At 43.6% G+C, this 72,089-nt stretch overlaps 1 protein-coding gene across 1 annotated transcript; it reads left to right on the top strand.

The window, feature by feature from the left end:
* Window positions 1-19,098: 19,098 nt before the first annotated feature.
* ANXA2 (annexin A2) lies at window positions 19,099-69,438 on the top strand. Its single transcript, XM_038746695.1, has 13 exons — window positions 19,099-19,175; window positions 27,679-27,737; window positions 33,557-33,656; window positions 49,472-49,566; window positions 53,832-53,945; window positions 58,291-58,381; window positions 61,634-61,713; window positions 62,402-62,461; window positions 63,083-63,176; window positions 63,862-63,957; window positions 64,639-64,697; window positions 65,664-65,786; window positions 69,067-69,438. Exons 2-13 carry the CDS (start codon window positions 27,690-27,692, stop codon window positions 69,124-69,126), a joined length of 1,020 nt encoding a protein of 339 aa, XP_038602623.1. The 5' UTR covers window positions 19,099-19,175; window positions 27,679-27,689; the 3' UTR covers window positions 69,127-69,438.
* Window positions 69,439-72,089: the final 2,651 nt, after the last annotated feature.

Raw genomic sequence — 72,089 nt, 5'->3', positions numbered from 1 at the left:
ACATGCTTAACAAGTACCATAAAAAAATGAAATTCATTCAATCTTATTTATTGAGTGCTTACTGCGTGCAGAGCATTGTACTGAGCACTTGGAAAGTACAATTCAGCAGTAAATAGAGACAATCCCTGTCCAACAGCGGGCTCACAGTCTAGAATGACCAAGGCAATAAAGAAGGTCTAATTAGCCTTTTGGTTAGCTAGAGGGTTTGCCTGAAATCTATATTAAAAATACTTTGTGGCAAGCTTTTTGGGGGAATCAGGAAAGAGATTGCTTCTATAACTGGGCTCAACATAAAGAATGGAAAATACTAATTGTAAGGAAAATTATGAATTTCAGAGAAAAAAGAGAACACTGGGGCAGTACTTTGTGTTAGAAAAGGCTTTGTGGAATCAATCTACCCTCCTAAAATTCTAAATCTTTCCAGTTTCTCTCCTCTAGGATTTGGTTCTACAGGGAACTGACTAAACTTTAGTGGTTGAAGGTGCCCCACCCAATCTCTCTGCAGCTCTCGCCGATGAATCACAGGCTTAAAGATGGGAGAGACCAATGATGTCATCTCAAACATCCCCGAGTGGGAAGAACTGGGCTCCCTGCCTCTTTTTCAGAACGCAGTCAGGCATTTGAATCAGGCTATCCGGATTCCTCGATTGCTAGGGTTTCAGGATTTAACTAAAATTTAGCTGCCTTTGGAGAGTTAGTCTTTTATAGCTTTAAATGTTTACTGTACCCATAATTATCTTGCCTAAAACTAGACAGTTGTGTGTTTGTGTGAAAATAAATAAATGGAAAACCTAGATTCAGTAACATTAGGCTAGTGGTAAACTGCTCTATGATTCAGCAGTCTTCCTCACCCAACTTTGCCAGAGGTCAGTACCTATTGGGGTTGTAATGTCAAGTCTGAGCAGTGTTCCCCCTTTTCTAATAGTGGATAAATCTACCCTTGGTACTCATGTTTATCCACTTATCCATTAGCACTAATGTATAATCTTTGACTTTCTTCTTGCAGTCTTCTATTCTTAACATTAATTTACTCTTATTTATCATTTTTATCTGCTGAACATCAGATGTCAATGAATCATATTTATTGAAGGCTTACTATGTGCAGAACACTATACGAAGCATTTGGGAGAGTAGAGTAATACAATATAATAGAGTTGGTGGACACATTCCCTGCCCACACAGAGCAGGGAGTGGGGGAGGGGGAGACTGACATTAATATAAATAAATAAATTACAGATTCATCCATTCAATCATATTTATTAAGCGCTTACCGTGTGCAGAGCACTGTACTAAGCATTTGGGAAAGAACAATGCAACAGTAAACAGTGACAATCCCTGCCCACAACACGTTCACAGTCTAGAGGCGGGGAGACAGAAATCAATGCAAAAAAATAGTTTTAAAAAAAATATACATAAGTACTGTAGGGCTGGTTGGCGGGGAGAGCAAAGGGAGCAAGTTAGGTTGATGCAAAAGGAATTGGGAAGTGAGGAAAAGTAGGATTTAGTCTGGGAAGCCTTCTCGGAAGAAATGTACCTTCAATAAGGCCTTGAAGGTGGGAGAGAGTGGTTATCTGTCAGATTTGAGGAGGGAGAGTGTTCCACGCCAGAGGCAGGACGTGGACCAGGGGTAGGCGGCGAGACTGATGAGATCGAGGCACAGTGAGAAGGTTAGCACCAGAGGAGCAAGGTATGTGGGCTGGGTTGTAGAAGGACAGAAGCGTGGTGAGGTAGGAGTGGGCAAGGTGATGGAATGCTTTAAAGTCAATGGTGAGGAGGTTTTGTTTGGTACAGAGGTGGATAGGCAACCACTGGAGATTTTTGAGGAGGGGTGTGACATGTCCTGAACATTTTTATAGAAAGATGATCTGGGCAGCAGTGTGAAGTATGGACTGGAGTGGGGAAAGACAGGAGGTTGTGAGGTCAGCAGGGAGGCTGATGCAGTAATCCAGGCAGGATAGGATTAAAGACTTTATTAACGTGATAGAAGTTTGGATGGAGAGGAAAGGGCCGATTTTAGCATTGTTGTGAAGGTGGGACTAATAGGATTTGGTGACGGATTGAATATGTGGGTTGAATGAGAGAAGAGCCAAGTCTTGTGAGACGGGAAAGATGGTGAAACAGTGTGGCTTAGTGGCAAGAGTCAGAGGTAGTGGGTTCTAATCCCACCTCCACCACTTGTCTGCTGTGTGACCTTGGGTAAGTCACTTCACTTCGCTGGGCCTCAGTTCCCTCATCAGTAAAATGGGGATGAAGGCTGTGAGCCCCACAGGGGACAACCTGATTACATTGAATCTACCCCAGTGCTTAGAACAGTGCTTGGTACATAGTAAGTGCTTAACAAGTATCATTATTTTCCCCCTTCTAGACTGTGAGCCCGTTGTTGGGTAGGGACCGTCTCTATATATTGCCGATTTGTGCTTAGTGCAGTGCTCTGCATACAGTAAGCGCTCAATAAATACAATTGAATGAATGAATGAATGAATGAATCTACAGTGATGGGAAAGTCAGGGAGAGAACAGGATTTTGGTGGGAAGATAAGGAGCACTGTTTTGGACGTGTTAAGTACAGATATGTACGTAAGTGTTGTGGGGCTGAGGGAGGGGTGAATAAGGGGAGCAAAACTAAGTAAAGGGCGACCAGAAGGGAGTGGGAGAAGAGGAGGTGAGGTCTGGGAGAAGAGAAAGTGAGGTCTTAGAGAAGGTGTCTTGGAGGTATGCCTTCAGCAAGTATTTGAAGGTGGGGAGAGTAATTATCTGTCAAATATGAAGAAGGAGGGCATTCCAGGCCAGAGGTAGTTCCTTGAGGGCAATGATTGTACCACCTACTCAACTGTACTCTCAATAGCACTTAGTACAGTGCTCAGTGCCCAATGAGCACTCAAAAATGCTATTACTTGATATATAGTGGATTCAGCAGCAGTTGCAGCAAAATATAGTGCCCCAACATGAGAGAAAAAAATCAAAAACCCTAAAATATAGAATCCTGGCTCTGAAAGAAATCTATTAGTAGAATCAATCAATCAGTTATATTTATTGAGTGCTTACTGGGTGCAGAGCACTGTACTAAGTGCTTAGGTGAGTATAGGAGATAGGCCTGCAGTCAGAAGGACCTGGGTACTAATCCTGGCTCTGCCACGTTTCTGAGGTGTGATCTTGGGCAAGTCACTTCACTTCTCTGGGCCTCAGTTACTTCATCTGTAAAATGGGGATTAAGATTGTGAGCCCCTGGTGGGACAGGGACTGTGTCCAACTCACTTTGCTTGTAATAATAATTAATAATAATAATAATAATAATAATAATAATGGTATTTTTAAGCGCTTACTATGTGCCAAACACTGTTCTAAGTGCTGGGGGGTTACAAAGTGATCAGGTTGTCCCAAGTGGGGCTCAAAGTCTTAATCCCCATTTTACAGATGAGGGAACTGAGGCCCAGAGAAGTGAAGTGACTTGCCCGAAGTCACACAACTGATAATTGGTGGAGCTGGGATTTGAACCCCTGACCTCTGACTCCAAAGCCCGGGCTCTTTCCACTGAGCCATGCTGCTTCTCCCCCAGCACTTAGTACTGTGCCTGGCACATAGTAAGCACTTAACAAATACCACAATTATTATTATGACATTATGACAGCATTGGTAGACACATTCCCTACCCACAACGAGCTTACAGTCTAGAGAATTAGAGCCCTCCTAGAATAGGAGTTGAAGCTCCAGAGATGGCAAATTCACTGGGTTTCTTTTCCCCCTTTTTCTTTTTCCTTTTTTTTCCCCTATGGCCCAGGCTAGTATTATAAGCCAATCATGTTCCTGGGATTTCAGAGTGGGTTGGGAGTCAGGGCTTCCAAGGGGCGGGACCAAAAAGACTGGAGGAAAAACAGGCATGGAAAGAGAGAGATACATGGAGACAGATGCAGATAAAGAGAGGGAAAAATAGAGGCAGGCCAAAAGGCTGCAATAGATTCACCCAGACTTTGGCACAAAGCACACAAACATGCATACAGTTAACTGGTGATGAGGACGATGCCCTAAGAGTCAGCGGCAGCAGCAACTCCCTCCCCTGCAGCAGCCTGCTGACAGCTGCCGGTCCCATGGTGGCTACCAGTCAACCTACGCATCAAGCAAAAACTCTTCACTCTCGGCTTCAAGGCTGTCCATCACCTCGCCCCCTCCTACCTCACCTCCCTTCTCTCCTTCTGCAGCCCAGCCCGCACCCTCCGCTCCTCTGCCGCCACTAACCTCCTCACTGGGCCTCGTTCTAGCCTGTCCCGCCGTTGACTCCCGGCCCACGTCCTCCCCCTGGCCTGGAATGCCCTCCCTCCGCACATCCACCAAGCTAGCTCTCTTCCTCCCTTCAAAACCCTACTGAGAGCTCACCTCCTCCAGGCCTTCCCAGACTGAGCCCCCTTTTTCTTCTCCTCCTCCCCATCCCCCGCGCCCTACTTCCTTCCCCTCCCCACAGCACCTGTATATATGTTTGTATAGATTTATTACTCTATTAATTTTACTTGTACATTTTTACTATTCTCTTTATTTTCTTAATGATGTGCATCTAGCTTTACTTCTATTTATTCTGATGACTTGACACCTGTCCACATATTTTGTTTTGTTGTCTGTCTCCCCCTTCTAGACTGTGAGCCCGCTGTTGGGTATGGACCGTCTCTATATGTCGCCAACTTGTACTTCCCAAGCGCTTAGTACAGTGCTCTGCACACAGTAAGCACTCAATAAATACAATTGAATGAATGAATGAATGGTGCCCCACTATTTTGTTCCAGGTTATTACTTGCTTGTTGCTGTTGGATTTCCCGCTGCTTCTCCTCTTTATTCCTTCAATCATATTTATTGAGCACTTACCATGTGCAGAGCACTGTACTAAGCACTTGGTGTATTACAGTAAAACAATATAACAGACACATTCTCTGCACACAACTAGCTTACAGTCTAGAGGACGAGCTTACAGCCTAGAGAATGAGCTTACATTGTGCAGCTGAGATAGATCCCATCTTCCATCTTCAACCGCTCACTCTCCAAAGACTTCTCCTCTGACTTCAAACATGCCCACATCTCCTCCATCCTAAAAAAACCCCTCTCTTGACCTCACAGCCCCCTCCAGTTATCGCCCCATCTCCTTCCTACCCTTCCTTTCCAAACTCCTGGAGTGAGTCACCTACACTCGCTGCCTCAAATTCCTCTCCTCCAACCCTCACCTGGACCCCCTCCAATCTGGCTTCCATTCCCTCCACTCCACCGAAACTGCCCTCTCAAAGGTCACCAGTGACCTCCTTCTTGCCACATCCAACGGCTCCTACTCCATCCTAATCCTCCTCAACCTTTCAGATGGCTTTGACACTGTGGACCATCCCTGTTGCCTCAATACGTTATCCAACCTTGGCTTCACTGACTCCATCCTCCCCTGGTTTTCCCCTAATCTCTCTGGCAGTTCATGCTCAGTCTCCTTCATGGGCTCCTCCTCCCTCTCCTATCCCCTAACTGTAGGGGTTCCTCAAGGTTCAGTTCTTTGGTCCCCTTCCATTCTCCATCTATACTCACTCCCTTGGAGAATTCATTCACTCCCATGGCTTCAACTATCATCTCTACGTAGGTGATACCCAAATCCATGTCTCCCCCGCTGTTCTCTCTCCCTTCCTCCAGGCTCACCTCTCCTCTTCCCTTCAGGAAATCTCCACCTGGATGTCCTCCAGCCACCTAAAACTCAACATGTCTGAACTCCTTATCTTCCCTCCCAAACTCTGTCCTTTCCCAGACTTTCCCATCACTGTTTATGGCACTACCATCCTTCCCGTCTCACAAGCCCACAAACTTGGTGTCATCCTTGACTCAGATCTCTTATTCACCCCACACATCCAATCCATCACCAAAACCTGCCGGTCTCACCTTCTCAACATCACCAAGATCCGCCCTTTCTTCTCTATCCAAACTGCTATCACATTGGTACAATCACTCATCCTATCCTGACTGGATTACTGCATCAGAATCCCTTCTGATCTCCCAACCTCCTGTCTCTTCCCACTTCAGTCTATACTTCACTCTGCTGCCCGGATCATCTTTCTACAAAAACTTTCTGGACATGTCACTCTCCTCCTCAAAAATCTTCACTGGTTGCCCAACCTCCGTATCAAGCAAAAGCTCCTCACTATTGGCTTCAAAGCTCCCCATCACCTCGCCCCCTCCTACCTCACCTCCGTTCTCTCCTTCTACATCTCAGCTTGCACACTCTGCTCCTCTGGTGCTAACCTTCTCACTGTGCCTCGCTCTCACCTCTCCCTCCGTCTACCCCTGGCCCATGTCCCACCTCTGGCTTGGAATGTCCTCCGTCGTCAAATCTGCCAAATTAGCACACTTCCCACCTTCAAAGTCCTACTGAAGGCTCACCTCTTCCAGGACACCTTCCCAGACTAAGCCCCCCACTTTTCCTCAGCCCCCCCTCACCCCCACATAACTCCAACTCGCCCCCTCTGCTCTACCCCCATCCCCGCCCCATGGCACTTGTGTATATATGTACATATCCATAATTATATTTATTTATATTAATGCCTGTTTTACTTGTTCTGATGTGCGTATAGATTTCTAATTCTATTTATTTATAGTGATGCTATTGATGCCTGTCTACTTGTTTTTGATATCTGTCTCCCCCTTTCTAGACTGTGAGCCCATTGTGGACAGGGATTGTCTCTCTCTGTTGCTGAATTGTACTTTCCAAGCACTTATTACCATGTGCAGAGCTCTGTACTAAGCGCTTGGTAAAGTACAGTAGGACAGTATAACAGACACATTCCCTGCCCACAACTAGCTTACAGTCTACATTGCTCTGCACACAGTAAACACTCAATTAGTATGACTGAATGAATGAATTGATCAGAGAGGTGGAGTATGCAGATCACGAGCACCAAGAAGAGCAAGGAACACAGTAACAGTGCCAGCTCAACAGGGAGGAGTGGTATTTTAATGAGGGCCCCCTGGGTGTGATGCACTGTATCAATCAGTAGCATTTATTGAACACTTACTGTGTGCTGTACTAAGCATTTGGGCAAGTATAATGCAACAGAGTTAGTAGGCATGATCCCTGCTTATCAGGGGCTTAACAGTCTTGAGGGGGAGGCACATATTAAAATAAATTATCGATATATACATAAACACCATTGAGCTGAGGACAGGGTGAATAGCATGTGCTTAAAGGGTAAGTATCCAAATACCTAGGAGATGCAGAAGGGAGAGGGAATACGGGACGTGAGGGTTTACCGGGGGAAGGCACCTTGGCCGAAATGTGATTTGAATAAGGCTTTGAAGGTAGGGAGAGTGGTGGGTGGACTGCTGGATGTGAAGACGGAGGGATTTCTAGGCCAGAGAGAGGATGTGGGCAAGGGGTTGGTGGCAAAATAGATGAGATGGGGGAAGCAGCATGTCTCAGTGGAAAGAGCACGGGCTTTGGAGTCAGAGTTCATGGGTTTGAATCCCGGCTCCACCAGTTGTCAGCTGTGTGACTTTGGGCAAGTCACTTCACTTTTCTGGGCCTCAGTTACCTCATCTGTAAAATGGGGATTAAGATTGTGAGCCCCCTGTGGGACAACCTGATCACCTTGTAACCTCCCCAGTGCTTAGAACAGTGCTTTGCACATAATAATCACTTAATAAATGCCATTATTATTATTATACAGTGAGTAGGTTGGTGTTTGTCACCCATCACACAGGGATGGGTTCGAGGATGAGAACACAGTGAGAGACCTGAGTCAGGCTGAGCCATGCAAGATTTGTTCCTCATGGCGAATTGAACTTCCCTTTCAGGAGGAATACACTTACTCGGGCCACCATGGTCCCCAACTTTTAGCAGCTGGTGGGACCAGGAAGGAAACACCAGTTGTCCCCAGGAGCAACCTTTCAAATCACCCCCACACGGGTTACCTTTTAAATCACCCAGGGGCAGCCTTTCAAATCACCTGGCAACTGAGCTCCCTCCCCAAAGGGATAATAATAATAATAATGGCATTTATTAACCGCTTACTATGTGCCAAGCACTGTTCTAAGTGCTAGGGAGGTTACAAGGTGATCAGGTTGTCCCATGGGGGGCACATAGTCTTAATCCCCATTTTACAGATGAGGTAACTGAGGCACAGAGAAGTTAAGTGACTTGCCCAAAGTCACACAGCTGACAATTGATAGAGCTGGGATTGGAACCCATGACCTCTGAATCCAAAGCCCATGCTCTTTCCACTGAGCCACGCTGCTTCTGCAGGGATATGCTCTGCACACAGTAACTGCTCAATAAATATGATTGAATACTCACTTCTCCTTGCTCCGGCTAAGAGGTCCACTCAATCACTTGGCACCACACAGGTCTGAGTAAGCATCCCCAACTCTGAGTAAAAGCGACCTGCCACGAAGGGTGGCAGATTTCCAACCTACTCTCAAGAGTTGGCAGCGAATGTGTCCATTGTATTGTTATATTGTACGCTCCCAAGCTCTTAGTACAGAGTAAGTACTCAATAACTATGATTGACTGACTAGAGACCCTCCCTAGATATACCTTGTTATTTCCTGATCCTCTTTCTTTCCGTTTGCCACATTAAGCGGGGGGAAAGGATTGTGTGATAAAACCCATAGGAATTTACTCATTCTGATCTAATTGTTCGCCTTCATTGCTCACCCAGCCCACTGTGGTCAGTAGCGCCAGGAGGTAAAGGGGTGTGTTTATTTTGCCAAATCCTTCCTGTCACTCCCTACCAGCCTGGCATTAGTGAGCTAAGCCCGTTAGCCCAGCCAAGGTCTGACCGGTCACAGTGTTAGAGGAGCTGGGTCGTAGAAGCAAATAAGTGAGGTAAAATAGGAGGGGACAAGCTGATTGAATGCTTTAAAACAGATGGTAAGGAGTTTCTGTTTGATGCCAAGGTAGATGGGTAGCCATTGGAAGTTTATGAGGATTGGGAAGATATGAACAAAATGTTTCTTAGAAACATGATCAGGGCAACAAAGTGAAGTAAGGACTGGTGTGGGGAGAGATGTGAAGCATGGAGGTCAGCGATGTGTCTGATGCAGTAGTCAAGGCGGAATAAGATAAGTGCTTCGCTCAACATAGTCACAGTTTGGATGGAAGGAAAGGGCAGGTTTTAGTGATGTGAAGGTAGAACTGACAAGATTTGATGACACTAGGTGGGTTGAATGAGAGAGTCGAGGATAATGCCAAGGTTATGGGCTTGTGAGACAAAGGATAACGGTGTTGTCTTAGGTGATGAGATAGATGGGTGGAGGGAAGGTTTTGAGTGGAAAGATGAGGAGTTCCGTTTCAGGCATGTTCTTAACATTCTGTTCAGGATGTTAAGAACATCCAATTAGGGATGTTCTGAAGGCAGAAGGAATTGTGAGGTTGCAGAAAAAGAGAGAGGTCAGTGCTGGAGAGGTAGATTTGGGAATTATCAGCATAGTGATGGTAGTTGAAGCCATGGGAGTGAATGAGTTCTCCAAAGCAGTGGGTATAGGTGGAGAATAAAATGGGACCCAGAACTGAATCATGAGACACTCCCACAGTTTGTGGGTAGGAGGCAGAGGAGAAGCCTGCAAAAGAGACTGAGAATGAGCAGACAGAGAGATGGGAAGAGAAACAGGGGAGGACAGTGATAGCGAAGGCCGGGTTGGATAATATTTCCAGAAGGCGGTGGTCTACAATGTCTAAGGCAGCTGAGAGGACGAGAAGGATTAGGATGGAGTAGAGGCCACTGGATTTAGCAAGAAGGAGATCATTGGTGACCTCAGAGAGGGCAGTTTCCAGGGAGTGAAGGGTTGCGGAAGCCAGAGTGAAAGTGCAACAGAAGCTTCTGCCCACACTGAGCTTTCATTCTAATGAAGGAGAAAGACATAAAGATACTTAGAAATAAGAGCAGTCAGAAGAAGTCATTGTGCAATTGTTTATACATGTGTGTATTCATAAGGGGAATGAAGTTGGGACTGTCAAAATAGAAGTGCCGGAGATTGCTGCTGAGCTGCTATGCCTCAGGTGGTTGGGAGTTAATCAGGAGAATCCATGGCCAGTGCAGTGCAACCTCCTCCTCCATTACCACTCCCTCTTCCTGTTGCTTCTGCTGCCTCTATTGTGTCTGAGAGGAGAGAGTGTGGACCTGGGAGTGAGGGGACCTGGGTTCTAATCTTCCTCGGCCACTAGCCTGCTGTGTGACCTTGGGCAAGTCACTTAACCTTTTCTATGCCTGTTTCCTCATCTGTAAAATGGGGATTCAATACCTGATCTCCCCCTTTCTTTCTAAGTCCCATGTGGGGTAAGGATTGTTTCTGACCTAATAATCTTGTATCTACTATTATTATTACTACAGTATTTGTTAAGCCCTTACTATATGCCAAGCACTGTACTAAGTGCTGGAATGAACACGAGCAAATCAGGTTGAACACAGTCCCTGTCCCGTGGGGCGCACAGTCTCATTCCCCATTTTACAGATGAGGTAACTGAGGCCCAGAGAAGTGAAGTGACTTGCCCAAGGTCACACCGCAGACAAGTGGCAGTGCTTAGTAAAGTCCTTGGCATATAGGAAGCACTTAACCAATACTGCTATCATTATTATTATTATTATTTTGTCATTTTTGTTACAGCAGCAGGCGGCTTCCTAGCTACAGTGGAAATAGCCAAGAAAGAAGAAATGGTGGTAACAGGGTATGCAGTAGGGCAGCAGTAGGAGAGAGTAAAGTGACTTGTTCTGACCATGTTTTATGCTTTCCTGCTAGACAGCCTGCCTGCTGAAGGTGACCCTGTTGTTTCCGCCTCTGTCTGGTTGGCACAGACAGCATTCAAGCATTCCAGACAGCCCTTTTGTAGCTCCCTACACACATAGTACCAGGAAGATGACATCTGGTTTTCAGCGGGTCCAGTTTAAAACTGGAAAAATTCCATTACCACCATGAATGGCTTAGCCCCAACTGAGACTTTTGGGGGTTCCATCAAAAATTTTTTTTGGGGGGAGGGTCAGTGATAAAGAGTTTGGGACTCACCTGCCTATAACAGGACTTCTTATCACTTTAAAGTTTACCTAAGAGTCTAAAGTGGATGTACACTGTGGCTTTTGTTTGTCCAGAGAAGGAAGTCTTCCCTCCAGAAGCCAGCACTTGCGGAAAAGAACCTCTGGTGGCTTTGGAAGCTCCCCAAAACATTTGAGAATTTTGGTTGGGCCCTAGATGAGTTGGCCTGGATCATTTCCTTTTGATGTGGGGACCTTTGCTGCCTGGAGTGATCTGGGCTCCCCTCAAGGGTTCTGTGAGTTTGGGACAAGTTGGGTTGTCTCTGAGCTGGCCTCCATCATCACTCCAACCACCTGAATCCTGGAGAGGCCCAGATCTGCTGCAGTTCCCCATCCTCACTGTGGACAAGTGTTTGTTTAGAGTGGGTCTCATCTCAGAGAACCAGTTGTTAGTGCCCTCAGAAGCAATCAGAGCTTTGACCCAAATCCCTGAAGTAGTTCTTGAGTTCCCCAAAGCAGGTGGTTACTGGACACTCACTCTGACCACCTGTGCAGGCAGTTGCTACAATAACAGATTTGAGTTTCTTTTCAATGCCTTGGCCCATTAAACAAAGGCCTCACAAGAGAAGCCATTATCAACTAATGATATTTATCAAGTACCTACTGTATGCAGAGCACTGTACTAAGCACTTGGGAGAATACAGCACAACAGAGTTGGTAGACAGGTTTCCTGTCCACCGAGAGCCATTATCCTCTCCATCATCAACAAAAAAAGCAGCTGTCAGTATCTCTCTGCATACAATTGTCACTGTTTATTGTTGTATTTACCTTGTATCTACCCCAGTGCTTAGAACATTGCTTGGCACATAGTAAGCCCTTAACAGATACCATTATTATTATTATTATTGTTACAATATTGGGCTTTGCACTGTACAAAACAGTATAAACAGATCACAGTCCCTATGTTTACCATAAAATGTGTTTTCACTATGCTTTTTAGCTAGAACAATATTAAAAGTTAGGGAAGATTGCTCTGAATACACCAGCCTGTTTTGGACGTGGCACAACCTGGTGTCACAAGAGTCGATTGTGTAGGTGCCAGTACCACTGGGGGTTTGCAAAACTACAACCCCTGATTAATAGGAGAACGTGTGACACATGACATGGTCATTTATATTTAAAGATGAAGACACTGACAGTGAATATAACTCGTGGATGCGTGACTGAAAAGACAGATGTATGATGCCAGTCCCTACCCTACTGCGCACACCCAAAAACTGTCCCCTGTTGTGCTGTCGTATTTGCTATTTGCAGTGTCTGGCACTATTTTTGGAGTGTCCCTTAATCTCACAATTCTCTCGAAACTTCTGCTCAGTGGAACCACTCCTTGATTGCAGCAGACCAGGCTCATCTGTTTCCTGCAGTTGTCTTGAGGTATGGCTGGCAGAGTGCATTTTCAGAGGCTAAACTGCACTCAATCGCTAGTATTTCTTCTGTACCTCTTACTCTGTTGTCCTATTTTAATCCGTAGTACAACAGCTGTTTGGGTATTTTGTCATCATTCATTCCAAGCTGTTATTTATGACCATAGTGCAGAATTCTGCTTATTTCCACTAGATAAAAATCCAAGACACTAAAACCACATTGTTTTGTACTGTTTACTTTCGTAAGCACTTAATGCAATGCTTGCCACACAGTAAGTGCTCAATAAATACCACTAATTGAATGACTATTATTAGAAACAATCTCTACTGTTTACATACCTTCTAGACTAAACTGGTTGTGGGCAGGGAACATGTCTCCCAACTCTTGTATTCTCCTAAGCGCTTATTACAGTGTTTTGCACATAGTAAGCACTCAGAAAATACCAGTGATTGTTTATGCCCCACCCACTGAAGCTGTGTTGAGGTGAGCATAGCTTTGAAAGAGATAGACATTTTTTTTTTTAGAAGAGTAGTGTTTGTGCACGTGTGTGTGTTTGTCAGAGAAAGTGTGGAGGTGTGTGTGTCTCCTCTGTGTATCCCTATCTTTCCGTGTGTCCCTGTCCCTGTGTCTGTCTCTCCATATCTGTCTCCCTCCTTATGTCTCTTCTGACTTTCACTCTGTGTTTCCGGCCTTTCACTCAATATCTGATTTTGGACCATTAATACTGTATCTGAAAATTATAGGAAAAGCATTAGTAGAAGGGGTTAAAGTGAATACCAGATAAATCAATCCGAGAGGTTGTCAGTATTAGAAATACAGATGTGTAAGCAAGCTGTTGAGAAACATTTGGCATTTCGGAAACTGAGTATCAATCAATCAATGGTATTTTGGAACATGTACTGTGTGCAGATCACCGTGCTAAATGCCTGTAAAAGTACAGTATAACAGAGTTCATTCATTCAATTGAATTTATTGAGGGCTTACTGTGTGCAGAGCACTGTACTAAGTGCCTAGTTGATAAACAAGTTCCCTGACTGTACTGAGTTTACAGTATAGAAGAGACAGAAGCTAATATAAAAAATTTATATGTGTATATAATTTATTGATGTGTACTTAAGTGTCGAGGGCCTAAGGGTGGGGTAAATAAATGCCCAAAGGTCACAGATCCAAGTGCATAGATGATACAGAAGGGAGTGGGAGCCGGGGAAAAGAGGGTTTAATCGGGGAAGTCCTCTTGGAATGGGAATGGAACCTGTAAAGGGGAATGAAAACAGACAGCATTCAAAGATGGAAGGAGATGTTGTGCAAAACCCCATAAGACCCCTGGCAGTAAACCAAGGGTCGGCATTGTCTTCAGGCTACTTTGTGAGATCTGTAGCTGTTAAGGGAAATGCAGCGAGGCAGCATGAATACTTTATGAACACGATAAGAGCTTGCAGAACTTTAGTCTGCCGCCGCCACCGCCCTAAATCCAGACCGTTCTCCGAAAGAGGTGGAGAGAATGAGTAACAAAACTCATCCTAGAGGAAAGGAGTTTCTCCAGTAGGAAACTTGGCTGTCCTCCTGCAGAATGCTGAGAGCAGAGCTTCCCTAACCCAGCTTTTATTCCGAATTGTAGTCCCGCAGTACGAATCTCACTTTTGTCAAGACTTTTGTGGCCTCCGTGGATATTCTGAGTACCTCCCAAAGAGCAGTCTATCAGTGGTGCATGCAGGCCTGCCAGGACAACAGACCAAGCTTTACTGCAGATGATGGGATCATTCTGGTAAACGCATTGCAGTATTCTTCCGGGAACTGCTTTGTCAAAGGTTAAGCTAATATATTTGCTCCGGGTAATGCAGACGGTAATGGAGAGGATGCCAGCAAGATGCGCCGCAGAGAAATAAAGATTTATGTGTCTTGGAACAACCTGTTTCTTCCAGCGTGGACAGTGTGAAAATGTGAAATAATGGAACTCAAACTCAGGCAAGGGTAATTCTTCGGAATTTGAACTCGGGGTGCGTGGGGGAAAGAATTGGAGGAAAAGCCCGCCCTCTGGCCTTGGAATGCCCTCCCTCCTCATATCTGACAATTACTCTCCCCCTGACCCACACACTTTCTAAGGCTTATCGTAGGCACATCTCCTCCAAGAAGCCTTGCCTGATTTAGCCCTCCTTTCCTTTTCTCCCACACCACCTCTGCCTCACCCTGACTTGCTCCCTTTATTCATCCCAGCGTGGCTCAGTGGAAACAGCACGGGCTTTGGAGTCAGAGGTCATGGGTTCAAATCCCAGCTCTGGCAATTGTCAGCTGTGTGACTTTGGGCAAGTCACTTCACTTCTTTGTGCCTCAGTCACCTCATCTGTAAAATGGGGATTAATACTGTGAGCCCCATGTGGGACAACCTGATCGCCTTATAACCTCCCCAGTGCTTGGAACAGTGCTTTGCACATAGTAAGTGCTTAATAAATGCTATTATTATTATTATTATTATTATTATCCCCCCTCCCAGCCCCACAGCAATCGGATACATAGCTATAATACAGTGATTTAGTTAGTCATGCTGGCTGTCTCCCCTCTGGACTGCAAGCCTACTGTGGCCAGGGAATGTGTCGTGGCTCTGTGGAAAGAGCGTGGGCTTGGGAGTCAGAGTTCATGGGTTCAATTCCCGGCTCTGCCACTTGTCAGCTGTGTGACTTTGGGCAAGTCACTTAACTTCTCTGTGCCTCAGTTACCTCATCTGTAAAATGGGGATTAAGACCGTGAGCCCCATGTGGGACAACCTGATCACCTTTTACCCTCCCCAGCGCTTAGAACAGTGCTTTGCACATAGTAAGTGCTTGACAAATGCCATTATTATTATTATTATTATTAATATAGTGATTTAGTTATATTGGCTGCCTCCCCCTCTAGGCTTTAAGCCTACTGTGGCCAGGGAATGTGTCCATTTATTGTAGTTAGTGCACTTTCCCAAGAGCTCTGCATAGTGCTCTGCACGTAGGAAGTGCTCAATCACTACAATGGAATGAATGAAAGGAGAAGTTCCGGGTATGCGGGGAGGCAAAAGAAGCAACGTTGCCCAGTGGAAAGAGCATGTGCTTGGGAGCCAGAGGTCATGGGTTCTAATCCCGACTCTGCTGCTTGTCAGCTGTGTGACTTTGGGCAAGTCACTTAACTTCTCTGTGCCTCAGTTACCTCATCTGTAAAATGGGGATTAAGAGTGTGAGCCCCACGTGGGACAACCTGATCACCTTGTATCCCCCCCCAGCGCTTAGAACAGTGTTTCGCACATAGTAAGCCTTAACAAATGCCATCATCATTATCAAAAGAAGGGACAGGGTGGGGAGGTCTGGGTCGACCCCCAGCCCATGTCCTTCCCCTGGCCCGGAATGCCCTCCCTCCACAGATCCGCCAAGCTAGCTCTCTTCCTCCCTTCAAAGCCCTCCTGAGAGCTCAACTCCTCCAGGAGGCCTTCCCAGACTGAGCCCCCTTTTTCCTCTCCTCCTCCCCATCCCCCCCCGCCACCCTTCCTGCTTCCCCTCCCCACAGCACTTGTATACGTTTGTACAGATTTAATAATAATGATGGTATTTGTTAAGCACTTACTATGTGCAAAGATTTTTTACTCTATTTTATTTGTACATATTTACTACTCTATTTTGTTAATGATGTGCATTCATTATTATCCAGCGCTTAGAAAAGTGCTTTGCACATAGTAAGTGCTTAATAAATGCCATCATTATTATTGTTATATAGCTATAATTCTACTTATTCTGGCAGTTTTGACACCTGCCTCCATGTTTTGTTTTGTCGTCTCTCTCCCCTCCCTTCCTAGACTGTGAGCCTGTTGCTGGGTAGGGACCGTCTCTATCTGTCGCCACTCGTCCTTCCCAAGTGCTTAACCCAGTGTTCTGCGCACAGTAATTGCTCACTAAATACGACTGAATGAATGAATAGGTCTGCAGCACTTGTATCCGTTTGTACAGATTTATTACTCTATTTTATTTGTACATATTTACTACTCTGTTTTGTTAATGATGTGCATATAGCTGTAATTCTATTTATTCTGACGGTTTTGACACCTGCCTATGTGTTTTCTTTTGTTCTCTCTCCCCCCCTCCTCCCCCTCTCCATCCCCCCGCCTTACCTCCTTCCCTTCCCCACAGCACCTGTATATATGTATATATGTTTGTACGTATTTATTACTCCATTTATTTATTTTACTTGTACATATCTATTCTATTTATTTTATTTTGTTAATATGTTTTGTTTTATTCTCTGTCTCCCCTTTCTAGACTGTGAGCTCACTGTTGGGTAGGGACTGTCTCTGTATGTTGCCAACTTGTACTACCCAAGCGCTTAGTACAGTGCTCTGCACACAGTAAGTGCTCAATAAATGCGATTGATTGATTGATAAGACTGTGAGCCCGTTGTTGGGTAGGGACCGTCTCTATCTGTCGCCACTCGTCCTTCCCAAGCAGCATGGCTCAGTGGAAAGAGCACGGGCTTTGGAGTCAGAGGTCATGGGTTCAAATCCTGACTCCGCCAATTGTCAGCTGTGTGACTTTGGGCAAGTCACTTCACTTCTCTGTGCCTCAGTTCCCTCATCTGTACAATGGGGATTAAGACTGTGAGCCCCATGTGGGACAACCTGATCACCTTGTAACCTCCCCGGCGCTTAGAACAGTGCTTTGCACAGAGTAAGCGTGTAATAAATGCCATCATTATTATTAGCCCAGTGTTCTGCCGCGTGGCTCAATCAATCAATCAATCAATCGTATTTATTGAGCACTTACTGTGTGCAGAGCACTGTACTAAGCGCTTGGGAAGTACAAGTTGGCAACATATAGAGACAGTCCCTACCCAACAGTGGGCTCACAGTCTAAAAGAGCTCAATGGAAAGAGCAGAGCACGAGCTTTGGAGTCAGAGGTCATGGGTTCAAAACCCGGCTCCGCCAATTGTCAGCTGGGTGACTTTGGGCAAGTCACTTCACTTCTCCGTGCCTCAGTTTCCTCTGTACAATGGGGATTAAGACTGTGAGCCCCATGTGGAACAACCTGATCACCTTGTAACCTCCCCGGTGCTTAGAACAGTGCTTTGCACATAGTAAGCGTGTAATAAATGCCATCATTATTATTAGCCCAGTGTTCTGCAGCGTGGCTCAATCAATCAATCAATCATATTTATTAAGTGCTTACTGTGTGCAGAGCACTGTACTAAGCGCTTGGGAAGTACAAGTTGGCAACATATAGAGACAGTCCCTACCCAACAGTGGGCTCACAGTCTAAAAGAGCTCAGTGGAAAGAGCACGAGGTTTGGAGTCAGAGGTCATAGGTTCAAATCCCGGCTCCGCCAATTGTCAGCTGTGTGACTTTGGGCAAATCACTTCACTTCTCCGTGCCTCAGTTCCCTCATCTGTAAAATGGGGATTAAGACCGTGAGCCCCATGTGGGACAACCTGATCACCTTGTAACCTCCCTGGCGCTTAGAACAGTGCTCTGCACAGAGTAAGCGTGTAATAAATGCCATCATTATTATTAGCCCAGTGTTCTGCAGCATGGCTCGTTGGAAAGAGCACGAGCTTTGGAGTCAGGGGTCATGGGTTCAAATCCCGACTCTGCCAATTGTCAGCTGTGTGACTTCGGGCAAGTCACTTCACTTCTCTGTGCCTCAATTCCCTCTGTACAATGGGGATTACGACTGTGAGCCCCATGTGGGACAACCTGATCACCTTGTAACCTCCCCCGCGCTTAGAACAGTGCTCTGCACAGAGTAAGCGTGTAATAAATGCCATCATTATTATTAGCCCAGTGTTCTGCCGCGTGGTTCAATCAATCAATCAATCAATTGTATTTATTGAGCGCTTGCTGTGTGCAGAGCACTGTACTAAGCGCTTGGGAAGTACAAGTTGGCAACATATAGAGACAGTCCCTACCCAACAGTGGGCTCACAGTCTAAAAGAGCTCAATGGAAAGAGCACGAGCACGAGCTTTGGAGTCAGAGGTCATGGGTTCAAATCCTGGCTCCACCAATTGTCAGCTGTGTGACTTTGGGCAAGTCACTTCACTTCTCTGGGCCTCAGTTCCCTCATCTGAAAAATGGGGATGAAGACTGAGCCCTATGTGGGACAACCTGATTACCTTGTAACCTCCCCCGCGCTTAGAACAGTGCTCTGCACAGAGTAAGCGTGTAAAAAATGCCATCATTATTATTAGCCCAGTGTTCTGCAGCGTGGCTGGATGGAAAGAGCACGAGCTTTGGAGTCAGAGGTCATGGGTTCAAATTCTGGCTCCGCCAATTAGCTGGGTGACTTTGGGCAAGTCACTTCACTTCTCTGGGCCTCAGTTCCCTCATCTGTAAAAGGGGGATGAAGACTGTGAGCCCCACGTGGGACAACCTGATCACCTTGTAACCTCCCCGGCGCTTGGAACAGTGCTTTGCACAGTGTAAGCGTGTAATAAATGCCATCATTATGATTAGCCTAGTGTTGTGCACACAGTAAGCGCTCACTCAGTACGACTGAATGAATGAATAGGGCTGCTCAGGGCGGGGCTGGGGGGAGTGTGGAGTGTGTGGAGCAGGGCTGGGCCGGAGTTTGCTCAATATTTCCTGCTGGGCCGGCCGTTGGGCGGGCGGGGCTATGAGTCACAGTGGCCGGGGGGCCCGGAGGCTGGGGGGGGGGGGGGGGAGGCGGGGCTTGGGCTCCGGGGGCTTTGGTGGCCAACTACAAAAGCCCCACCCAGCCTGCGGGAAGCCCTCACCCAGCCCCGGACCCTGGCCCATCTCTGCACCCCTGCCCAGGTGAGCACCGGGCCCTGGGCCCTGAGCTTGGGGGAGGAGGATTAAGGGGAGGGGGATCTGGGCCAGGACCCCCGGGGGCATTCATTCATTCACCCAGACATTCATTCATTCCATCCTATTTATTGAGCGCCGACTGTGTGCAGAGCACTGCGCTTGGAAAGTACAAATGGGCAACATGGTTAATTTGTTTTGTTGTCTGTCTCCCCCCTTCTCGACTGTGAGCCCGCTGCTGGGTAGGGACCGTCTCTAGATGTTGCCAACTTGGACTTCCCAAGGGATTAGTACAGTGCTCTGCATCTAGATGTGGCCAACTTGGACTTCCCAAGCGCTTAGGACAGTGCTCTGCACACAGCAAGCGCTCAATATGAATGAATGAATGAACATGGAGAGACGGTCCCGCCCCCCAACAACGGGCTCTTTCATTCCATCCTATTTACTGAGCGCTTACTGCGTGCAGAGCACTGGACTAAGCGCTTGGGTAGTCCAGTACTCTGCACACAGTAAGCGCTCAATAAATACGATGGAATGAATGAATGAATATAGAGAGACGATCCCTCCCCAACAACGGGCTCATTCATTCATTCCATCGTATTTATTGAGCGCTTACTCTGTGCAGAGCACTGGACTAAGCGCTTGGAAAGTACAAATGGGCAACAGAGAGAGATGGTCCCTCCCCAACAACGGGCTCCTTCATTCCATCGTATTTACTGAGCGCTTACTGTGTGCAGAGCACTGAACTAAGCGCTTGCAAAGTACAAATGGGCAACATAGACGGGCCCTACTCAACAACAGGCCCGGTCCTGGAAACGGGAGAGGGGCGATCAGCACACACACACACACACACACACCCCGAACCCCCAAATCTACCCCCAGGGGCTGGGGGGCGGGGCCGGCCTGGAAGAGGCTCCCCAAAAGTTTAAAGCAATGAAAGCCGTCCTATCTCTTAATCCCACTCTTGTCTGGGGGGTGTGAGGGGAACTACTACTAATGATAATGGTATTCGTTAAGCACTTACTATGTGCCAAGCACTGTTCTAAACGCTGGGGGGATACAAGGTGATCAGGTTGTCCCACATGGAGCTCACAGTCTTAATCCCCATTTTACAGATGAGGGAACTGAGGCACAGAGAAGTTAAGTGACTTGCCCAAAGTCACACAGCTGACAAGTGGCGGAGGTGGGATTAGAACTCACGACCTCTGACTCCCAAACCCGGGCTCTTTCCACTGAGCCACGCTGCTTCTCTTAATCCCACACTTGTCTGGGGGGCGGGGGGAACTAATAATAATAATGGTGGTATTTGTTAAGCGCTTACTATGGGCCAAGCACTCTTCTAAGAGCTGGGATAGATACCAGGTCATCAGGAGGTTCCACTTGGGGATCACAGTCTTCATCCCCATTTTACGGATGAGGCAACTGAGGCCCAGTGAAGTGACTTGCCCAAAGTCGCGCAGCTGACAAGTGGTGGAGGCGGAATTAGAACCCACGACCTTTGACTCCCAAGCCCGGGTTCTTGCCACTAAGCCACGGAGCAAACTGGGGGGCCCCAAACCGGCCCCATTATCGATAACGGTTTCGCTAATTTACAACTTTCCCTGGAGTTTTCCCGGGAAAGCTACAGCCCGGGGGCTCCCAGCGCTTACAACAATGTTTTGCACATAGTAAGCGCTCAACAAATGCCATCATTATTATTATTATTGTAGGGCAGGCCACTTTCCCTGGAAGGTTTTCATCTTACAGCATTTCTAAGTGGAGCAGGAAACTTTTTTTTTCCAATTGCAGGATCTTTGGGGAAGGTCTGGGGCCTTAGTCAAGCGCCTGGCACAGTGCTTTGCGCACAGTGAGCGCTCGAGAAAGACGACCCTAGGTAGTGAAAGGAGTTGAAGAAGATATCGAACAGCCTTGGGGGGATGGCAATCGGAGAGGCGGATCATTTGGGGATCCAGAAATCAGGCAGGCCCTAGAAAACAGAAATACAAGGAGTTTGCCTTGTAAAAGTTGCGGGACTTGCAGATCTGGAGAAAAGAGAGGCTCTTTGGGTGGGGCAGGGGGGTGTGGACTAAATCCCTAAGATTCCTCTTTGGTTTCTCTGAGTTGCCAAGGGATTGACCGATTTTATTCCTGTAGCTGTAGACAATAGAGTTTAGGAAAGCAGAAAGTGGGGAAACAGGAGTAGCCTTCTTAAATTACCATGGATTTGAGAGTTTGGCCGTATTTCCTTTGGGGTATCTAATTGTGCATGGTACTGGTTCTTGTAGTTTTTATTTTTAAAGATCCTCAGTGACATTGATATCCTCAGTGATACTGAAAGTGACAACTCTGAATAAGTGACCCCATACAAGGAGAGCAGAAATCCTCATTCATGCTCGGAGGTCGAGTCAGGGTGGCACTTAGCAGAAAACGGATTTTATTGCCTATTTGTACTTCCCAAGCGCTTAGTACAGTGCTGTGCACACAGTAAGCACTCAATAAATACGATTGAGAATGAATGAATGAAAACCTCAATTGATAATTCCCCGTGTTGTTTTTTTTGTTACACTAAGGAAATTGCCTTGAAGATCTGTAGCATAAACATTGATCATTGGGGTGATTTGGCAGTCTTCTCTTTCAATCCAATCGCCCCACCGCCTGCTCGTTCCAGACAAAAGTCACCATGCCCCGTACTGCCTTGCGGATATTTTATGAATTAATGAGACATTTAGTTTTCCCTTTTTTCACTGTGGAAATCTACTTCCTTTCTATCCCTGTGCTTGAGCACCACACCCTGTTCCACAAAGCCAGTCCAGATGGAATCCTGATTATTTCATTTCTTTCCCTTTTGCCCCTCCAAGGGGTGTTGATCCACAGCAGGGATCAGAGATCCTGGCAGCAGCCCACTCCAGAACTGTAGAAGTCAGCCACCCGTGAATGGTTTCGGGAGGGAGGGCCTGCCACGCACCAATGCTCCAAGAACCTTTTTTTTATTCCTCCCACTCTCCTTCCTTCCCTCTCTCCCTGCCACACCCAATCTGCACTTTCTTCCTTAGGAGGAAATGGGTCCCAAGGCCATTTCTAAATGCTTGCCCACATCAGCGTTGCAGCCTTTGGGAGGATTAACCTAATGCATTTAAGGACCCTGGTAAATAAATCCCCCCCTCTTTATTAGAGAGAGGACGGGAGCCCCAAGTAAGCGCTCAATAAATACGATTCAATGATTGAGTGGGGGAAAAAAAATCCTACATTTCTTCAGAAGGCTCCTCATTCCCATCCCGTGCCCCATGGTTATTCCTTAATTAAGAGAGTTGGTGAACAGAGCCATGAGATTAGACAGTAAACTCGTTGTGAGCAGGGAATATGTCTGTTTATTGTTCTATTGCACTCTCCCAAGCGCTTAGTACAGTGCTCTGCAAACAGTAAATGTTCAATAAATACGATTGAATAATAATTGTGGTGTTAAGCACAGTTTTATGGTATTGGTTAAGCGTTTTACAGTGGGCCTGGCAATGTACTAAGTGCTAGTGTAGATGATGATGATGATAGCGTTTGGTAAGTGCTTACTATGTGCCACGCATTGTACTAAGCGCTGGGGTGGATACAAGCAAATCGTGTTGGATACACTCCCTGTCCCATGTGGGGCTCAGAGTCTCAATCCCTGTTTTACAGATGAGGTAATTGAAGCCCAGAGAAGTAAAGTGACTTGCCCAAGGTCACAGAACAGACAAGTGGTGGATTAGAACCCAGTTCCAAGCACTTAATTGAGTGCTGGGGTAAACACAAGATATTCAGGTCCCACATGGGGCACAAAGGCCAAGTGAGAGGGAGAATAGATATTGAATTCCCATTTTGCTGGAGAGGGAACTGAAGCACAGAGAAGTTAAGTGACTTGCCCAAGGTCACACAGCAATAAATGGCAGAGCCAGGATTAGTACCCAGGTCCTCTGGGTTCTCTGTATCCAACTATGTTGGTCTTGGCCGTTATGAATTATAGGACTAGGATCGTTGCATTCCTTTCTGTTAGTTCTCGCCCCACCCATCTCTCCAAACCAGGTAACACACAGTCCGAGAGATTCTGCGGCACGTCGTCAGCAGTGAATGAAAGAAGTTGCAACTTGTCTGAAAGTTGCAAACAAAGATTTAAAAGCTTGACAATGAAAGAACAAGCCCAAACACGGTAGATTTTTTTTTTCAACTAACTAAACCTCGTCGATGCCACTCAGAGCTTGAGAAATTAATCTTCTTGGCCTGCTGATGGTGGATATCCAAAACACAAATGAAGATAAGAAGAGACAAATCTCTGTTCCCCCAAAACTGGGATAACCAAAACCGACTTGGAAAAAAAAAAAACTCAAGCAATTTTTAGGTTAAAAAACTCATCTTGCATCAGTGGTCTCTAATTGACTTCTGGTTGCTATGGCCTTTGTTTTATGGTAACAACATCAACACTCCACAGCGGGTTTTTATTTTTTTTAAGGAGGTGGAGTATTGGCAGAACTATTGGCCAGAAATCAAGGTTTTTATTCAAACAGGCCTTTTTCAATGTGCTTTTTATTTGCTCCAGAATTCAATCTTTCAGTTCATGCTTGGTATTTCTTTAGACTTTTTTGGTGCAGAGTAGTTTTTTTTTTTCATTTAGGCCTTCAGAGTATTAAGTTTAGGTGATGGTTTTTTTAACTTTTTTTGAGCAGTCTCTTTCATTTTTGAAAATCAACAGGAATTTAAAAAGTCTTATGTGAATACTTTTAAGAATCAGAACTATACCCAGTAAAAAAAATCCTGCCAGTTTTTAGGGAGTCATTATTGCACATTTAGAGAGATCAGTTCCTCTGGGGATTGCACGGATTTCATAAAAATTCAGCCTTGCACAAAAGTAATTTTTGTTTTTGCTAGTTAGACAATAGGAGAATTGGCATGAATGTTTTAAAGTCAGGAGGAAATCCTGCCCCTCTGCTTTAGTTTAGCATTGGACGTGGGTGAGCCTGTTATCCAGATTTCCAGATTTGAATTATTTTCAGTCAGTGTGATGTGGGCGTGGTCGTTCACGGAAGAACCCAGCATTGCAAGTGTCCAGCTCATTCCCCTAGCTGCATTTGACAATGCCTCTTTTGGACTCTGACATTTTATCCTTTTTGGCCTTTGTCCATCCAGCCTTTCTCAGAGATAAATGGTCTCTCTGCTGCAGGGTGCTTATCAGCAGTAGAGTCGATGATGTGGTTTTGAAAGCATGTTGAGGCTCCTTGTATTAGGGTGAGGTTGAGATATTTGATGAATAAAGATGGGTGTCAGTTTCCATTTTCTGGAGTCGAGGCTGCCAATAGAGAGTTCTCAAGGATTTGTCCTCTCCTCTTATAATTAATGACCATATGAATCTCAGAAACACCAACATGGATAACAAGCAGAGATGGCTATCGAATGTCTTCAGCAGAACTTTTTAAAACAAAGTCCTTCCCAAAGAAGCCCCCCACACACCCTGCCCCCACTTCCTTTTGTGTAATAGAATTCAGTCTCTAGGCTGGTAGGGTTTCTAATGTTTGTCATGAGTCATTTTTTCAATTGAGTCAGGTCCTTAACTTGGCTGAGCTCTATCAGGGTAATTCCAGCTCTTAATGTGGGTTTTTTTTTTCTGGTATTTAAGTGTTTACTTAAGAACTATACAAACATTGGGGAGATAAAAGCTGATCAGGTTGGAGCAGTTTGTGTGCCACATGGCTCAGAGTCTTAATCCCCATTTTACAGATGAGGTGACTGAGGCACAGAGAAGCGAAGTGATTTACCCAGGGTCACACAGCAGACAGATGATATAGGCAGGGCTAGAACCCAGGTCTTCTGACTCCCAGCCTCATGCTCTTTCTACCATGCCATTCGGGTTCTCATTTTGAATGTCAGTGACCAGCAGCACATCTTCCCTCATCAAATGTTTATTTGTATCTGCCCCAGTGCTTAGAACAATACTTGGAACATAGTAAGCATTTAATAAATACCATTTTAAAGAATGTGCTCTATTAACCGATGTGAACAAAAGTGACAGAGCTGATAAGCTCTCCTCTAGCAAATAACTATATACATCCTATTATTATTGTTGTAATTATTATTATTTCATTTGTTAAGCCATAACTATGTGTCAAGCACTGTTCTAAGCACTGGAGTAGATCCAGTTAATCAGATTGGACACAATCCCTCTTGGGGTTTACAGTCTAAGTGGAGGAAGTAGGATTTAATACCCATTCTACAGTTCAGGAAACTAAAGCACAGAGAAGTTAAGTGACTTGCCCAAGGTCACACAGCAAGGAATTAGGGGAGCAGGATTAGAACCCAGGTCCTCTAAGTCCCTGGCCCATGCTCTTTCCACTAACACTTGCTGCTTTGACTTTATCAAATCCCCAGCTCTTACAGAATGAGAAGGCGAAGATGAAAAGCAGCGTGACTCAGTGGAAAGAGCCCGGGCTTGGGAGTCAGAGGTCATGGGTTCAAATCCCAGCTCCACCACTTGTCATCTGTGTGACTTTGGGCAAGTCACTTAACTTCTCTGTGCCTCAGTTACCTCATCTGTAAAATAAGACTGAGCCCCACGTGCCGCATGGGACAACCTGATCACCTTGTATCCTCCCCAGCGCTTATAACAGTGCTTTGCATATAGTAAGCACTTAACAAATGCCATCATTAGTATTATGACTATTTCCCAGATGAAGTAATGCCTTGAAACCATCATAATTTCTAAAATAAATTATTTTATAAAAGCGTATAACCTTGTATTTGATTTTTCCCCCACTAGTCAAATCTAGATAAGCTATCCACTCAATAATTCTTGCTTCTCTTTCGTTATATTAATGACTAGTTCACCTCCAAAGCAGATTTTTAACTGATCTGCTTTCCCCACTTTATTTTCACTGTTACTTTTGGAGCTTTCAGTGTGAAGCTTTCAGCTTTCTGTCCCAAAGGGAGAGTTAAATTTTATAAATGGAGCAGGAGTGGGTGGGTGGGAACTGAAAGGGAGTGAAAGATTACTACCAGGTGGAGATGGGGAAGGGGGCCTCGTTAGGAATGTGGGTATGGGCTGGGGATTGGTGGGAAGATTATAGTACTTTCTGATTGCTTGTAGGAACCAGCTGAAGAGGGGGTGGGAAGAGGGGGAAGGGTGTGGTATGTGTGTTAGAGCAGTAAGATTAAAAAAAAAACATGGGTGGGGCAAGAAAGAAAGCAATTTAAATATGAATTTGCAATTTGTCCAAAATCAGCAGTTTTCTGGGGAATGAACAACTATATTATTTCTATCATAGTTTAATTCCAGATTTTTTCTAACCTTTTTTTCTTCCCATTCGTTTGAGACACTTGTAAGCTCTTTATGGGCAGTGAAAATGTCTACCAACCCTAGTGAAACATACTATCCCAAAGCACTTAGTATGGTGCCCTGCACACAGTTTGTGTATGTCTAACACATAGTGAGCGCTTAACAAATACCAATGCCAGTTTTTTTAGGTCTTTTGTAGTGAGTGAATTGCACGTAGAAAGAGCAAAGACGTGATGACAGGCAAGAATCACTGTTTTTATGAAATAAAAGGTTTGATTATAGTCAAGGAGAACGAGTTTCACTAAGTAAGCTTTTGGGCTTCCTTCACCAATGGGAAACCAAGGCGAGAGGAAAGGGGAAAAATCTTATTCTACTCATTACTAGAGAAGAGGGAGGAAGAATTAGGAAAGAGAAGAAGAGCATGAGAGAGAGAGAGAGAAACCCTCAGTGTCAGACACAGTGACAGAGATATTGGGGCTTTGGTTGCCAGTTCAGATTTTTTTTATGGTATTTGCTAAGCACTTACTATGTGCCAGGCACTGTACTAAGTGCTGGGGTAGATACAAGTTAATCAGGTTGGATGTTGACTATGTCCCACATGGGGCTCACAGTCTTAATCTCCATTTTACTGATGAGGTAACTGAGGCACAGAGAAGTGAAGTGACTTGTCCAAAGTCAAACAACAGATAAATGACAGAGTCAGGTTTAGAACCCAGGTCCCTTTGAATTCCAGGCCTGTGCTTTATCTGCTAGGCCATGCTGTTCATTCTTCTAACGTGAACTTAATCGTATTTACTGAGTAATTCCTGGATGCAAAGCACTCTGATTTTTTTTTTTTTTGGTTTTACTTAAATGCTTACCTTGTGTCAAACACTGTTCTAAGCACTGGGGTATATACAAGTTAATTAGGTTGGACACAGTCACTGTCTTCCAAGGGACTCACCATCTAAAAAGGAGGGCGAACAGGAGAACTGAGGCACAGAGAAGTTAAGTGACTTGCCCAGGGTCATACAGCAAGTAGTTGACAAAGCTGGGATTAGAACCCAGGTCCTCTGACTCTCATGCCTGTGCTCTTTCCACTAGGCCATGCTTTTCTCCAGTTTCCCCAACTTTAAAATGGGATAATACTGGCTTACAAAAGTGTTTCAATGTGCTTCAACAAAAACTCAAAGGAAACATCCCTTTTGTCTGTGTTACTTGATTTGAAGTTATCCTCATAAGTCTTATTTGTTTCTTTTCCAGATTCCTTCAAAATGTCTACTGTTCACGAAATTCTGTGTAAGCTTAATTTGGAGGGTGATGTAAGTATCTAACTTTAACCATGAGAGGCATTTTTCAGACTAGATTTTTCTTGAATACCTGTTGGGCTCACCATCCCTCTTTTCCTTCCTCTTCTGGTTTCTTGAAATAAGAATTTGCACAGGTTTCAAGGATAAGCTATCAGTACAATTCCTTAGGTCCTCTTCTACAAAATTGGTGGCATTTGAAATTATTCTGGTGACCTATTTTTGGGTGTCACTGCAATATTTGGAAGGGAGCAATGATGCCAGTGTGACTGCTGTTCTAACACTGCTACAACCTATATCAATCAGTCGAACAATCAGTAGTATTTATTGATCACTTACTGAGTGCAGGACATTGTACAAGGCACTTGGGAGAGTACAACACAACAGACATATTCCCTGCCTACAACAAGCTTACAGTCTCTGTCATCTCCCTCTTTATGAGTCCTGCTGTTCTGTGAAGGGAAGTTGCCGAGAAGGTTTTCTTCTCGGGGAAGCAGCATGGCTCAGGGGAAATAGCACGGGCTTTGGAGTCAGAGATCATGGGTTCAAATCCTGGCTCTGCCAATTGTCAGCTGTGTAACTTTGAGCAAGTCACTCAACTTCTCTGTGCCTCAGTTACCTCATCTGTAAAATGGGGATTAAGACTGTGAGCCCCCTTTGGGACAACCTGACCACCTTGTAACCTCCCCAGTGCTTCGAACAGTGCTTTGCACATAGTAAGCACTTAATAAATGCCATTATTATTTATTATTCTTGTTTTGAAGCAGAAGGGCACCTCAGTGATCTGTGCTGCAACCTACTCTGCTCCTCCAAAGCTCCTCTCTGTGGTGCATTCTAGACTGTGAGCCCACTGTTGGGTAGGGACCATCTCTATGTGTTGCCAACTTGTACTTCCCAAGCACTTAGTACAGTGCTCTGCACACAATAAGTGTTCAATAAATATGATTGATTGATTGCATTGAAGAATTACTGGAAGAGAATCAGTCATATGCATTGAGCATTTCCTGTGTGCAGAGCACTGTACTAAGCATTTAGGAAAGTAGAGTTGGTAGACGCAATCCCTTCCCACCAGAAGATTACAGGGAGAGCAACCATGGTAACAAAACTGCCAGTTTGGTGGCTTTTCTACCTCTCCCCAAGAAGGGCAGATTTCTCCTTTGCAACTTACCCCATCTCCGCTCACATCCTCCCTATTCAAAGATGACGTAGTATCAGTCAATCAGTTGTATTTACCTAGTGCTTACTGTGTGCAGAGCACTGTACTAAGTGCTTGGGGGAGTACAATACAACAGAGTTGGTAGAAATGTTCCCTGCCCACAGCAGATACGTCATGGGGCATCCCTTTGTGAGTTCAGACCATTTTCCTCCAAAGTGGGGCAAAATCAAGTAGTCTTGCAGCCCTTAAAGAGATGGAGAGAAATCCACTCGTCCTTGCCCCTTCCCCAGTTCAGGGACTGAGGCAGTGCTGTGCCCTATGATTCTTTGCAGCCTGAATTTGACTCCACTTTCAAGAGGGTAGAGTATTTTCCTGGCTATACTGCCTGAGCCTCAGGACATCGTGGATACCCAGTTCTTCTCTGGGGTTAGGGGCTGAGTTGGGGTGACTTTAGGGTCCCTTCAGGAGAGTTGACTTGGTGAAGGTCATTTCATCAATCATATTTATTGAGCACTTACTATGTGCAGAGCACTGTACTAAGCACTTAAGGCTTAAGGTCATTTAGCTAGCCCGTGAAAGGACTAGAATAGCTGCAGCTCTACAGTTGTAGGGCTGTCCCTGAGTTAGTAATAATGATGATATTTATTATTCATTTACTACGTCCCCAAAAATGTATAAAGGACTGCGCTAGATTCAAGTCAATCATTCGCATCCGGGCTCACAATTTAGTAGGTGGGGAGAGAAGGTTGCTGTTGTAATCTTCAGTTTATAGATGAAGAAATCAAAGCACAGAGAGGTTGTGGAGAAGCAGCGTGGCTAAGTGCATAGAGCATGGACCTGGGAATCAGAAGGACCTGGGTTCCATTCCTGACCCCACCACATGTCTGCTGTGTGACCTTGGGCAAGTCACTTAACTTCTCTGAGCCTCAGTTACCTTATCTGTAAAATGGGGATTGAGACTGTGAGCCCCCTGTGGGATAGTGAAGCAGTGTGGCTTAGTGGAAAGAGCACGGGTTTGGGAGTCAGAGGTCATGGGTTCCAATCCTGGCTCCACCACTTATCGGCTGTGTAACTTTGGGCAAGTCACTTAACTTCTCTGAGCCTCAGTTACCTTATCTGTAAAATGGGGATTAAGACTGTGAGCCCCACGTGGGACAACTTGATTACCTGGTATCTACCCCAATGCTTAGAACAGTGCTTGGCACATATTAAGCACTTAACAAATACCACTATTATTATTATTATTACCCTGTATTTACCCCAGCGCTTAGAACAGTGTGTGGCACATAGTAAGCTCTTAACAAATACCACTATTATTATTATGGCCAACCCAATCTGCTTGTGTTCACCCCAGTGCTCAGTACAGTGCCTGGCACATAGTAAGCACTAAACAAACACCACAGTTATAATAATAATAATAATAATAATAATAACGGCATTTATTAAGTGCTTACTATGTGCAAAGCACTGTTCTAAGCACTGGGGAGGCTACAAGGTGATCAGGTTGTCCCACTTGGGGCTCACATTTAATCCCCATTTTCCGGATGAGGTAACCGAGACACAGAGAAGTGAAGTGACTTGCCCGAAGTCACACAGCTGACAAGTGGCGGAGCCGGGATTTGAACCCATGACCTCTGACTCCAAAGCCCGGGCTCTTTCCACTGAGCCATGCTGCTTCTCTATAGCCATGCTGCTTATCCAAGCTATCGTGGGACTCAGCTGGCTGGAGACTGTTTTTTTCCGCCAAGCTCCCCAGGGGGGCAAATGCTTCTTGTGCTTAGATTTGTGGCTTGTCCAGGGCTGCCTCAGTGGTTGGATGAGTGCCAGCTGGCCAACCCTTGTCCTATCCCCAGTGGTCCTATACATCTTCAGAGCTAAGCGAGAACACACTGGGTGAAGCAGCCCTGTAATAATAATAACTGTGGTATTTATTAACCGCTTCCAGCATGCCAACCACTGCCACTACTCCTGTTGGAGCTACGCAATCATCGTGTCACTCATGAGGCTAGCAGTCTAAAGGGGAAGGAGAACAGGGACGGAATCCGTTTTACAGAGGAGGAAACTGAGTCACAGAGAAGCCAAGGGACTTGCTCAAGGTCACCCAGCAGGCAAGTGGCGCAGTCAGAATTAGAACCCAGGTTCTCTGACTCCCGAGCCCCGTGCCTAGGTGACATTGCGTCTCTTTCTATCCCTCTGCATAGCACAAGAGTTAATCTCTGCCCTTTCTATGATCCCGGTGAAGACACCAGATGTGAGACGGGGGTTTGCAAATCTATTCCCCACCCGCCAAACCTGTGTGGGTGGGATAATGGGGATCATTAGTAGTAGTAGTAGAAACACTCCACAGCTCTCTTATTATAATTTTTATCTGTGTTTCTTCATCAAGAATAAAGGTCAGCAACGCTTGTCATCAAAACGAGGTCTCATTTAATTGTTTAAAATTGAGGCAAACTCAGCACTGACATCACTGTGTGGTTTTGTGGCTATATCCGTTTCAGTCCTTAAAAATGCATCGCCGCTGAAAAAATAATAGAAGACAGAAGCTCAAAGATAGAATTGATACCAATAAAAGAAGTGCTTGCTTTTATGCAAGCTTGATTCGAGATTTTGACTTTCTGAAGGACTTGCTTTTTTACAAAGATGTCAGTATTTGCTCTGAGGGACAGAGGCTGTTTAATCTGCTTATAACTACCTCAGATCTTAGTAAGTGTACAATAAAGACCACAAAATTATCATCAATTAGGGTGTTCTTTTCATATAGTTTTATCCACTGTCTCTTGGTGTACATTCTGAAATGCTACCTGTGATCTTAGGGGATCCATCTCACCAAATTGGTTGTCATTGGGATCACATGTGTTTTGCTTTGCTATAATAATAGTAATAATAATTGTGGTATTTGTTAGATGCTTACTTTGTGCCAAGCACTGTACTAAGCTCTGGGGCAGATCCAGGATAATTAGATCAACTATCTGTCCCACATCAGGCTCACAGTCTAAGTAGGAGGGAGAATAGGTATTTAATCCCCATTTTGCATAGGAGGAAACTGAGGCATAGTGAAGTGACTTGCCCAAAGTCACACAACCCGTGAGTTTGTGTCCTTAAACACCCAAGCCTATGTTCTTTCCAGTACGCCACTCTGCTTCATAATACTTACCATTTTTTTTGGAAGAAAGAAGAGTAGACTGTCTAAAGAGGCTTTGTTGATAATGATGGTCCTGCAATGTTATTAAATAATAATTTCATCCTTGAAATCTTTGTTCACATAACTGCAGTGTATGTGTTCCAGAGAGACTAAGAGAATACATGTTTCAAAAGGAGTATTTACTCTGAAAGTTTTTGATGTCTTCTCCATTCCCTTTACCTGATTTGTGGATTATGCCTTTTTCTGGAGAAATTCAGAGAAATTTTGTGCCAAGTACCTTGATGGTACGTCTCTAGTTTCAAAACGTTTGAAGTAGTGAAATTACTAAGGGTACTTACTCTGATCTAAAATATTAATTATATTCCATCCAGTCAAGCCCGGAAAACGATGTCTCGCCTCTTAACCCAGACAGCTCACCGTTGGTAAAATCAAGTGGCGTGGCTGAGTTGTTTTGCAATTACTTAAATGTAGATGGAGTGTTAAATCTGAGCACTCCTGTCTCTTGACTGCTCATAAAAAAGGAGCAAGAGCAATAGTATCATGCTGTGAACAGTTACTTCAAACAGGTAATAAAGTATCTGGGAGTCATAAACTATCTGGGAAGGAGAGAGCTAGAGAGGGAGAGATTTAGAAATTTGGCAAAGGCCATAGATGAAGCATTACCACAAGAATAAGCTCCTTGAGACCAGAGATCATGTTGACCAACTCTCTTGTACTCTCCCAAGTGTTTGGTACAATGTACTGCACACAGTAAATGCTCAATAAATATGCTGATTGTACATGTTGTATCCAATATGTTGGTTGAGTATCCTTTCATATGATGGCCTTTTCCAAATTTCTGCAAGTCTCCATTACTATACAATGATAGTATTTCCTGCCAGACCATCTCTATGCTCCCGAGATAGCCACAGCTAAGGAAAATGCTTTCATTCAGTTATCGGCAGAGCCAGGTCCAAGCCATCCAGGAACTTTGTACTCTGAAAAACCCAAAGCCACAGAATTAACGATAATTCAACTTCCCTTGCCAAATTTCCAGAGCATTTTCCCTCTAAACTGCAAGCTCAGTTTGGTCAGGAAACGTGTCTACAAAATCCATTGTATTGAATTCTCCCAAGCGCTTAGTACAGTACTCTGCACACAGTAAGCACTCAAATACTATTGCTTCGTTTAGCCAACAACATCTGGAAATCAAGAATTTCAGGCGTATTCAAACTGCTGTCATTCTACTTTTAGGATTTCAAAGCATTCTCTCTTTGTGTCTCTAGATTTTGAATTTCTAGTGTCTCATCTAAAAAAAAATGGCCTTAGCGAGCAGGAGTCACCAGAGGAATATGCTGTCTCCAACCCATTGAAGATTGTTGCCTGTACTAGTTGGAAGAGTAACCATAGCTTTACTTAACTGTATAATAAATGGGGGAAACTCCTTCCTTTCCCATTTGATGGGGAGATATTAGTACTTGATTTTATCTAGGGCAAGTATTTTATTATCAATGAGTAAAAACAAAAAATTGGATTTTTTTTCTTTTGTAACCTCAGCATTCTACACCCCAAAGTGTTTATGGCTCAGTGAAGGCCTACACTAATTTTGATGCTGAGAGAGATGCTTTAAACATCGAAACGGCCATCAAGACTAAAGGTAAGAGCCTTAATCCTCTCTCCCATGTCTACTGACCAGAAAATGGCAAAACCATCAAGATTATATGGGCTTCTAGTTTCTTGAACTATGATACGTTACCAAAGCCAAACTTGCATACTTCACCATTCTTTTGGGCTGCTAATAGCAGTCTTGGTATAGTGACATGCCAACACAGAGAGTTTGTCACATTCAATGTTACAGGGTGTTAGAGCCATTACATTCTTGTAAGCAAGAAGAGAAATGACTGGGAAAGAGCTCTGTTTAGATAATGTAAGTGTTATGGCCTAGCTGGATTCACATCCCAGAGCCTTTAAAGGGTTATATATGAATATTTGTGGTAAGGTTGAGGAGGGATAGTCTGAGAAAATCCTGCTACTATGCTTTTTGATCTGGATGCCTAACGGTGGAAATTTTACAGTAGGTTTTTTTTGGTTTTTTTCTCTGTTGTACAGAATGAAATGCCACATTATTTGCTAGGGAGCCAGGACTGAGGAGAAGGTGCAGCACAGATAGAGTACTTAGAGAACCTGGAATATTCAGCTCTGATCATGAGGAGGAAAAAATTTCTTTTAAAAATAAGACATTGTCGTCAGTTAAGTCTTTAGTGAATGCCCGCTGGGTAAATTGTGGTTGTCCCATCACTTGGAAATTTAATTCCCAAAACAGATTGTGAGTCTTGTGAACTTTAAAATTTCCACCTTTACTCTCCATTTTACAGATGAAGAAACTAAGGTACAGAGAATATTAAGTGACTTACCTAAGGTCATACAGCAAGTTAATGGCAGAGATAGGATTAGAACCTAGGTTCTCCGACTCCCAGAGCTGGGCTTTCCTTTAGACTGTAAACTGCATGTGGACAAGGAATGTGTCTACTAACTCTGTTGTATTGTACTCTCCTAAGTGCTTATTACAGTGTTCTGCACTGACTGACTAGGCCATACTACTTGGTGATTCTGCTATTGAAGCAGACACAGCAGAAGGGGACATGGAGATAGTCTTGTTTATAATAATAATAATAATGGCATTTATTAAGCGCTTACTATGTGCAAAGCACTGTTCTAAGCACTGGGGAGGTTACAAGGTGATCAGGTTGTCCCACGGGGGGCTCACAGTCTCAATCCCCATTTTACAGATGAGGGAACTGAGGCCCAGAGGAGTTAAGTGACTTGCCCAAAGTCACACAGCAGACAATTGGCAGAGCCGGGGTTTGAACTCATGACCTCTGACTCCAAAGCCCGTGCTCTTTCCACTGAGCCATGCTGCTGCTTATGCATTCATAGGGGTCTAGGCCCACCCTGACCAGGAAAATCAGTTGAATGGGAGTGTTGTAAAACTACACTGCCTTTATTTCTTGATATTCACGCATGTTTCAAATATCACATTAGTAGGTAGAACAACAACTTTGCTAACTGAGGAGATATACTTTAATTTTCAGAGCTTTGTACAGTTGTGTGTACCACAGAAGAATTCATATACACTTTACTAAGAGTACAAATACATCTGGAGCTTTTAACTAGACTAGGAGATTAAATGCCTCAGAGCCATTTTCTCTAACAGAGAAGAGAGGGTGCCCAAATCTTCTAAACCCAGTAATTTCAAGGTATAGAATCTGTTCTTCAAGGAGACCTTCCATCTTTCAGGTTTTTTGTAATGCATTTGAAGCTGATCCATTATAGCAATAGATTTGTGTATCAGAATAATTAGACTTTAGCACTTGGGTGGGGTGTTTTTTGTTTGTTTGCTTGTTTGTTTAATAACTGGTATTTGTTCAACTGTTACTATGTGCCAAGCACTGTACTAAGCACTGGGGTAGATAAAAAATAATTGAGTTGGGCACAGGCCCTGTCCCACATGGGGCTCACAATCTTAATTCCCATTTTACAGATAAGGGAACTGAGGCATAGAGGTGTGATGTGGCTTACTCAAGGTCACACAGTAGACACATGGCAGAGCCGGGATTAGAACCCACGTCCTCTGACTCCTAGGCCTGGCCTTTTCCCACTAGGTCTCGCTGCTGATGTTTTGTTCTGTTTTTTGTTTTATAAAATAACCAGAAATTCCAACCATACTAGTTTTGGCTGACCCTTTTCACTAATTTGGAAGTGAATTGCAGAGGATTAATATTCATAATGACCAGAAACGATTCTGATTTCTCTTTGATAGAGGACAGGGTGTGATCAGGCTCCCTGAAACTCAGCTCTGTGTCAGGAGTTGGGTGGATCTAGAGCCCTGTGGTTGCCAACGTGCCAGCACAGAAATCCACTCAAAGTCAAACAGTTAACTCATCCCCAAAAGATTCTGCTTTTTACAAGCCTGAAACAGAACAAAGCTATCCTTTATTCCTGCATGAGGAACTTGGAATGGCTTGGACTTTTAAGATTGCATAAAATCTCCACTCTATTTAAAGTAGAACTTCCCATAGCAGTGAAACTACCATCCTTCCCCTGAATTAACAGTTCCCAAGAAATGCTCAGTGCAGTTTCTCATCGTGGAAACAGGAAGATTTTGACTTACAGGTTCTGGTTTGTGCTAATAAAACCAGGCACGTATCCTACCTGCTTAGGATCATATTCTGCCTGTGCTTGGGATTTCTGTCAGGGTTTAAATAAGCAAAATCTTTTGATTCTAATATTGAAAAGTTCTAAAACTTCTCAATTGTGTGATCAAGACATGGGGTCTGGCCGGTTTTCCTTAGAGAAGTAGCTATAAAGAAGACTGGCTGACTCTCAAGGCTTGTGCTTTATGTGCTCATGGCTCACTTAGTTCAGTTAGTTTTTGCCTTTTGGAAGATGCAACTCAGTATGGAAACTTTTCTGAGCAATGCTGGAGGATCAGAAGAGGCAGTTTTCATGGCATTTAAAAATTTGGGAACCTCATTTTCTCATTCTGTTCTCCCTCTGTTCTTGGCCTGCACCCAGCCCCCAGCTCCACAGCAGTTATGTATGTCTCTTTATTATCTGTCACTTTCTCCTATATTTACTTTATTTTAATGTCTGGCTCCCTCACTGTATTATAAGCTCCTTGTGGGCAGGGAACTTGCCTACCGACTCTATTGTATTGTACACTCCCAAGCTTTTAATAAAATGCTCAGTCAATACCATTGATTGTAGTGCACCAGTATTTCTCTTTGCTGCCTTTTTTTTAGAGCTTTTAGCTAATATAAGTGATAGGTGTCATGAAAACAAGCAAAATGCAATAATAAAAATTATGGTATTTGTTAAGTGCTTAATAGGAGCCAAGCACTGTACTAAGTAATGGGGTGGATACAAGCAAATCGGGTTGGACACAGTCCTGTGTGGGGCTCACAGTCTTAATCCCCATTCTACAGATGAGATAACTGAGGCACAGAGAAGTGAAGTGACTTACCCCAGGTCACACAGCAGATGGGTTGACAGAGCTAGGATTAGAAATCAGGTACTTTTGACTCCCGGGCCTCTGCTCTAACTACTAAGACTTACTGCTTCTCTCGGTGTTGCGGATCCTCCTGAAACTTCAGGGCCTGTGGAGGGTGAACTGAATTGGAGCAAATTAGGTGCAGAAATCCCGACCAAGCGGAGTTCCAACTCATGGCCCACTGAGAAGGCCCATTCAAGGATGAAATTTCAGGGAAAACCACTCCAGCCCCAGCTCACCCTAACTTGTGACAAATATCAAACGATAGCTGGCTAATATGTGACATAGTCCTGGGGTTGTTAGGATGCAGATGGATTCTGTGGAATGTTTTCAACATATCCCATGCAGACACAGAATCACTGTTCAAATCTATTCACAGTCTGTTAGGTCTGGGAGGAAGGCAGCCAAAACCTGAGGCTACAACGGGCAGTGTGAGATGTTTCAGATCTTCACAAGATCAGAATCACTAGACTTTGTTTGAGTGACTAAAACTGAAAGCACACAACAAAATCAGATTTTAAGCAATACAGAAATTTGTCGTGTTTAGTTTTTATTCCCAAAAGATATTATTGTATCTAAATTCTAAAAGCCCAGAAGCAGCATGGCTTAGTGGTAAGAGCATGGGATTTGGAGTCAGGGGTCATGGGTTTGAATCCCAGCTCTGTCAATTGTCAGCTGTGTGACTTTGGGCAAGCCACTTAACTTCTCTGTGCCTCAGTTACCTCATCTGTAAAATGAGGATTAAGACTGTGAGCCCCCCGGTGGGACAACCTAATCTCCTTGTAACCTCCCCAGCGCTTAGAACAGTGCTTTGCCAGCACTTAGAACAGTGCTTTGCACATAGTAAGCGCTTAATAAATGCCATTATCATCATCATCATCATCGTTGGGCTATTTATTTTTTAAGCAACTCATCAATTTGGTGAGGGGATTAAAAAAAAACACACTGTATTCTCTTCTGGAATGCCATTTAGCAAGATGTGGTTGCCTGAACTTCCATTTCCCAGCATATTTTATTCAAATTTCTAGTTTATTGAGGAGTTGGCAGAAGACAGGTAAAGTTAGCCTCCCCCTAAACTCTGCCTGTTTTCTTTCCAGAGGTGGCAGTGTGAAGCCCTGCATTCATTTCTCACTTATCATTATTAATCCCAAACAAAACTAAAACTAAAAAGCAAAACAGGAATTCAGTACCACAAAAAAGTTATTTTCTATTAGTCAGTGGAATTTATTGAGCGCTTACAGTGTGCAGAATACTGTACTAATAATTTGTGAGAATACAGTACAAAAGAGTTGATAGACATGATCCCTGCCCACATGGCTGTTATTGCTGAGTTGGGGGAGGTAGACATTAAAATAAATTACAGAAAGGGGAAGTGACAGAATAGAGTCAGAGGACTTGGGTTCTAATCCTGGCTCTGCCCCTTACCTGCTGTGTCATCTGGGGCAAGTCCCTTCATTTTTCTATGCCTATAGTACCTCATCTGTAAAATGGGATTAAGACTGTGAGCCCTATGGGGGACAGGGACTGTGTCCATCCTGGTTATGTTTTTATCTACCCCATTTCCTGGCACATAGTATTTAAGAAATACCTTTAAAAAAAGGAGGAGTAGAGGGACAGGTACATAAATGCTTTGGGGCTAGGGATCTAGGGAGTATCAAAGAGCTTAAGAGGTACACACCCAAGTTCACAGGTGATGCAGAAAGGAGTGTGAAGAGGGTGGGGAAATAAGGGAAGGCCTCTGAGAGGAAATATGATTTAAGTACGGCTTTGACAATGAGGAAAGTGGTGGTCTGCCAAATATGAAGAAGGAGGGAGTTCCAGGCCATAGGGAGGGTAGGATAAAGAGGTTGGCATTGAGACAAACAAGATGGAGGTACAATGAGTAGGTTGATATTAGAGGAGCCCATCGTGCAGGCTGGGTTCTAGTAAGAGATTAGTGAGGTAAAGTAGGAGGGGGAGAGCTGATTGAGAGTTTGGTTTTTTTTGAGATGCACATGGTATTTGTACGTGAGATGGCGGGGGAGTATTTCTGTCATGTCTTAGACATGTCTCCCTCATGTCTCCCTCTAACCTTTAATGTGTTCTGTTCATTTATTTTTCTGCAGTATTTGTTAAATACTCCCATTGTGAAATGAAAACCTGGTTGCAGGGTGTTTATGAGTCCAACAGGACACACAAGATTGAACACAAACATAATACACATTTGACTTTATAACAACGAGCACATTATGGGCACTTGTTCAATTTAAAGGAGCCAGTCTGAAATCTTGTTTCTCTTCTCTTTGCTGTAATTAAAGTTTACCAGTGGAAAATCAGCTGCTGTGGATTAATCCATGCCCTCAATTCATTCCTTGTAATTCACTTGTTCCCTGATGGGCAAAACATTCAACCTTTCTCACAAACCTTTGCCTCTTTAGTTTCAGGATTTCAGATTTCCATTTTTTCCTCTTTATATTCTCTGAAACAGTTTTATAGCAAAAGAGCCTTGATTTATGTGCTTGGAAATAAAGTCAAACCATGCAAAAAATATTATTATTGCCTAATTAGCAAGAAGCTCCTTGATCTTAAATCTGTAGGAGTGGCTTCGTGTAGATTAGCCTAGGGTTAAATATATGCTATATAGTGTGCAACACAGCTGTGGATGGTTTACCATATGGGTCCAAAACACTAGAATAGAAAGTCAGCTAAATGAAAAAGGATAAATCCAGACTACACAAAATAGGTTGTAATTAACTGCAGCACAACCCCAGAATTAACGTTAAGTGCCAATAACCGCCACAACTTGGTTCTTTGTGGAATTCTAGGATGAATTATCCTCTTATTGCCAGTTTTGATCTTAGCGCTATCTGTGTTTTCCAGAAAGGATGCAAAAAGCAAGCAAAATTTTACACAAATACAGAATATCAGAGTAGATTTCAGTATCCATAGTATCTCTGTAAGTGGAGTTCCTTAAACCTGCAGGATATCACAAATGGTTACTCCACTGGGTATCATAAAGGCAGTTATTTCATACATTTGCTGTGAACTACCTGTATTGCCTGGCATCTGGAAAGATTGTCCACCCAACAGGCTGCCTGATAAAGTCTTTGAAGCGGGAAAAGGGCTCTCCTTTAAGGAGAAGAGTTTGGAGCATCTTGGAGAAGAAATTAGCAAGCCAGAGAGAAACCATCTCCCCAAGAGGAAACTGTATCTAAGTGAAACCCTCCAAGAGAAAGTGCTCTACCTCATTCTGGTGCGGAGCTGAATGCTTTCACTGCAGTCATCTCTCTCTCCAATGGCTCCTGCTAATGGAAGGTAATAACTCAGGGCCCATTTGCTGAGCTCCCATTTCTTTGTGTTACGGTTATTTTAGAGTTCTCAACTTGCAGCGGGCCAGTACTGAGAGAAGCCACTGTAAATCGTGACTGCATTTGGACCAGAAGCACAGATATCCTAGGCGATTACATTGTGTACGTGACAGTTCTGCTTGCCAAAATGGAGCACCAAGTCTTCTAAGATGCCTGGAGGAAGAATGCAGTGCACCTTTCTAATTGCAGGTCTTCATACACTCTCTGCCTCCCTCGCCTGACCTTGCGGAGATGAGATAGATCAATGACGGTCTGTGTTCACTTAGACCGCCCTAATACCAATGTTTCCCAGGGATGTAGGTTGTCTGATTGCCGTTTGTTTGTTGAAGGCAGTAAAAGCAGCCCATCCCTAGCCCTATAAATTAGGAGATGAGGTTGAATTAGGAGTGGCTTGTGATTTCTCTGCCATCATCTTCCAAGTTGATTTTTCCCTTCTCAGCTGGCTCGTAAATTCTCAGATAATAATAATAATAATAATAATGGTGGTATTTGTTAAGCACTTACTGTGTGTGAAAGCACTGTTCTAAGCACTGGGGGGATACAAGATGATTAGGTTGTCCCACGAGAGGCTCACAGTCTTAATCCCCATTTTACAGATGAGGGAACTGAGGCCCAGAGAAGTTAAGTGACTTGCCCAAAGTCACCCAGCTGACAACCGGTGGAGCCGGGATTAGAACCCATGACCTCTGGCTCCCAAGCTCAGATCATAAAGAGGAAGGAACACACACCCTATTCCTTTGTATTTTCAGCTGGCAGTTGAATATGTTTTGAGTTTTTAGTGACGTTTTAAAGCATTTATTTAATAATAGTTGTGATATCTGTTCCGTGCTTATACTGGGCTAAGCGGTATATTAAGACCTGGGGTAAATCCAAGATAATCAGGCTAGCCACAGCCCCATCCCACATTGTGCTTATCTCCACTTGTATAGATGACGAAACTGAGGCACAGAAAGGTTAAGCAACTTGCCCAATGTCACACAGGCAAGTGGCAGAGCCAGGATTAGAGCTCAGATCCCCTGGCCCCCAGGCCCATGCTCTTTCCACACTGCTTCTCTTGATTCGACCATGCGACCTCCACCTCAGAAATGTATCAATACTACAAGTTGAGGCATTTAACAAACTCCTCTCATCAGTCCACCTGCAGGCCAAATTTTGATTATAGGAATTTTTTTCTCATCCTCATCATGTCACAGCTAATAATTATTAATTTCAGGATTAAATGCTTACTAGATGATAACCGTTAGTGTAGATACAAAAATAATCAGATCAGGCTCAGTTGGGACTAGAATCCAGGTCTCCAGACTACCAGTTCCAAAGCTTTTCCAGTGAACTATGCTGCTTCTCCATTATCTGTCTGAAGAAATACTACAAGCAGCATGGCTCAGTGGAAAGAGCACAGGCTTGGGAGTCAGAGGTCATGGGTTCTAATCCCAGCTCTGCCAATTGTCGGCTGTGTGACTTTGGGCAAATCACTTCACTTCTCTGAGCCTCAGTTCCCTCATCTGTAAAATGGGGATTAAGACTGTGAGCCCCCCATGGGACAACCTAATCACCTTGTAACCACTCCAGTGCTTAGAACAGTGCTTTGCACATAGTAAGCACTTAATAAATGCCATCATTATTATTATTATTATTAACTGGGGAGGCAACCTAAGTGGGAAATGAACAATACAGATGTCAGTGAGATAACTGCATCTCATTTTGAGAAATCATTGTTCACTGAGGACCTCATCCGGTTTGAACAATCCAATAAATCACTGCTGTTTGCCAAAGCAGAAGGAGAAGCCGTAAAATTATGACATTAAATTTTACATCAATTCTAATGAAAATAGATTGAATTTGCCGAAAATTTTGATGAAGAGAGGAGTTGACAGGTTTGTAGAATCACTCAGAACGAGTTAGGCTGCATCAAAGTACTTTATGAAGATGTGAAGAAGGCTATTCAAACTAAACCAAACAGATTATATACTAAAATAGAGAAAACGCTACTACCATCAGCAGGACAAGCTCCGACTTCTGCAGCCTCCTGCGAAGACTTTTATAATGGAATAGTGCATTTAGTTAATGTTATAAGATGTTTTGGATTACTCTAACAGAACTTAAGCAATAGTTTAGTGATGTTTAATGAGCTGTATTTAGCACATAAAGGAATTTCATATTATTTTTTCAGGGGTGCTGGAGCATGTAATTCTAAGTCCATGGGAAGCATACTCCATTTTACAGCCATTCATGGAAAAAAAATCCGTGTTTTGGAGGAACATGTCCTAGCTACATCATGGGATACAGATGCACACAGGGAGTTACTGCAGGATAGTCTGCCTGGAAACAAGGCACCATGCATGGTAGCAAAGCAATAGGCATAGAAAGTAATAAAAATTAAAAAGCTGTCCCTTGGTAGTTTTCTTTGTTCCCAGCTCTCAGAATAAAACCAAGACTGAGATTTTCTGAGGTTTATGCAGCGTTCCCAGGAGTGAGTGAGCTGCATTCATGATTTTCATTGTACCAGAGAAAGACAATACCCAGTGTAGTTCTGGAAACTCTGGGAACCCTCAGTAAATACTTGTGGAATGCGAATGAGTGCAATGGTTTAACCAGAAAGTCCCCACCTTTTAGGGAGTGCCTCCAGAAATCTTCAGTGAGCAGAAAATGAAGTCCAGTTTCTTTGTGTAGTCAGTGTGTCTTGGCAAATGTGAGTCAGCATCCTGATTCATACGGCTTGTTGTTTTTGGGCCACAAAAATGCAGACCCACATTTTCCAAGAAATTCCAGATGAGGGAGAAGACTTGGGATTTCCACCCCCTCAGAGTTGAGCAGGAACTCCCACAAATAGCTTATGGGTTTGGGTGGGGGATTTTTTTTTTTCCACATAGGTTTGTGTATGGAATCTATGTGCATAAACATGCATAATTTATAATGTGTTTTAAGAAGCAGCAAGGTCTAGTGGAAAGAGCACAGGCCTAGGAGTCAGAGGATCTGAGTTCTAATCCCGGCTCCACTACTTGTCTGAGGTTTGATCTTGGACAAGTCACTTACCAGTTACCTCATCTGTAAAATGGGAAGTAGTACTGTGAGTCCTATGTGGGACAGAGACTGTGTCCAACCTGATTATCTTGTATAATAATAATGGTATTTGTTAAGTGCTTACTATATGCCAAGCACTGTTCTAAGCACTGGGGGACTTACAGGTTAATCAGGTTGTCCCACATAGGGCTCACACTTTTAATCCCCACTTTGCAGATGAGGTAACAAGCGCAGAGAAGTTAAGTGACTTGCCCAAGCTCACACAGCAGACAGGCGGCGGAGCGGGGATTAGAACCCATGTCATCTGACTCCCAAGCCTGTGCTCTTTCCAGTAAGCCACACTACCCCAGTGCTTAGTACAGTACATAGTATGTGTTTAACAAATGCCATTAAAAATGAAAAAAATAGATATTCATGTGTGGGAGAGGGAACATTAGAGATTTTTTTTCTTCTATGGTGCTGAAAAATAATTGAGAATAGTGCCACAGTGGCCACCTGACCTAAAAAGCCAAAGTGGGAAATTTTTCACATTCCTCTGTGAGGAGGAGGTTCAGTTCAGAAGAGTCTTCTCTTTACCCTGGATTGGCTTACACTAAAGTCAGGAACTGACCTTTTATAACCTTCCAGGAGAGAAGTTAGTAATTGGCAGGTAACCAAAACATTGTCCAAATAACTGACCTGGGTATTTCGATCCAAGGACTAAACCCTTAAGAGCTCCATTTCAGAGTTTCCCCTAAGGAGTCAAGTAGATGCCAGCTCCACCTTCTTACTCAATCTGAAAAAAATAGTACTCACACTTGTAAAGTTTTCGTTCATTCATTCATTCAATCGTATTTACTGAGCACTTACTGTGTGCAGAGCACTGTACAAGTGCTTGGGAAGTGCAAATCAGCAACATATAGAGACGGTCCCTACCCAACAACGGGCTCATAGTCTAGAAGGGGGCGATAGACAACAAAGCAAAACAAGTAGACAGGCGTCAATACCATCAGAATAAATAGAATTATAGCTATTTACACATCATTAATAAAATAGAGTAACAAATATGTACAAATATATACAGGTGCTGTGGGGAGGGGAAGGGGGTAGGGCAGAAGGAGGGAGGGGGGGAGATGGGTAGAGGAGGAGGAGGAGGAGAGGAAAAGGGGGGGGCTCAGTCTGGGAAGGCCTCCTGGAGGAGGTGAGCTCTCAGTAGGGCTTTGAAGGGAGGAAGAAAGCTAGTTTGGCGGATCTGTGGAGGGAGGGCATTCCATGCCAGAGGTAGGACGTGGGCCAGGGGTCAATGGCGGGACAGGTGACAATGAGTCCCAGTGAGGAGGTTAGCAGCAGAGGAGTGGAGGGTGTGGGCTGGGCCGTAGAAGGAGAGAATGAAGATGAGGTAGGAGGGGGCGACGTGATGGACAGCCTTGAAGCCGAGAGTGAGGAGTTTTTGCTTGCTTCTAAGGTTGATAGACAACCACTGGAGATTTTTGAGGAGGGGAGTGACATGCCCAGAGCGTTTCTGTACAAAGAAACATTCTATTCAGCCCACTTACTTTGCAGCAACTTGGCTGACATTTACTACCCCTCTTTCTCTACGTCACCTCTGTTCCCATAAACTCTGTGAACAGTTCTATGGTTACAGCAGATACTGTGCATCCCCCTAAACACGGATGCACAGAAACCTAAAGAGGGGAGACTAGGAAGAACCTAAGTCAAAATGAGGGATAAATACTGAGGATCAAATCAGGGCTGACTTGATTTGGGTTGGGCTCGGTCAGGGTTGACCCAATGTCTGTACAGAACGTACCCTGGGGAGAAACTAGCACATCGGAGAAGCAGTGTGGCTCAGTGGAAGGAGCACAGGCTTTGGAGTCAGAGGTCGTGGGTTTAAATCCCGGCTCCGCCAACTGTCAGCTGTGTGACTTTGGGCAAGTCACTTAACTTTTCTGTGCCTCAGTTATCTCATCTGTAAAATGGGGATTAAAACTGTGAGCCCCCCATGGGACAACCTGATCACCTTATAACCTTCCTAGTGCTTAGAATAGTGCTTTGCACATAGTAAGCGCTTAACAAATACCATCATCATTATTATTATTATTATCCTTGGCAGTCCTTTTGAGGGGTTAATGGTGATTGTAGTGATGGAGGAGGCTTCAGGTTCAGGCCTGTGTTCTCTCATTGCTTCCTGGGCCAGAATGGCCAGGAAACGGAAGACCCCTGTGATTTCAACTTGTTCTGCAGTATTTTCCACAGGAATAAACTGCCTCTCAAATGATGATGACCAGTAAAGAGGAAACAGCGGCACATTGAAGATAAGATGTTTGGTTCTGTTCCATGGGCAGAAACATTACTATGAAGCAGGACAGACATTCAATAAACTAGTCAAACTCTAGATTTTCAGGGACTCCATATCCCCCCAACTCTTGTTCAATTTGAAAGCAAGGACAACGGGACTGGGAGAAAAAGCTGATGCAGGCAAAGTGCCCTGGGAGCTTTTACTTGCAGAAATAGGCTCCATTTAATTGTCTTGGTAGTTGGTGGCATTAGCATTTGTGTAACCCATCAAATTGTTCTCTTGTAAGCTTTCTCCTTGTGTCAAATGCAGCATCTCAGCAGGTTGTTTGCTTGGTAAATAATTAAAGGGAAATATATTTAGATTCTTTCAGGCTCTCTTGACTGCTGCTTAGGTAAAGTTTCTATTACGCTGCTGTCCACTTTCTTAGTTTTCCCCCCATAATTGAGTTGGATTCTGACTTAGTTGCAAGTAGTCCATAGCCCTTAGCTGCTAAAGGAGCCAAAGAAAAGTCTTCTCTCATCTTTTGTAGAATAGAAAAGTGGCTACTGAACCTCAGTGGGAGCGTTTTTGTTCCGAGGTGCACGTTTCCATTTTGCCCTCATCTGTTACCTCATAGTACAGCCGAAGGGATCCCCTCTCCTCCACCTCATGAAACAATTGTCAGTAGCAGCATAAACTGCAGGATCTGACCTGGAATGTCCCCCTCCCTCCTCATATCCAACAGACAATTACTCTCCCCACCTTTGAAGCCTTATTGAAGACACATCTCCTTGAAGAGGCCTTCTCTGATTAAGCCCTCCTTTCCTCTGCTCCCACCCTGACTTGCTCCCTTTATTCATCCTCCCACCCCTGGCCCCACAGCACTTATGTACATATCTTCAATTTATTTATTTATATTAATGTCTTTCTCCCCCTCTAGACTGTAAGCTGGGAATGTGTCTGTTTATTGTTATATTGTAGTCTCCCAAGCACTTAGTACAGTGCTCTGCACACAGTAAGCACACAGTAAATACAATTGACTGACTAACTGAGGGTGGATCACCTGTTCAGACAGTTTCTAGACCTTCCACTCTCCCTAGCTGACAGGGATCCCTTTCTTCTACTTCCCCTGTGGACTCTGTCACTACATGGGGTGATTTGCTTCAGCTTGAATTACAGACTTTCAGAGTTTGGCATCATATGAAAGCTGCATTTCTAAATGGACACGGTTTATCTTGTGAAAAGATTCCATCTGGATTACGAGGACACAATTGAGTTTTATAATGATGGATTCTTTGGAATTTTCTTGTTTGGGCAATAAACTTAAAGTGAAGGATGAATTATTCTAAACACACACACACACACACACAAAAGTCTTCTGTAACCGGCTGTTCCCAAAACATGAAATTACAGCTGCAACTGTGCAAGTAGAGCATGTGTGTTCATGTGAAAAATTAACTTATTCTTAAGTAATAATAATAATAGTATTTGTTAAGCACTTACTTTGTGCCAGGCACTGTTCTGAAGTGCTGGGGTGAATACAAGCAAATCGGTTTGGACATAGTCTTTGTCCCACATGGAGCTCACAGTCTCAATCCCCATTTTACAGATGAGGTCACTTAGGCACAGAGAAGTGAAGGGATTTGCCCAAGGTCACACAGCAGCCAAGTTTGGGGAGCTGGGATTAGAACCCATGGCCTTACGCCATGCTGCTTCTCAGTGGGTTTTGAAGAAACTGTCAGCGCCCATTCTTAATTAAAAATTTTAACTTCAGATCTCTCCCACTTCCTTAGTATAGTGTACTGGAAATAGTAATAGTAATAATAATGAAGGTATTTGTTAAGCGCTTACTATGTGCCAAGCACTGTTTTAAGCGCTGGGGTAGATACAAGGTAATCAGTTAGTCCCACGTGGGGCTTATAGTCTTAATCCCCATTTTACAGATGAGGTAACTGAGGCTCAGAGAATTTAAGTGACTCGACCAAAGTCACACGGCTCACACGTGGTGGAGCCGGCATTAGAACCGATGACTCCCAAACCCATGCTCTTTCAACTAAACCATGCTGCTTCTCAGGTACTAGCTGCAGCTGAAGTAGTAGTATGAACAGTATTTATTTTTAGTCTGTGAGCCCCCTGAGGGACAGGGATGCTATTTAAGTCCCACCCCTATACCGTTTCCCAGTGCTTAGTAAACACTATTACAACTACTCTTCTCCACCTGCTGGGTGCAATGAACTATACTCAGCTGCTCGGCAAAGCCCAGCAGAAGCTCTAGACATACTTTCTATCCAACAGGAATTTGCCCTCTTTTAGTGCACTGTAAATGCTCACTGCATATTAATAATTGATCAACTGATGTCTCCAAGGTCCTACTGGAGTGAAGCTGATTGAGGTAATTTTTCCTGGCCCAAGGCACCCTTCCAGTACAGGGACTCTAGCGAGCTGAGCTCCCACATTATTATGCTTCTGTGACACAGCCAACCTACCTCAGCAAATTTGTGTCTCCAGCAGATTCACACAAGTCAAGCAAATCTAAGGATTCTAAACCTGGCTCTGCCTCTTGTGTGATCTTGGGCAAGTCACTTAATTTCTCTGTGCTTCAGTTTCCCCAACTTTAAAATCTGATTCAATTCCTCTTCTCCCTCCTTTTTAGACTGAGAGCCCCATGTGGGGCATGGACTGTGTCTGACTTGATGGATTTGTATGTTTCACAGCTGTTAGAACAGGGCTTGCTTGACAAAGAAGCGCTTAACAAGTACCATTAGAAAAACATGCTTGACCCACGAAGATCTAGCCAAAAGCTAAAGGAAAGGCTGAACTTTTTATTAATCTTTTAGTCATGGTCCCTGTAGAACCAATCAATCAATCAATGGCACTGTATTAAGCGCTTGGAAAAGCCACAAGCTAATTTGTACACCCAGTTTGTATCGTCGAAGAGGTTCATATTTACTTAAGAAAAGAAGTCTCGAGATCGTGCATTTTAGAAATAGTCCTAAACACGTAAGATTGGGCTCCACAGCACAGAAAAACATTGCTCTTATCTGTAAATGCACATTTTCCAATTAAAATAGGCTCTAAAGTATTTGGGTACACTTTAAAACTCCCAATTCTAGATAACTGAGATATAGATTTTAATTGAGACTAACTCTCTTTTGATAAAGTTACAAAATTGATTATTAAAGTAGTTTACTGAAGATTCAGAGCAGCCTGTTTATTTTCCTTACCCTGCATTTTATCTTCAAGAAGTATGGTTTTAATAATCAATTTTGATAGTAAAATACAACTGCCATATTAAATCAAAGGCTCATTTGTCATGACAGTTGTTGTAATTATAGGAGTTATACCTAGCCGCTTGTATAGCTGTAAACCTGCAATAAGTATAAATAATTTTCCGCGTTAATTCAGCCTGCAGTTACTGTCCCATTAAATCCCTAGTTAAATGCCAGTTTGGGAACCTTCATTTAAAATGTGACTAAATTTTTATTGTTCCATTTGATTTGCAAAGCCCTAGTGTTGATTCAAGAAAATAATTTATGTATAAAACCATTTTTTTCTTACAAATGATCAAATTGTCTCTCTAGGCTTGAGGTGTCAGAGAAGACTGGGTTAGGGAGATCAGGAAGAGGCAAGCCTAATGAATACTAGTTGCAGAATGATGCATTTGTGTTGAACCAGCAAAGCAACAGTACTATTTTAGTATACTATTTTAGTGTACAAAGCTGAATTTGGAGCCTTCCAAATGAAGATCAGTCAGCAAAGAGCAGCTCAATGATCTTTTATGACTTTTATTTCCATAGGTGTGGATGAAGTCACTATTGTCAACATCTTGACAAACCGCAACAATGAACAGCGACAGGATGTTGCTTTCGCCTTTCAAAGGAGGACCAAAAAGGTATTGATAATTTTGGGGGTTAGCGTAGCTCTACTACTTTCAGTCACTTTTTCTTGTCATGGTTCAGATCATTTTTTTAAAATGGTATTTGTTGAGCATTTACTAAGTGCCACAGACTGTACTAAACACTGGTGAAGATGCTAATCGGGTGGGCCACAGTCCATTTCCCACAGGTTTAAACTCACATTTTACAGATGAGGTACCTGAGGCATATAGAAGTAAAGTGACTTGCCCAAAGTCACACAGCAGACAAGGGGTGGATCAGGATTAGAACCCGGGTCCTCTGATTCCCAGGCCCATGCTCTTTCCATTAGAACACGCTGTTACTTCTGTGGCTGGCGTTTTGTAAGCACCTACTGAATATTTGTCAACTGTTAACGGAGGGAAATCTTCAAGAGCAACAGCAGAATGTCCAAGGTCCTCTTGTCCCAACTCCCTCAAACTGATATCTAGAGCCAAAATGGGCTGTTTTAGAACTTGGAGGGCTAAACGACCCCATTTATGGATTGTTCATTTGGGTAAGCTACCACTCAAGTGAGCTTGTGTTTGAAATCTCTAGACTGCAAGCTCATTGTCGGCAGGGAACGTGTCTGCCAACTCTGTTATATTGCACTCTCCCAAGCGCTTAGTGCGGTGTTCTACACACGGTAAGTGTTCAGAGAATATAATCGATTGATTGAGACAGCTGCGCATTAAGAGTTTCAATTTGTGCTTTTCCTTGGCCCCATCTTATGACCCTGCAAGATCTAACCTTGGTTCATTTTTCATACTAGGGATATTACATTTCTAATGGATAGGTTCTACTAGGGGCAGTGCAGTTGAGGGAAAGGGGGGCTTCCTGCAGCTTTCTTGGGACTTAGAGCAGGCTTTCACCCCTAACAGCCACAGGAGGAATATCTTTGGGATGGGGAGAGAAGTCAATTGATTGTGTAAGTAGGGCAACTTCTGACTTCTCTCGCTCTGTGTATATTAAAATGTGGTCTTGAACTTTACCGATCTGCTCCAGGGATGTGGAGGGGTGTATTTCCTCTCTTCCGTTCACTGAAAAGATTGCTGATAAATAGATAGTGAGGTGTCCTTGCTGATTAGGAAGTGCCAGCTGCAGAAAATGCCCCTGTAATTGCTCCCTTAACCAGTATCCATTCATTCATTCAATTGTATTTATTGAGCGCTTACTGTGTGCAGAGCACTGTACTAAGTGCTTGGGAAGTACAAGTTGGCAACATATAGAGACGGTCCCTACCCAACAGTGGGCTCACAGTCTAGAAGGGGGAGACACAGAACAAAACAAAACATATTAACAAAATAAAATAAATAGAACAGATATGTACAAGTAAAATAGAGTAATAAATACGTACAAACATATATACATATATACAGGTGCTGTGGGGAAGGGAAGGAGGTAAGGCGGGGGGGATGGAGAGGGAGCGGTGGGGGAGAGGAAGGAGGGAACTCAGTCTGGGAAGGCCTCCTGGAAGAGTGGTACTTATTGAGTGCTTACCGTGTGCAGGGCACTGTTCTCAGCACTTGAGAAAGTTCATTACAGCAGAGTTGATAGATCATAATAATAGTGATGGCATTTATTAAGCACTTACTATGTGCAAAGCACTGTTCTAAGCACTGGGGAGGTTACAGGGTGATCAGGTTGTCCCAAGCGGGGGGCGGGGGGGGGGGTTCATAGACTTAATCCCCATTTTACAGATGAGGTAACTGAGGCACAGAGAAGTTAAGTGACTTGCCCAAAGTCACACAGCTGACAATTGGCAGAGCGGGGATTTGAACACTTGACCTCTGACTCCAAAGCCCATGCTCTTTCCACTGAGCCATGCTGCTTCTCTGTGATCCCTGCCCACAAGAAGCTTAGTCTACAGTGGGAGACAGACATTAAAATAGTCTGTTGTGTGACCTTGGGCAAGTCACTGTGCTTCTCTGGGCCTCAGTTATTTCATCTGTAAAATGGGGATTGAGACTGTGAGCCCCAGATAGAACAGGGACTGTGTCCAATCCCATTTGCATGTATTCACCGCAGTGCTTAGAACAATACCTGGCACATAGTAAGTGCTTCACAAATACCATAATCATTATTATTATTATCATAAATAAAAATAGGGGAAGTCCACAGAGGGTAGTCCTGTGGCCCACTGGAATTGTGTCCCACTTCTCTCCTAGGTGTTCATGCATTCACAAACTATTACACACACCACACAAACCCTGAGACTGCTTCACACTGTACTCATTCAACTGCATTTATTCACTTGTATTTACTGAGCACTTAGTGTGCAGAGCACTCTACTAAGTGCCTGGGAGAGTACAATATAACAGTGAACAGACACATTTCTTACCCATAATGAGCTTGCAGTCTAGAGGGGTGACACACATTATTATAAATAAATAAATTACCATACAGTTGGTCTGAGGAAAGAGGGGAACGTTACAAGCTCTACTGGAAAGACGGCATCACTAGTCACTTGATCAAAGATTGTGCTGTTTGCTGGGAACTTCTTGCTCTAAGCAGTTTTCCTGATTCTTGATGCTTGTGAGCTTCAGGGTAGGATAGGAACCTTCCTCAATGTGGAATTAGTTGCTAGTGGACCGTACCTGTATGAGCGGTCGTTTATTGCAAGGAGGACAGTTGTTTTCCTCTATTGATGGAAGAAACCTATCATCTCTGATAAAAAAAACCTTATATTTTCTTGAAACTTACTGAAAGAAGCGCTGAGGGTGGAACCTCAGTACTACAAATTGGTGACACTCACGGGAAAGTAGGCAAGAGCCCTCAGTTTGGTAATTGATTTAATAATTTAGGGCAAACAAGCTCTAAAGACAGAATATGCATATATGCAACAGTGGTCTGATGGGAAGACCACACAGTTGAAATGTGACTAAATTCATTCTCCACAGTGTGTTTGTTAAAGGGTCTTGGGTGCAAGGAAAGAAGAAATTAAAGAAATTTAGAATCAGAGGAATAGTAATTTGGGTCGCATTTAAATCGTTTGCAGTTTCATTAGGGTTAGCCCAAACCTAACTTTGCATTGAGTTAAATGCAAGTAAAGTATACTTAGTCAGACAGTGGTTTTTAATGAGCGCTCCATGTTGAGTGATGAATTGTGAGTTTTCTGCAGGCTTCATCAAAGAGGCTTGAATAGTTGAGTGTGAGATTTTAAGGTGCAACCTAAAGTTCACATACCTACATGTTTAATTGGCAATGAATCACATTTGTCCAGACCATCGGTTTCTAACCCCTTGAGTCAATAGAGAGTGTAGACTCTCCGGAAAGACAGATGCCGTGAGTTTTCATGCCTGGAAACCTGAGGAGTGGAGACGTAGATACAATATACGTATATATGAAGTAGAATGGCATAGTGGAAAGAGCACAGGCCTCAGAAGACCTGGGTTCCAATCCTGGCTTTGCCTATTGTCTGCTGTGTGGCCTTGGGCAAGTCACTTAACTTTTCTGTTCTTCAGTCCCCTCATCTGCAAAATGGAAATTCAATATCTGTTCTCCCTCCTAATTAGAGTCCCCTTCAGAGACTCTTGAATCTGTACCAGCACTAAGTACAGTGCTTGTCACATAGTAACTACCTAACAAATGCCACAGTTATTATTATGTAACTGTATGCCTGGAGGTCCTGATGAACTGACTGTATTAACGCTCCAGATCTCCAGACCCTGAAATCAGCCTGTGCCTTTTCCCTTGTCTTAGAAGCCAAAATCCAACCGATAAGTAGCTCGCTAAACACACTAGTTATGCCTTCTTCTGTTTCTGCATTTTCAGGAGACATTACACAATGTGCATAAAATGGGCCCTGTTTTACCTTCCTTGGATTTGCAGGGTAAACAGGGCTGAGATGAATTTCCTCATTGATAATGTTTTACTGTACTGTATTCTACCAAACCAAGAGGGAGGTCTCAGGGGTGGGTATAACGCTAATTAATGGACATGTTTGTACAAAACCTGGAAATCCACCCAGCTCCTCAGTCATAGATGACTGAGTCATTTCCACTGCTTCCTTTGGGGGAGTGTACTGCTCTGATCCGATTCTCCTTGCTTCGTAGAGTTGAGGAGGAATTCTGTCCCTGGATTTCAAGGGTTGTTTGTGAAAGAAGAGCCTGATCTTTTGGTTTTTAGTAGCATGTGTCATTGAAGGGAAACTGAACAATGGGGTCAAAATATATAGGAATCTATGGAAATTCCTAAACAGACTCAGTGTTTCAATCTCCAGCGCTCACACTGACCACCCCTCATTTCCCCCTTTTCTCCATAGGAACTCGCCTCAGCTCTGAAGTCTGCTTTATCTGGCCACCTGGAGACAGTAATTCTGGGCCTATTGAAGACACCTGCTCAATATGATGCATCGGAGCTGAAAGCTTCCATGAAGGTAAACAAGGATGAGATTTAATCTGAATCAAAGCCTGCCATTAATATTGGGAATTATGTTTTTTTTCCTAAGTGTAATTAGGTGATTTTCCGTTTTGTTGAATTCTTCCATGTGGAAGCCTTTCCTTGAATGAGCTGAAAACTCAAGTCTGAGATTTAGACCAAAAATATTTCAATTCCTTTTTTTAAACTGTAAAGACATTTCATGATGCTGAGAAGCCAGTTACCAGCTGTGCCTGCTCTGCACCTGGGCAATTGCAACCACATTTCGAGAACCACTTCCTTGATTACACTTCCTCCTCTTAAAAAAAAAAATAGTTTTAGGATATATAGAAAAATCCAAACTCAGAAAAGCCATTCACTCAAGCTGAGAAACTTTCTTCTAATACCTCATTTTATCTTTGTTTTTTTCATTTCTGTTAGGTATTGATTACAGTTTGTGGGGGGGGATTTAAGAGATTGTGCCCTGCAAAGACAGGTTGTTTTGCCAAAGATATTAGTTCACAGGTGGGACCAGCATCTTGACGATAAAAAGACTTTGACAGGTTCATCAGTTTGTAATCCACACCTTCAACCATCATAATATCTTTTGAAAAGAAGAATTGCAGTTAGTAAATATTGTAGGTCAGGTGCACCTCAAATTTTCGGGTACACCAGAAATGTCAAGTGAACAAAAAAATGGACAATCAGTTTGCTACTTCGTGTTTTGAATTGAATGCTGTTGGGATAGAGGGGAAGCTCTTCTGGCAGCAACACATGTGTCTGTAGAATGCAGTGCAGCGTTGAAAGAAACATTTGTGCACGTATAGGTCAAGGTGTCCATACCGTAGTACAAGTTTTCTTTATTGGAGGATTCTTCGAGAATGCCACCCCTGCATTTTGAGAACTGAGTCCCTAACTCTGGGCCTAATCCGCAATTCTTTGCACAATCAAATGCTGCCCTCTGCTGCGATGAAAAGATAAAACCTCTTCGCTGAGGACACCTTTCTTATTTTTATTTCATGTGCTGCTGCTTTTTCTTTCCCTGCTCCTAAGTGGTCACTTTCACTCAGGCCCAAATCTCAGCCCAGGGGTCATCTTCAGAGAGGATAAGTGGGCTTCGAGCCAATTTGCAGGAAAAGGCCTCAGAGCTCAAGATTGCTGCCCTGGTCGATGGATGCCATCTTCTTTTACCCTTGCTGTATACAAATTGGCTCTACACTCAGTTCATCCGGCTGGCCTCCTAATTCTGAGTTTACTAAGGAGACTGCTTAGCCCAAAGGGTATGAATTTTTTAAAAAGGCTTGAGGGAGAAACCTCGGTACAATTTAATCATCCTACCGGAGATATCATCTTCTCAGGAATGGAATCGTGGACTGATAAAAACACAAAAGGCAGGGTCCTCGCTGAGGTTTTCATGACCCTCAGTGTTTGTGTAAATAGTGACTGTTACTTGCTTCAAATTTCCATTTGGTTGCTGCGTTGGTGGCACCTGGTATGGGATGCTTGTGGCTGGAACAAACCAAGGTTTTCATCTCCCTCTGGCCATCTATTAAACAGAGAGAAGCTACAGTGGCTGGGAAATCTTTGATCCATTTCCAACTCTTCCATTAGTCATTATAGCTAGGCTCTGGGCTGAAATCCCTTAAAGTTTGAGACAGTGATTGTAGTGGTTGAGCTATATAAAAAATGCCTTTGGATTTCTGGCAGCACCATCCCCTGTATGTCACTATCAAAATTTGCCAGCATGATATGAAAAGGGGGCATCTATTAAAAAAATCAAAGCACACGTTGAAGATTTTGAAACCTAATAATAATAATAATAATAATTGCTGTATTTGGTAAGTGCTTTCTATCTGCCAGGCACTGTACTAAGTGTTGAAGTAAATATAAGAAAATCGGGTTGGACACAGTCTCTGTCCCACATGGGGTTGATGATGATTAAGTGCTTACAGCATGGCTCAATGGAAAGAGCACGGGCTTTGGAGACAGAGGTCATAGGTTCAAATCTCTGCTCTGCCAATTGTCAGCTGTGTGACTTTGGGCAAGTCACTTAACTTCTCTGTGCCTCAGTTACCTCATCTGTAAAATGGGGATCAAGAGTGTGAGCCCCCCGTGGGACAACCTGATCATCTTGTAACCTCCCCAGCACCTAGAACAGTGCTTTGCACATAGTAGGTGCTTAATAAATGCCATCATTATTATTATTATTATTATGTGCAAAGCACTGTTCTGAGTGCTGGGGGGATACAAGGTGGTCAGGTTCTCCCATGTGGGATTCACAGTCTTAATCCCATTTTACAGATGAGGTCCCACAGCTGGCAAGTGGCGGAGCCGGCATTCAACCCATGACCTGTGACTCCAAAGCCTGTGCCCTTTCCACTGCTTCTCCTCACAGTCTTCAGCGTTCACAGTCTTAATCCCCATTTTACAGATGAGGTACCTGAGGCACAAAGAAGTGACTTGCCCAAGGTCACACAGAAGACAAGTGGTGGAACCAGGATTAGAACTCAGGTCCTTCTGACTCTCAGGCCTGGGCTCTATCCATGAGGCCACACTACTTCTCAAGGGTGAATCCTTGGAATGTAGACACAAATGATAACGTGCCCCCAAATGCATTATAATTGTGAAACTACAGAGGTCCTAGGCTCAACAAATATGATTAACATACTCCATGTCTTCTTAAATGTTCAGAGGACTACAATCCCCTCATAATTGAAAATAGATGATTTGATTTAGTCCATATATTAAAATGCATCTTTCTTGAAATAATTTTAGGGAAGAGAGATATTTGCTTTACTGTTACTACTACTAATAATAATTATGGTATTTGTTAAACGTTTACTGTGTGCCAGGCACTGTATTAAGTGCTGGAGTGGATACAAGCAAATCAGGTTGGATGCAGTCCCTGTCCCAAGGGGGGCTCACAGTCTTAATCCCCATTTTACAGATGAGGTAATTGAGGCACAGAGAAGGGAAGTGACTTGCCCAAGGTCACACAGCAGACAAGTGTGAGCCCATTCTAGAGTGTGAGCCCACTGTTGGGTAGGGACTGTCTCTATATGTTGCCACCTTGTACTTCCTAAGAGCTTAGTACAGTGCTCTGCACACAGTAAGTGCTCAATAAATACGATTGATTGATTGATTGAAGTGGCGGAGCCCGGACTAGAACTCATGACATTCTTATTCCCAGGCCTGGGCTCTAGCCACTAAGCCATGCTGCTACTAAACTTAGAGAAGCAGCGTGGCTCAGTGGAAAAAGCACGGGCTTGGGAGTCAGAGGTCATGGGTTCTAATCCCAGCTCTGCCACTTGTCAGCTGTGTGACTTTGGGCAAGTCACTAAACTTCTGTGGGCCTCAGTTCCCTCATCTGTAAAATGGGGATGAAGACTGTGAGCCCCATGTGGGACAACCTGATTACCTTGTATCCCCCCGCTGCGCTAAGAACAGTGCTTGGCACATAGTAAGAGTTTAACAGAAGCCATCATTATTATTATTACTAAGCATCAGAGATGTAAATTAGTATGAAGTCCTAAAGATAGAGCAATATTGGCTGCAAAAGTAACTCTGAATTAGGTGACAAATAAAAATGGAAATTACAACTGCCTGGAGCTCAGAATGTATTGCCGTTTGGGGCATCTGAATTCTTAGCAGGTTTGATTAACAGCCGATACTCTTTCCATGTGACTAAGTAATTTTATTATTATATTAACACCTTATAATTGATTTACATTTAAACAGTAATTTTTCTTAGTTCAAAACAATATTCTCATATTCAGTTTTATTTTAACTTCACAGAGTGGCAAATAATTGACAACTCTGATTATTAAACCTTGACTTTGATCACAAAACAGCCTTTGACATGCATGTTTCATCATGTCTTTTCAACTCATCTAGCTAACTCAAGTATATATATGAAAGTTGAATAAATTGTCTATCAAATTCTTAAGCCTTAATATAGTGTTGGTGTCTCCAGCTGTATTTGAGGCTTCATGTATCTCTTTTCTCCCCTAAAATGCACGAGTGTCAAGGGAAGGTATATAAAAGCAAGTATAAAATTTAATAGTATACCCTCATGCACATTCAGATTTGAATGAAATGAAATGCTTTAATTAGAATTATTGCTTAAAGAATAGATGAAAAACCCATTTGTTTGAAACCAGGACAGAACTCTCTGTAAATGGCAGAAAGCTGTGGATTTCTTCATTGCTATTCTTGCCAAGCCGAGTTAGTTCTTAGTCACACCACGTGGTTATATAGCTTAATTGCTCCAGGTCTCTGATCATTGAGAGGATGGAGGAAAAAAAAAAATCTGAACTTCAGCCCAAAAGGTTGTCAATCTCCTATAATCTTCACCTTATTTTCAGGGTCTGGGAACGGATGAGGACACCCTCATTGAGATCATCTGCTCACGGACAAACCAGGAGCTGTGCGAAATCAACAAAGTGTACAGGGAACGTAAGTTAGCCATTTTTTAAGACAGTTGATTTTGAAAGAGCTACCACAGTCTTCGCGTGACCTTTAAACCTTCTGCTTTTTACCAAACCCTTTGTGGGTGACAGGGGAAGCCACTGGTGTTGAACAGACAGCAATACCCTTCTCCCATCTCGGACTCCCCTCTCCAGCCCTGTCTGCCTAAAGAAAAACAGCAATGACAAAAAAAAGGACTGTCAAACCAGAGAAGGGCTGAATTTAGACTAGATTCTAAACTCACTGTGGGCAGGGAATGGCTGTTATATTGTCCTCTCCCAAGCGCTTAGTCCAGTGCTCTGTACACAGTAAGCGCTCAATAAACATTTCACTGTTTCCAACCCGATAACTTTGAATCTACCCCAGTGCATTGAACAGTGCCTGGCACATAGTAAATGTTTAACAAATACCATAGAACAATATGATTGATTGATTTAGGCCTTAGATATCTCTGAGTTCTACCACTGAGGGTCCTCCAGGGCCTTAAATAGGCCCTGTCTTCATAAGACTCCACTCGGTCCTGCCGATTTGTTGCCAAATGGCAGGGGAGAAGTGGGTGCATAGGTGTGCTTCTCTGTGGAGCAGGAAACCACCACTGGTGACCCCTGTACAGTGAATAAATTTCAGTTTCCAAGGTAGGACAGGAATGGAGCTGGGGGAAGATATTGGTCTATTAATTAAAGATATATAATAGACTGGCAGATCTGTTGGGACAGTGGAAAAAATTCTTGGCTCCTTTCTAAAAGCCAAGTGTATGTTCAAATTTATTGGTTGACCGCTGATGAATTTCCCAGCAGATCTAAGGCAAAGCTAGTGACAGTCTAGTAGTACCATTTGTTGGAATTCCATCTTCATAAAGTTTGTGCTTCATCAAGTGCATAGCTGCTAGGTTGGAGAAAATAAAAATAGCTTGTATTTTTTCCTAGAGCTACTGAAATTAGAAAATCCAATCAATCAATGGTATTCAATCTGTCACCAAATCCTGTCGGTTGTATCTTCACAACATTGCTAAAATCTGCCTTTTCCTCTTCATCCAAACTGCTACCCTGCTGATCCAAGCCCTTATCTTATCCTGCTTCGACTACTATATCTGCCTCCTCCGCTGAGCTCCCTGCCTCCTATCTCTCCCCACTTTTCATACTTCACTCTGCTGCATGGATCATTTTTCTTAAAGAAAGATTTAGTCCGTGTCTCCCCACTTCTCAAGAACCTCCAATGGCTGCCTATCCACCTCCACATCAGACAAACTCCTTGCCATTGGCTTTAAAGCACTCGAATCGGTTCACCCCCTCCTACGTAATCTCACTGATCTCCTTTTACATCCTAGCCCACACACTTTGCTCCTCTATCACCAGTTTGCTCACTGTGCCCGAGTCAATGAATGGTATTTATTGAGCACTTACTATGTTCAGAACACTGTTCTGAGGGCTTGGGAGAGTACAGTACAAGAAAAATTAGCAGAAACGTTCCACAATTTCTGCCCATAAGGAGCTTACAGTCTAGAGGGCTACCTTAAAAAAGTAGAGATAGGATGTGATTTGGTGCTACTGAGCTGCATTCTTGCCTTTCTTTTCCTGTTCCCCCTAGTCAGGCACTATGTTCTTTTGCTTCTGGTGTATCTAAGTGTTGAGTACGTCATCCCCCGGGCCTGGAATGCCCTCCCTCCGCCCATCCGCCAAGCTAGCTCTCTTCCTCCCTTCAAGGCCCTACTGAGAGCTCACCTCCTCCAGGAAGACTTCCCAGACTGAGCCCCTTCCTTCCTCTGCCCCTCATCCCCCTCTCTATCCCCCCATCTTACCTCCTTCCCTTCCTCACAGCACCTGTATATATGTATATATGTTTGTACATATTTATTACTCTATTTTACTTGTACATATCTATTCTATTTATTTTATTTTGTTAGTATGTTTGGTTTTGTTCTCTGTCTCCCCCTTCTAGACTGTGAGCCCACTGTTGGGTAGGGACTGTCTCTATATGTTGCCAACTTGTACTTCCCAAGCACTTAGTACAGTGCTCTGCACAAGTAAACGCTCAATAAATACGATTGATTGATTGATTGAGTACAGTGCTCTGCACACAATTAGCTGTTAATAAATATCATTGATTTAGTGAGTAGGGGCTGATAGCCCCCTCTTAAACCCCCTCTAAGACCCCTCTTATAGAAGCAGCGTGGTCAGTGGAAAGAGCCCAGGCTTGGGAGTCAGAGGTCATGGGTTCAAATCCTGACTCTGCCACTTGTCAGCTGTGTGACTTTGGGTAAGTCACTTAACTTTTCTGGGCCTCAGTTACCTCATCTGTAAAATGGGGATTAAGACTGTGAGTCCCATGTGGGACAACCTGATCACCTTGTATCCTCCCCAGCGCTTAGAACTGTGCTTTGCACATAGTAAGTGCTTAACGAGTGCCATCATTATGATTATTATTGTTAGCCCTAACCAGGATTTTTGCTGCTGCAATTGAAGAATATAATAAGTAGCTTTGTTCCCCTTAAAATGCAGCATCTGCACACAGTAAGCTCTCAATAAATACTATTGATTGACTGATCGAAGTTCATAAGCTGGTGGGAGGGGAGAGAAGGGGCAGCAGCAAATTTCCACCTCACTGTCCAGCAAGACCTGGATGGAACCTAAGCTTGAAAGCCAGCTCACGTTTATTGTCCCGTGGGCTCCATTCCACCCTGCCAGCTAAGGATGGCATTAGCAAGGTTAGTTACCCTGGGCATGGAGGACAGGAGAGCCAGCTTCTATCCTACCAGAAGCTTAGTGAACCAAAGGCAGGAGGTTTAAAAGGGAAATCAATCCATTCTGCTAGTTAATCTGGAGGAAGACATTAAGCCTTTGTTATAAAGGCAGGCTGTGGAGATCTGGGCATTTCCTTAGTCCATGCACTCTGATTTCCTTTCTCTTCACAGTGCCATGAACAGTTGAGAGTGACAATATTTGAAGAAATTATAATCAGTCTATCGATGACCCCAAATTTGGTTCAGCCCTAAAAATGATATGTCACAAGAAGTGAATAATAATAATAATGGTATTTGTTAAGTGCTTACTCTGTGCCAAGCACTGTTCTAAGGACTGGAAGACCCGAAACATCAGCAGAACTGCAATTTTTTGTTTAAAGGGAGTCAATAGGATAGGTTCCTAGATTACGTATTTTGTGTGCTAATTGGTTAAGCCCCTCCCTGATTATTACAAAAAAATCCCCGTGGTCTCAAATATCGACTTACATCTTGTTTTTCAGTGTACAAGACAGAGTTGGAGAAAGACATTGTTTCAGACACGTCTGGTGACTTCCGCAAATTGATGGTTGCTCTGGCTAAGGTAGACTCCTCCTGGTTCTTTTCCTTGACCTTCTGAGGCAGATCACACCCTTTTGCAAACCGCAGTGTGGTCCGTGAGGGTCTAGAAAAAGTCTGTAGTTCCTTCCTGGCAGTTAGTTAGCTTTCCCCCTGCCCAGACTCAGCACAAGGCATTCTCAGCCATAGACAGCATGAATCACTGGGCTTGGAGTGCTGCTGGGCAGGGAGCTGGGAACTCCGGAGTCCCATCCTGGATTTGCCCAGATTTGCTCTAGGACTCCAGGAAAGTCAGTTAGGCTCCCCTAGCACATGCCTATCCTGCCCAATACCACTTGCCCTAGGAGAGAGCAAACATGCTGGCCTGTGAAGACAGATATGCTCATGGGCCCTGTGTCTACTGGAATGTACTTTGCATTTCAGTAGAGTTGAGTAAAGCATTTTGAAAATACAGCTGCAGAGGATTATCACCCCGACTTTTAATTGTGATAGGAAGTCAGTTGAATAAGTGAGACTAAGGACCTCATCTCTGTCATTGTGAATTTGGCCATTAGACGGTGAGACTAGGATTGTTCAGAAGTACCTTTAACGGACCACCCTCGCCAGCCCCCCACTGATGGTGACTGTCCCCTTGGGTGTTAGTAAATGGTGAATCCCTAGAATTGAAAGGAAAAAAAAAAACCCACCTCGTTAACTCATCTTTTTATTTGAAGGGGAGAAGGGCAGAGGATGGCTCCGTGATTGATTATGAACTAATTGACCAGGACGCCCGGGTAAGTGCCATGGTGATGAATAGTCACGTCTGTGCTTGTCTCGTCTTGTCTCTAGTGCATTTTAGGGTTTCCCATACATGAGTGCCATCTTGTGTGTGTGATAACTTAGTGCCTTAGAAAGGCTTTGGAAATAAACAGTGGCCTAAAAGAAATGTAATTTATTCTGTCAGCTGTGTGTGTTCTGCTTTCAGAGAACGTGTATTATTTGGGGATTCTTTTCTTTTAATCACTGGATCAACCAGAATTTTCTAGACAAGATCCCATCTGGCTCACAAGTATTATTTGCTATCGATGCCTACTTGTTTTGTTTCGTTGTCTCTCCCCCATTCTAGATTGTGAACCCGTTGTTGGTTAGGGGTTATCTCTATCTGTTGCCAAACTGTACTTTCCAAGCGCTTAGTAGGGTGCTCTGCACACAGTAAGCACTAAGTAAATACGATTGAATGAATGAATATTATTTGAGTGTCAATGGAACCAGTTCCCTTTCTGCTTTATATTTACCAAGTTCCCAGCGTTTTGTAAACAAACAATTTAGGAGATATAAGGAATAAGGAAACAAAATAGTCCACTAGGGAAATGCAGTCATTAATTTAACCATACTGTGTTTAATTTTGCGGGCAGGACCTTTACGATGCTGGCGTTAAAAGGAAAGGAACCGATGTTCCCAAATGGATCAGTATCATGACTGAAAGAAGTGTATGTCACCTCCAGAAAGGTATTGAACAAACCAAATTGTTCTGTACAACGTTATCCATCAATTGACTGAGAGGAAAAATGGTGGACAGTCAGATCTTTGCAACATAAGACTTTAATCTCTTTTTTTTTCCCCCATAGATAGAGCAATACATTAGCAATCAGGACAGAAATCAGTCTTCTGTTTCTCTAAATCAGACGTTTTAAGCAGTTTACCTGTTTTCAATTACCGAGTTTTTCTCAAGTCTCTACTTAAACTGGGTGGGAAAGTGAGTCCTGTCATGTCTCAGTTCTGTATGTGTCATTGATATTGAGAATTACCTTTGGGAACATTTTCTACCAGAATTTTGCATACTGGGGTACATTGGGCTTGTGACCTCTTCAGTAGTCTCTGTCACTACTGCTGGTGGCTGCCTTTGATGCAAATTCCATGTGCAGATGAAAATTAAGTGGGTTTTATTTTAGTAAATGGTGGTTCCTCAAATTAAGGGGGAAAAAAGTAATCAGGAATTTAGCATTATTTTCTTTCACCCAGAGTGCTGGAGGAGCTGATTTTTCAGGGCACTGTAATCGGTTTTCTTGGGGTTGGGAGAAAAGGAAATGTTGGTAGCAAACTCTTCCCAATTCCTGAGAGAAGCACGGGTTTGATTTACAAGTGCTTGTGGCTTACTTATATTTTTTCTAATTCTTATTTCCCTTGACTGTAGTTTTTGAAAGGTACAAGAGTTACAGTCCTTATGACATGGTGGAGAGTATCAAGAAGGAGGTCAAAGGAGATCTGGAAAATGCCTTCCTTAATCTGGGTAAGGTGTACTTTGCTCAGCTCCATTGGACAATAAATCATGTTGAAACCTTTGAAAAGGTCCTGGAGGTCCTCGCTTTGGTATGAGTGAAAGTTGGTTTGAGAAAGGTGTAAATGATGAAAATAGAGGCTCAGGGGAAGGCTGCTTAATGACATTTAGGAAAAGCTTGTGCTACAACAGAAATTAAGGGAAAGAAAAAGGTGTCCATACCTGGTGCAATCACTGAAGGCAGATCTTCAAGGATTTTTCTTTTGGGCTATCCTTGGGGATGGGAAACCATAGCACTGTTGAGAAAATGGCTCCATTAGCTTGTAGGAGACTCCCATATAGTCTGTAAGTGTCTTATGGGCAGAGACCATAGCCACAACTCTAGCGTATTGTACTTTTCCCAAGCGCTCAGTACAGTGCTCACCACACAACAAGCTCTCAATAAATGCCATTGATTGGCCTGTCTGCTGCATCTATGCCTGCTTTGGCACGTGTTGGTCCCACCGGAGACCTTCCTTGCATCACGGCAAAAAGAGAATTGGCTTCAGGAACGTTTACATTAGCAGATAGTGTTAAACCACCATTGGAAAATCCCTGGAGCCAATCCTGCTTTTCCATTTTTCAAGACCAGGATGCTTTCCTACCACAGAAGCCAGCAAAAAACTTAACCACTGTTTTCTCTTCCTTCCACAGTCCAATGTATTCAAAACAAGCCTTTGTACTTTGCTGATCGGCTCTATGATTCCATGAAGGTAAGAAGGGTGTTTAAACCAGACTGGATTTCCTTGCAGCTCACTTCCTTATCTCCCGCCCAGTGAGATATTCTGGCTAAGATCTCAACGCTCACCACTACTTGTGTGTCTGTGTTCTCAGGCAAACACTTAATATCTTTGTACATCAGTTCTGGGTGTTGGGAGGATGTCATTGATGAGTTAACGCTTTCTAAAGCTCTCCACTACCTTCATTGTATTACTCTGCCCTGATTAGCGGTCTTAATTGGCTTCATGAAACTCAGCTTTTAAACAAAAGAGAACTAAACAAAGTACAGTCTCCCATAGAAAATAACATAAAGCAAATTAATGAGATCCCAAGCTCCCCCAGATTGGCCATCACAATAGTTACCTGATCACATAGTGATGGAATAAGACTATGCCCTGGATTTTTTTTTTTTGTGTGTGTGTGTATGCATAAATAAATGCTTAATTTCCCATGTTATCTCTCACATCTTAATTGGCAAAAACGCACCTGCTATCTATGCTCAAAAGATCTGCCATTATCTAATGTAAATTGAAATAGATGCTATTTACTCAATTCAAGTCAGTGAAAATACTTTGAAGGCTGAGGAAAGGGTAGACTTTGCAGTGGTATCTCAAATTGCTATAAGAAATACTGGCATTAAAAGTTCAATTAATGCTGTCACCAAGGAGCCCTAATAGAAGAGTTTTAGGGTAGAAGATGGCTCTCTACTCAATAAATATAAGAGGCTCTGTGGGTATTTAATAAGCAGTGCCTCTAGACTCTGAGTTTGTTGTGAGCAGGAATGTGTCTGTTGTTATATTGTACTCCCCAAGTGCTTAATACAGTGCTTTGCACAAAGTAAGCACTCAATAAATAGGATTGAATGAATGAAGGACTAGCTTTTTCCCAGGAACCAGACCTTTGACACAACACAAAGGCCACCCAGAAGCTATAATTTATCATTTCAATTTGACTTTCAGGGCAAGGGAACTCGGGATAAGGTCCTGATCAGAATCATGGTCTCTCGCAGTGAGGTTGACATGCTGAAAATCAGGTCCGAGTTCAAGAGGAAGTATGGCAAATCCCTGTATCACTTCATCCAGGTAAGTCACAGAGGTTGTACTACTAATAATAATTGTGGTATTTGTTAAGTACTTAATATGTGCCAGGCACTGTACTAAGTGCTGGGGTGGATACAAGCAAATCGAGTTGGACATAGTCCCTGTCCCATGTGGGGCTCACAGTCTCAAACCCCATTTTGCAGATGAGGTAACTGAGGGGCACAGAAGTGAAGTAACTTGCCCAAGGTCACACAGCAGACAAGTAGTCAGGATTAGAACCCACGACCTACTCTCTATTCTCTATCCTTTATGCCATACTTTGGGTTTGCTCTGTGCTGATAGGCAGAGGAGAAGTAACTCTTTGTTGTCCGACTGCCAACTCCATCTCTTCATAGAGAAGCAGTGTGGCTCAGTGGAAAGAGCCTGGGCTTTGGAGTCAGAGGTCGTGGGTTCAAATCCTGGCTCTGCCAATTGTCAGCTGTGTGACTTCAGGCAAGTCACTTAACTTCTCAGTGCCTCAGTTCCCTCATCTGTAAAATGGGGATTAAAACCGTGAGCCCCCATGGGACAACCTGATCACCTTATAACCCCCCCCCCCAGCGCTTAGAACAGTGCTTTGCACATAGTAAGCGCTTAATAAATGCCATCATTATTATTATTATTATTTGAGTGTCATATTCCTGTCAGAGACCCAATTATCCACATCTGTAGCTGCTGATCCTGGACTGAGGAGTTTAGTAGGTTGGGCCAGATCAACCACTGTAATCAATCTTTCTTGATGTAGATAGTCATCTCTGTGGAGCCCGCTGTTGGGTAGGGACCGTCTCTATATGTTGCCAACTTGTATTTCCCAAGCGCTTAGTACAGTGCTCTGCACACAGTAAGCACTCAATAAATACGATTGACTGAATGAATGAATGGATGATGTCCATTTCTGTTTTCACTGGATCTTGTGGCCAAAGGCAGTTGACCCATGCCAGGCACATCATGGGGCTTTTCTCAGAGAAACTGAAAAGCCCCTTTCTTGCCACCCCCACCCCCCCCCAACAAAAATGATGGCATTTGTTAAGTATTTACTACATACCAGGCACTTTACTAAGTGCTGGAGTGGAGATGCAAGCAAATCGAGTTGGACACCAGTCACTGTCCCACATAGTGCTCACAGTCTCAATCCCCAGTTTACGGATGATGTAACTGAGGCACAGAGAAGTGAAGTGACTTCCCGAGGTCACACAGCAGACAAGTGGCAGGATCAGGATTAGAACCCATGACCTTCTGACTCCCGGGCCCATGCTCTAATCAATCAATCGTATTTATTGAGTGCTTACTATGTGCAGAGCACTGTACTAAGCGCTTGGGAAGTACAAATTGGCATCACATAGAGACAGTCCCTACCCAACAGTGGGCTCACAGTCTAAAAGGGGGAGACAGAGAACAGAACCAAACATACCAACAAAATAAAATAAGTAGGATAGAAATGTACAAGTAAAATAAATAAATAGAGTAATAAATATGTACAACCATATATACATATATACAGGTGCTGTGGGGAAGGGAAGGAGGTAAGACGGGGGGATGGAGAGGGGGACGAGGGGGAGAGGAAAGAAGGGGCTCAGTCTGGGAAGGCCTCCTAGCCACTATGCTGTGCCCAGTGAGGACAAGGGGGGAAAAAATTTAGTGGTGCCCCATATAGCTTCTTCTGAAAAGAAGAGCAATCCTACATTCATTCATTTGATCGTATTTATTGAGCGCTTACTCTGTGCAGAGCACTGTACTAAGCACTTGGGAAGTACAAGTTGGCAACATATAGAGACGGTCCCTACCCAACAACGGGCTCACAGTCTAGAAGGAGCAAGGAGTTACATGTGCGCTCATTCACGTAACCACACTAGCTATAAACATTTAGCATTTTCCTACCAATGTGGGCTTTGGAAAGAAGCGTGAGGCAGAGAGAGCATGTTACTCACCCCTGAAATACCCAGGAAGTGACCCACAAAGGAACAGAGCTCACAGTCATTTCATCACCTTCAAACCTGGCCTAGTGAACAGAGCATGGGCCTGGAAATCAGAAGGACCTGGGTTCTAATCCTGACTCCACCACTTGTCTGCTGTGTGACCCTAGGCAAGTCACTTCTCTATGGCTCAGTCACCTCATCTGACAGATAAATCTGACAGATGAAGCAGCGTGGCTCGGTGGAAAGAGCACGGGCTTTGGAGTCAGAGGTCGTGAGTTCAAATCCCGGCTCCATCACTTGTCAGCTGTGTGACTTTGGGCAAGTCACTTCACTTCTCTGTGCCTCAGTTACCTCATCTGTAAAATGGGGATTAAGACTGTGAGCCCCCCGTGGGACAACCTGATCACCTTGTAACCTCCCCAGCGCTTAGAACAGTACTTCACACATAGTAAGCACTTAATAAATACCATTATTATTATTATAAATCAATCATATTTATTGAATGCTTACTTTGTGCAGAGCACTGTACTAAGCGCTTGGGAGAGAACAGTATAACAGACACATTCCCTGCCCACATCAAGCTTGCAGTCTAGAGAGAGAGACAGACATTAATATAACTAATTACGGGTAGGTACATAAGTGCTGTGGGCCTGGGAAGGGGGATGAATAAAAGAAAGCAATACAGGATGATGCAGGAAGGGGATTAAGACTGTAAGCCCCATGTAGGACATGGACTGTGTCCAACCTGATTAGCTTTCTCTACCCCAGTGCTCAGTACAGTGCCTGGCACATAGTAAGCACTTAACAAATACCACAATTATTATTATTATGAAGCAGCATGGCTTAGTGAAAACAGCACAGGGTTGAGAGTCAGAGGACAGGGGTTCTAATCCCGGCTCTGCCACTTGTCTGCTGTGTGATCTTGGGCAAGCCACTTAACTTCTCTGTGCTTGTTACCTCATCTGTAAAATGAGGATTAAGACTGTGAGTCCCATGTGGGACAACCTGATTACTTAGCATCTACCCCAGCGCTTAGAACAGTGCTTGGCGCATAGTAAACACTTAACAAATCCTTATTATTATTATGTGCCACCCATTGCCCCTACAAGCTTTTTCTTTGGTGTAATCCAGATCTAATTTAAATGTCTCACGTGAAGTGCCACAAAACAGGAAATACATATAAGTCTTTTATCCAAACCTAGAATTATCCCTCTAAACAAAAAAGGTGGGCGAGGAGAAGAGACAGGGTTCCTGCCTACATTCCCCTCATCTGTTCCAACTTGAAAAGAGCTGCAGGAAGCATTGATTTGTTTTAGCCATGGTGTTTTCTAAAGATTTCTTTCTGCTTTCTTTTTCTGACCTTATAGCAAGATACTAAGGGAGACTACCAGAAGGCGCTGCTATATCTGTGTGGCGGAGATGACTGAAAGTCCCGACGGGAAGCAGTCCATATCTGGAAATGGTGCATTGTGCTCTTCCAACTTGTAATTTTAGAAAATCAACTTGCAACTAACTATAATTTGCATCAGACCCTCCTGGGCCAATAGTATCATTTGCTTTCTTGTACTATTTTTTTTTTTTTTTAGAGAACATGCAGTGCTTGGCTTTCCTGAGTTTCCCTATTTTAGCCAAAGAAATGAACATTCCAAAGCAATGGAAGTGAAATATATGATGTGAAATACTTTGCCCCTCATGTACTGTGTCGGTGGAAATAAACCCAGTTTTTACTTTGAAAACCAGCCTGTCTGTTTGTTTTTAAAGAAAGGATCAACTTTGAGCAGATGTGAGGCATTTTTACTGTCTTTCCCCATTCAAGTGGTCCACTCTGAAACAGTCATCTCCAGGACGATGTTTGGGGAAGCTGGGTGGATGGGCAGCTCAGAGTGTTATAGATTAACTTGTACTTATCCCTGAGCTTAATATAGTAAGCACTTAAGAAATACCACAATTATCACATACAAAAGGAGATTTTAATGGCTTTTGGTGAAAGGCTCCTGACTATTCACTCCTTTATTCAAACAGTGGGAAAATTGAGCAGAACTTCATTGTTAGCTGGACTGGTGTACCATAGTAATAATGATGATGCTATTTGTTAAGCTCTCACTATGTGTCAAGCCCTGTTCTAAGCACTGGGGTAGATACAACTAATCTGGTTGGAGACATCCGTGGCCTAATGCATAGATCAAGGGCCTGCGAGTCACAAGGGCTTGGGCGCTAATCCTGACCTTGCCACTTGTCTGCTGTGTGACCTTGGGCAAGTCATTTTACTTCTCTGTGCCTGTTACCTCAGCTGTAAAATGGGGATTAAGACTGTGGGACATTGATTGTGTCCAACCTGATTAGCTTGTATCCACCCCAGTGTTTAGAACAGTGCTTGACACATAGAAAGAGCTTTCACAATCTAAGAAAGAAGAGTGGAGTCCAGGCAGCCCACTCGTAAGAGCAAAGGACTGGGAGTGAGGACACCTGGGTTCTAATCCCAGCTCTGAGACTTGCCTGCTGTGAGACTTCGGGAAGAACACAACTTCTCTGTTTCCTCATCTAAAATTTGGAGATTAAATACCAGTTCTCCCTCTGTCTTAGTCTAAGAGCCCCATATGAGATGGGTCCTGTGACCGAACCGATTATCGTATATCCACCTCAGTGTGTGGCACAGAGTAAGTGCTTAACAAATACCATAATTACTAGGATTATTATTAGAGAAGCTTCTAGGATCTCGATGTGTGGAAATGACACTACTCTCCGGCAAGTCTACAAAGGGACCTGGATATGTGTGTGGAGGCTAAAAGGAAAGCTCAGGATTCTGATTTACCATGCTCTAGGGTCAGCTCATCCTCTGTCTACCGTGAGTGGGCCATTTGAGGTAGGATTATTGGAAAGGTCCTTGTTAGCCTAACATTCGGGCAGAAGAAATGTTTCACATCTTTAGACTAACGGGACTGAGCTCGCTGTGTGACTTTTCCTAAGTTTCCGAAGCAAACAAATCTTGCTTTTCTTTTCTGGGCACTAAGATCTAGGTTCCTCGAAATGAACACCTCCTTCATCAGCCTATGATCTTGTGCCTATGATCTGGTTTCACTAGAACCTTAATGCTGTACAGCAGCAAATGCCATATTCCCCAAGACCCCCAATAACTAAAGGATGTGCCTCCCCACTGCCTTTCCCTGTGCTGGTGGAAAAAAAAAAAACAAGCCCCAACACTGAAGAGTTTCCCCACCCTACAGCTTAAAAGGCCCACCTCATTCTGGTTGGAGGCAACTTAAAACGAAACATCAACCCCAAAGTGCAAAAAACCACACACATAATAATAATGGTATTTATTAAGTGCTTACTATGTACCAAGAACTGTTCTAAGCACCAGGAGATACAAGGTAATCAGGTTGTCCCATGTGGGGCTCACAGTCTTAATTCCTATTTTACAGATGAGGTAACTGAGGCACAGAGAAGTTAACTGGCTTGCCCAAGGTCACACAGCAGACAAGCGGCACAGCCGGGATTAGCACCCCCATCCTCTAACTCCCAAGCCCATGATCTTGCCACTAAACCACACTGCTTCTTCTACATAAAAATTTGGGTTCATTTCATGTTCTTTGAAAGAAGAGTACATCTTTCACTTCCAAGAAACCTGCTGACATAGAATACTTTAGTTTTTCAGCATAAATGCAGTCTTCAGTGGGCAAAATGCAGCCACAATCAAGCTAATTGAATGCACAAATGTAATATTTTTCCGGGACACCTCCAATCGAATGCTTGATGAAGTGGTGTCATTCACAAGTATTTACAGAAGCAGCTCTCTCTCCCCAGAAGTGTCCGTTCAAATTGCCTACAGATGCTGAGATAGCAAATCACTCTTCTAATGTAATTAGATCAGTCATCTCTATAAACTTTGCTTGCTCAAACGAAGTCACATAAAAGAAATCAGGCTGCAGACATTTTTCGATAAACAGAATGAACAACTAGAATTTGAGTGGGTGCATGTTCTGCCTCGTTGCTAGGGCACATTTAAAATTTCAGGTTCTCTGTATGGAATTTTGGAAATTGCTAAAAGATAAAGTTAAATAAGACTATGTTAATAGAAAGCCAGGGCATTTTGTCCAAATCTGGAGAGAAGCCAGGAGATCAAAGACATTCAAGAACTAAAAAGGAGTTTAGAAGGCTAGATTCTCCAGGTATTTTGCTTTCTAAGTTTGGCCATTTTAGGAAACATTTTGGCCATGCTTAACAATAAAAATTGTTGTATTTGCTAAATGTGCACTATGTGCCAAGTACTATGTTAAGCGCTGGAGTAGATATAAAATAATCCGATTCAACGTAGTCCAAATCCCATAGGGGGCTCAGAGTCTAAGAGGGAAGGAAAACGGGTATTTAATCTCTATTTTACAGATGAAGA

This window comes from Tachyglossus aculeatus, chromosome 5 (assembly GCF_015852505.1).
Source record: "Tachyglossus aculeatus isolate mTacAcu1 chromosome 5, mTacAcu1.pri, whole genome shotgun sequence".
Classification (NCBI taxonomy): domain Eukaryota; kingdom Metazoa; phylum Chordata; class Mammalia; order Monotremata; family Tachyglossidae; genus Tachyglossus; species Tachyglossus aculeatus.
Note: the sequence above shows the minus strand (reverse complement) of the source record. Positions and strands in the feature narration are given on the sequence as shown.

What these genes read in the sequence shown, in the direction of transcription:
- ANXA2 (XM_038746695.1), top strand. Translation starts at nt 27,690, where the DNA reads ATGTCTACTGTTCACGAAATTCTGTGTAAGCTTAATTTGGAGGGTGAT. An exon ending in TGTATGTCACCTCCAGAAAG is followed by an intron (nt 63,177 to 63,861) that starts GTATTGAACAAA and finishes CCTTGACTGTAG; the next exon opens with TTTTTGAAAGGTACAAGAGT. An exon ending in CCCTGTATCACTTCATCCAG is followed by an intron (nt 65,787 to 69,066) that starts GTAAGTCACAGA and finishes CTGACCTTATAG; the next exon opens with CAAGATACTAAGGGAGACTA.